Here is a 72089-nt window from a genome sequence, read left to right on the forward strand (position 1 = left end):
CAGTGGTCACCCCCTCATTGGTCAGGTCTGACCATAAGCAAATCACCCTTAACATCCACATCCCACTCCCACTCCCAGTAAGGAAACCTCCTTAAAAAACTTCTCCAAAGCCAACTTCATGCTACTGAAGTCAGAAGTGACAAACTTCACAACACCCATGCAGACAGGATCTGGAAGTTCGACTGCAGAATCCTACACTAAGGCACTGTACGAGCACATCCACTCGTGCATGAATCGTGCCATCCCAAATAGAACCAAAATGCTCTTCTCCAAAAAAAGGAAGCCAATCTGGTGGTCCCCTGCTATAAACAAACTATACAACAGAAGGAAGAAACTGTTGCAGAAAAGAGGAAAATCCCAGGATGCAAAAAACTCCCTAACCAGCCTCAGTAAGAAGCTGAGATCCCTCATAAAATCCTCAAAAGCTAGTTACGAAATAAAATTGCCAAAGATTCCAAAGACAACCACAAGGCATTCTATAGTTATGTCAAGAATCTAAATGGCAATGCTCAGATTTGCTCTGAACTACAACAGAATGGCATTAAATATATTAATCCCAAGGATATTGCCAATATCCTGGCAGATCGATTTAGTGCCAACTTCACTCCCCTCTCACCCCCTAAAGGGCCCATCTCAATACCAAAAGATTGCCAAATTCCGATAATCACAGCCACACAGGTAGAAACAGCACTCTCCAAAGCTAAGAATACAGCATCCATGGGACCAGATGACATCCCAGGCTGTGTACTACATGATCTACAAAATGAACTGGCACCCCACCTAAGTGTCATGTTTAATCATAGCCTCACCTCAGGCTTCATGCCCACTGAGTGGTTCACAGCTACAGTTATCCCGCTCTACAAGGGAGAATACACCTTGGATCCCGGGAACTACCGTCCCATCAGTCTGACAAGCCTGATCTGCAAGGGCATGGAACGCATTATTATGGAACACTATAAACAAAGTCATTGGCAACCTCCAGACACTGGACCCCACCCAGTTTGGATTTGTGAAGGGCTGATCTTGTCTCCGGAATCTGATTGACTTCTTTGAATCGGTCTCCAGAGCTGTGGACGAGGGTAAGGAGGTCCACACAGCCTATCTGGACCTCGCCAAGGCCTTTGACACCATCCCCCACTCTGGAATCATAGATAAACTTACTAAGCTGGGCAGAAATCCCTACGTCACTCGATGGGTTGCCAACTGGCTTACTGACAGAACCCAGACTGTAAAAGTAGCTGACTCCAAATCCAGCTCCAGACAAGTGACAAGTGGAGTACCTCAGGGTTCAGTCCTGGGACCACTCTTGTTTGGCATCTACTTCTCTGAAGTACAGGCCAACATTAAGGGACTCTGGCTAACAAAGTTTGCAGATGACTGCAAACTGGGAGCCATTATTGAACCCCCAAATGATGTGGATATTCTACAAAAGGGCCTTACAGAAACAGATGCCTGGTGCCAGAGCCATGGGCTCAAGCTTAATGCCAAGAAATGTATAGTCATCCCCTTTGGAAAAAACATGTACCCATGAACTACCACATAGGTGGCAGGACACTAAACATCGAAAGTGTGATGAGAGACTTAGGGATACAAGTGGACAGTAGTCTCACTTTCGATAACCACATCGCCACAACAGTCAGGAAATCCTTCTGTGTGGCACACCTCATCACTAAGGGCTTTTCATCCAGAAAAAAGAAGGTCATTGTCCCACTGTACTCATCCCTCATTAGACCCATTATAGAGTATAATGCCCCATTTGGTATGTACCTCACAAGACATCTGCAACAGCTGGAAAGGCCACAGAAATACCTCACTAAAAGAATCACGGGCCTAAAGCAGATGCCATATGCTGACCATCTAAAATAATTCCAGCTATACTCTGTGGCATATCGTCTACTCAGAGGTGATCTCTGCTTAACATACAAGGCCATGTCAAACCCTGAGCTGTTGGACATGCTCCACTTAAAGAAATCCCAATCCCTCAGAGCCATATGCTCCAGGGATCTAAACCTTATATTCACAATGAACAAAACATGCTGGAGGGATAGGTTTCTGACCCAGAGACTCCCCATACTCTGGAATAGACTGCCCATACATGTCAAGCAGAGCACCTCATTGGCCCTCTTCAAAAGGAATCTTGATGATTGGATGGGAGATAGGAAATTCACCCTGGGAATCATGTCAGTCACCCTGCTAGACAGGGGCCCAGAGAAGTAAATATTGTGGGAAAAAATTTCCAGGGAATTGTTATGGCTAGGTTTGCATAGCCCTTAGGGCCGATATCCTAGTACCAAACTATGAACCTATGAACCAATAAGCCTGTATGTTACTGGGTTCCCTAGGTGCCATATAAGCCTGCATGTTACTGGGTTCCCTAGGTGCCATATAAGCCTGTATGTTACTGGGTTCCCTAGGTGCCATATAAGCCTGCATGTTACTGGGTTCCCTAGGTGCCATATAAGCCTGTATGTTACTGGGTTCCCTAGGTGCCATATAAGCCTGTATGTTACTGTGTTCCCTAGGTGCCATACAAGCCTGTATGTTACTGGGTTCCCTAGGTGCCATATAAGCCTGTACGTTACTGGGTTCCCTAGGTCCCATATAAGCCTGTATGTTACTGGGTTCTCTAGGTGCCATATAAGCCTGTATGTTACTGGGTTCCCTAAGTCCCATATAAGCCTGTATGTTACTGGGTTCCCTAGGTGCCATATAAGCATGCATGTTACTGGGTTCCCTAAGTCCCATATAAGCCTGTATGTTACTGAGTTCCCTAGGTCCCATATAAGCCTGTATGTTACTGGGTTCCCTAGGTGCCATATAAGCCTGCATGTTACTGGGTTCCCTAGGTCCCATATAAGCCTGTATGTTACTGGGTTCCCTAGGTCCCATATAAGCCTGTATGTTACTGGGTTCCCTAGGTGCCATATATGCCTGCATGTTACTGGGTTCCCTAGGTGCCCTATAAGCCTGTAAGTTACTGGGTTCCCTAGGTCCCATATAAGCCTGTATGTTACTGGGTTCCCTAGGTGCCATATAAGCCTGTATGTTACTGGGTTCCCTGGGTGTCATATAAGCCTGTATGTCACTGGGTTCCCTAGATGCCATATAAGCCTGTATGCTACTGAGTTCTCTAGGTCCCATACAAGCCTGTATGTTACTGGTTTCCCTAGGTGCCATATAAGCCTGTATGTTACTGGGTTCCCTAGGTGCCATATAAGCCTGTATGTTACTGGGTTCCCTAGGTCCCATATAAGCTTGTATGTTACTGGGTTCCCTAGGTGCCATATAAGCCTGCATGTTACTGGGTTCCCTAGGTCCCATATAAGCCTGTATGTTACTGGGTTCCCTAGGTGCCAAATAAGCCTGTATGTTACTGGGTTCCCTGGGTCCCATATAAGCCTGTATGTTACTGGGTTCCCTAGGTGCCATATAAGCCTGCATGTTACTGGGTTCCCTAGGTGCCATATAAGCCTGTATGTTACTGGGTTCCCTAGGTCCCATATAAGCCTGTATGTTACTGGGTTCTCTAGGTGCCATATAAGCCTGTATGTTACTGGGTTCCCTAGGTGGCATATAAGCCTGTATGTTACTGGGTTCACTAGCTGCTATATTAGCTTGTATGTTACTGGGTTCCCTAGGTCCTATATAAGCCTGTATGTTACTGGGTTCCCTAGGTGCCATATAAGCCTGTATGTTACTAGGTTCCCTAGGTCCCATATAAGCCTGTATGTTACTGGGTTCCCTAGGTGCCATATAAGCCTGTATGTTACTGTGTTCCCTAGGTGCCATACAAGCCTGCATGTTACTGGGTTCCCTATGTGCCATATAAGCCTGTACGTTACTGGGTTCCCTAGGTCCCATATAAGACTGTATGTTACCGGGTTCCCTAGGTGCCATATAAGCCTGTGTGTTACTGGGTTCCCTAGGTCCCATAATAGCCTGTATGTTACTGGGTTCCCTAGGTGCCATATAGGCCTGCATGTTACTGGGTTCCCTAAGTCCCATATAAGCCTGTATGTTACTGGGTTCCCTAGGTGCCATATAAGCCTGCATGTTACTGGGTTCCCTAGGTCCCATATAAGCCTGTATGTTACTGGGTTCCCTAGGTCCCATATAAGCCTGTATGTTACTGGGTTCCCTAGGTGCCATATAAGCCTGCATGTTACTGGGTTCCATAGGTGCCCTATAAGCCTCTATGTTACTGGGTTCCCTAGGTCCCATATAAGCCTGTATGTTACTGGGTTCCCTAGGTGCCATATAAGTTTGTATGTTACTGGGTTCCCTAGGTGCCATATAAGCCTGTATGTTACTGGGTTCCCTAGGTGCCATATAAGCCTGTATGTTACTGGGTTCCCTAGGTGCCATATAAGCCTGTATGTTACTGGGTTCCCTAGGTTTTATATAAGCCTGCATGTTACTGGGTTCCCTAGGTCCCATATAAGCCTGTATGTTCCTGGGTTCCCTAGGTGCCATATAAGCCTGTATGTTACTGGGTTTCCTAGGTCCCATATAAGCCTGTATGTTACTGGGTTCCCTAGGTGCCATATAAGCCTGTATGTTACTGGGTTCCCTAGGTGCCATATAAGCCTGCATGTTACTGGGTTCCCTAGGCACCATATAAGCCTGTATGTTACTGGGTTCCCTACGTCCCATATAAGCCTGTATGTTACTGGGTTCCCTAGGTGCCATATAAGCCTGTATGTTAATGGGTTCCCTAGGTGCCAAATAAGCCTGTATGTTACTGGGTTCACTAGCTGTTATATTAGCTTGTATGTTACTGGGTTTCCTAGGTCCCATATAAGCCTGTATGTTACTGGGTTCCCTAGGTGCCATATAAGCCTGTATGTTACTGGGTTCCTTAGGTCCCATATAAGCCTGTATGTTACTGGGTTCCCTAGGTCCCATATAAGCCTGTATGTTACTGGGTTCCCTAGGTCCCATATAAGCCTGTATGTTACTGGGTTCCCTAGGTGCCATATAAGTCTGTTTGTTACTGGGTTCCTTAGGTGCCATATAAGCCTGTATGTTACTGGGTTCCCTAGGTGCCATATAAGCCTGTATGTTACTGGGTTCCCTAGGTGCCATATAAGCCTGTATGTTACTGGGTTCCCTAGATCCCATATAAGCCTGTATGTTACTGGGTTCCCTAGGTCCTATATAAGCATGTATGTTACTGGGTTCCCTAGGTGCCATATAAGCCTGTATGTTACTGGGTTCCCTAGGTCCCATATCAGCCTGTATGTTACTGGGTTCCCTAGGTCCCATATAAGCCTGTATGTTACTGGGTTCCCTAGGTCCCATATAAGCCTGTATGTTACTGGGTTCCCTAGGTGCCATATAAGCCTGTATGTTACTGGGTTCCCTAGGTACCATATAAGCCTGTATGTTACTGGGTTCCCTAGGTCCCATATAAGCCTGTATGTTACTGAGTTCCCCAGGTGCCACATAAGCCTGCATGTACTAACATTACTCTTCATTGATTCAAGTCCCTATGGGTGTGTTATGAGACCTAACATTACTCTTTATTGATTCAAGTCCCTATGATTGTGTTATGAGACCTAACATTACTCTTCATTGATTCAAGTCCCTGTTGGTGTGTTATGGGTCCTAACATTACTCTTCATTGATTCAAGTCCCTCTGGGTGTGTTATGAGACCTAAGATTACTCTTCATTGATTCAAGTCCCTCTGAGTGTGTTATGAGAACTAACATTACTCTTCATTGATTCAAGTCCCTATGGGTGTGTTATGAGACCTAACATTACTCTTCATTGATTCAAGTCCCTGTGGGTGTGTTATGAGACCTAACATTACTCTTCATTGATTCAAGTCCCTATGGGTGTGTTCTGAGACCTAACATTACTCTTCATTGATTCAAGTCCCTGTGGGTGTGTTCTGAGACCTAACATTTCTCTTCATTGATTCAAGTCCCTATGGGTTTGTTATGAGACCTAACATTACTCTTCATTGATTCAAGTCCCTGTGGGTGTGTTATGAGACCTAACATTACTCTTCATTGATTCAAGTCCCTGTGGGTGTGTTATGAGACCTAACATTACTCTTCATTGATTCAAGTCCCTGTGGGTGTGTTATGAGACCTAACATTACTCTTCATTGATTCAAGTCCCTCTGGGTGTGTCATGAGACCTAACATTACTCTTCATTGATTCAGGTCCCTCTGGGTGTGTCATGAGACCTAACATTACTCTTCATTGATTCAAGTCCCTGTGAGTGTGTTATGAGACCTAACATTACTCTTCATTGATTCAAGTCCCTGTGGGTGTGTTATGAGACCTAACATTACTCTTCATTGATTCAAGTCCCTGTGGGTGTGTTATGAGACCTAACATTACTCTTCATTGATTCAGGTCCCTCTGGGTGTGTCATGAGACCTAACATTACTCTTCATTGATTCAAGTCCCTGTGAGTGTGTTATGAGACCTAACATTACTCTTCATTGATTCAAGTCCCTGTGGGTGTGTTATGAGACCTAACATTACTCTTCATTGATTCAAGTCCCTGTGGGTGTGTTATGGGACCTAACATTACTCTTCATTGATTCAGGTCCCTCTGGGTGTGTCATGAGATCTAACATTACTCTTCATTGATTCAAGTCCCTGTGAGTGTGTTATGAGACCTAACAGTACTCTTCATTGATTCAAGTCCCTCTGGGTGTGTTATGAGACCTAACATTACTCTTCATTGATTCAAGTCTTTGTGAGTGTGTTATGAGACCTAACATTACTTTTCATTGATTCAAGTCCCTGTGGGTGTGTTATGAGACCTAACATTACTCTTCATTGATTCAAGTCCCTGTGGGTGTGTTATGAGACCTAACATTACTCTTCATTGATTCAAGTCCCTCTGGGTGTGTCATGAGACCTAACATTACTCTTCATTGATTCAAGTCCCTGTGAGTGTGTTATGAGACCTAACATTACTCTTCATTGATTCAAGTCCCTGTGGGTGTGTTATGAGACCTAACATTACTCTTCATTGATTCAAGTCCCTGTGGGTGTGTTATTAGACCTAACATTACTCTTCATTGATTCAAGTCCCTGTGGGTGTGTTATGAGACCTAACATTACTCTTCATTGATTCAAGTCTCTGTGGGTGTGTTATGAGACCTAATATTACTCTTCATTGATTCAAGTCCCTGTGGGTGTGTTATGAGACCTAACATTACTCTTCATTGATTCAAGTCCCTGTGAGTGTGTTATGAGACCTAACATTACTCTTCATTGATTCAAGTCCCTGTGGGTGTGTTATGAGACCTAACATTACTCTTCATTGATTCAAGTCCCTGTGGGTGTGTTATTAGACCTAACATTACTCTTCATTGATTCAAGTCCCTGTGGGTGTGTTATGAGACCTAACATTACTCTTCATTGATTCAAGTCCCTGTGGTTGTGTTATGAGACCTAACATTACTCTTCATTGATTCAAATCCCTGTGGGTGTGTTATGAGACAATGGACTCATCAAGTATAGCCCAGCATGTTTAGTTTTGCTGAGAACAAGTTTTTGTGAAGTACCTTACACTTACCCTACATGAGAAGTGCACTGTGTCTGTGGGTGCTGTGTACACCAGAGAATGCAATCCATCTAGAGTGTGGTGCTTCTGTACATGTTCATACAGATCCTTAACAAGCCATTCACTGGCATGTAGCTGGACTAGCTGATTGTATTGTGTACGGCCTTATGGAGTATAAACAGCACATTGAATGGATTTAATTCTGAACCCTCACTTATCTTTATGCAGAAACCTGCCGAACAGTGGCAGCTGACCTCTCACGTGGCACTATAGAGTGGTGTGTTTTTTGAGCGTGTCTGTGTACCAATAGTTAGTGTTGAACAGGACCCTGCAGAATATATATACAATGTTTACTAAATGTCGGTCTAGAGTGATAATTTCCACAGTGCAGGGTTGTGTGTTGCATCTTGCTTTATGAAATCAATGTGCGAGATTCATTACTTTAAATGGCACCATAAACAGTCAATTTCTCAATGGGAGTCACTGAGATGGAGTGCTTTCTGCCTACCCCTAAGGTTCTGTAACTCTGAAGATTACCGGGAGATGATTATGTTTTACTGGCGTACAGGGGATGCAGAAGAAATTACTTTAAACATTCAGTCATTTGAATATACCTCTGAACACATTATTTGTTGAAAAGTGCAGCTCGATTATAGAGTACCAATCCTCCTTTTGGGATGTTCCTTACTCGACATATTAACAAACATGAAAACCTTTAGAAGTTCCTACCCCAAAAGATCTCTGGCCTTAAGAATGACAGTTACCAGGACTGTCCATGTACTTTGTGCCTTACGGAGTCCTGATGGGTGATTTGTATCTTGCTTACTTTGCCATTAGAGATCAGGTGGTCTTTTACCTCCTGTGTCTCAGTCAGCCAAACAGCACTGCTAACACCAGAGACCTGAACCTTCATCAGCAGATAAAGTGAACATGATGGAGAAAACAATTCATCATCCAGTGATTTATCCTCCTTTAGAATAAACTTCCGCAGCAGATTAAGCAATGAGATTCAGTTACTCCCTTGAAGTTAAACTTGAAATATTGGATGAGTATTCTCTAATGTATCCCAGAAGTAAATGGGCTCTCCCTCCCTGAGAAGGGAGGTAAAGACTAATAGTGGGCATTGGCAAGGCATACATGGTCATTAGACTTAAAAATGAATCCTACAAAAGTAATGCTTGGGAAACTAAAGGCATCCGTGGTCATTAGACTAAAACATCCTTGAAACTCCTATCAATCCTATGGATATAGTGCTTTGGAAACTAGTATGGAATCTGACTGTGCATTACTGACTGAAGACTAGTCGTTTACTTGGGGCAGGGCCACTGTAGAACTCATGCCAACCAAGACATTTGAAGGGCATGGTCCTAGGCATAGCTTAACTTGTGCACAGTCCCACGGCAGAAGCACAGGTAAGAAGTATGACCCTCACTGAGGTACAGCAGTCGCTGTGTGAAAATGAAGCTCTGCAGTGTGTAAAATAGCGTAAATGGTCAGTTGTGGTAAGTGCACTATACTATATTAGTAAATGCACAATAAAATAAAATGTCTTTGTTTAGGTCCCTATCAGTATTCCAAGTAATAACATATGTGGTGCACAACTTAAAACATATGGCACATTCCATATAAGGCTCAATACACCCTGTAAAACAGCACAACCCATTCTCAGGAACCATGTCTAATTTTTTGTTCCGTATAAGATCTTATGAACCTTTCATGAGCCAGCACACCTATCCCATATGGTCATCAACCTCTAGCTTGTTTTAATGATCCTGCTAAAAAATCGGCAGCACCATGCTAATATGGCATGGTTTTCAGCACTTGCCGTAGGTAACCCTGTGAAATTAGCATGAAAACAAGCATATTCATGTAACCTGACGTGACCAGATATCTTCCTTCATTAAGCAATATACCACGACACCAGCAATACCACTTATGTCTTTGTGATGGTCTTGCCAGCTCTACAAGAAGTGCAAAAATTTGATTGGGTTGTTTTCCACTTAGTATAGAATGTACTGTGTTTTGCGCATGAAATCCGACATCTGTTCCGTATGCTTCTAGATCAAAGGGTTACTTGTGAAGGACCTTGTGGAAATGACATGCAGAAAATAACAGCCATTGCATTTCAGCCTGGATGGCACCTTGTTTCATATATGGCTATGCAGCCACATGCAGGATATCTGTTTAAAAATAACTGAGTTATGCTGTGTTTCCCGGATCTCACATGAGGCAGCGAGTGTTGAACATGATTGTAAATGAATTACATCCCGTGTGTGTAAAATCTCAACATGAGAAGCAGTATAGATATCATGCGAAACCACATAGCTCCAGACCATTTAAGGTTATAATTATGGTTTACATCAATAAACAAAAGTCCATGGAAGCAACCTGACAGTAGCCAACATACCCCAAAATATTATTCGCCTAAGTCAGTAGTATCATGTTCTTACTGGTACTATACATGTTCTTATTTTGCAACATACAAAATAATAACACACTGAGGGGAAGATTCATGCACTTTTACTTGTTGCTTGAACTAACAAAGCAGAATGCTATTATTTTATACACTTTGTAGTTCTTGACAAGAATAACGACATAACATATAACATACTGGTGATGAGGTTATGCATGCAGGCATTTTTTTTTCATATCGAAAGACTGACAAAATCAGAAAGAGGTGGAATAGAAGAAAGTGTAATAAAATTGCTCAGTAAATGTTATGAAACCATACCTCTCAACTGTTCAGAATTTTGCATCCATGTTTTTGCCTCATATTTTGCCCTGTCCCACATTAAATTTTGAATGTTGTGGTAAATCAGTGGGGATTACGATCAATCAGTAATGACAGATATTAGAGTTTCTTATTTTTCAGAAAATGCATGTGGATGCAAACTTTGTTGTTCTACTAACTCTTGAAGTGAATTAGAGCAATATTTAAAAATTGTCCTTGATTTTAGGTCATTTCACCTTATTTATATTGGCTTTGTCATTCTTGAGCATGGATGAAACCTTTTTGCTGGTGGGAAAATGGAAGTCAATTAATAAGTTCATAGGTAAGTACATGGTAAACATTCTGTAGATCATTAGATGCCAGGCGAAAAAAATACAACACAAGATAAACTCGAAGAGAATCTGAGGCTACGCATCCAATTTTCTAGGTTTTCCTTGAAGGTGGCATGGGTGCTACTCTGCTGGACATAGAACAAAAGTTTCTTTCAGAGATGTGAGTCACATTGAGATATGAATCTATCACACCAAAGTGTCTTATTTATCTGCTGGTGAAGGTTTAATTCATTTAACCAGGTATTTGAAGTACCATTTGTTCTGTGATGGTATAGGTAGTCAATGAGTGTTGGACTTTTCAAAACTTGAAAGAATAGACACAGATCTCCACTGAGGAGTCTATAAAGACTACGTAGACAGAGAGGGCTGCCTGTCTGTCCTGAAAACTAAGATTTTTGAAGCTGCTGATCTTTTTAATTGTGAATTTCTAAGGTCTGTCAAGCTGAGGGATTGTGTTTAAAAAATACAAGCAAAAAAGGTGGATTATATGTAATAATAGGTCTAATGGGTCTAATGAGGTACAAGTAAAGGGGAATAAAGGCTTATTTGAATCTAGTGGAGATGCCTTTGGAAATTAGATAAGCTAGATATAAGGTTTTACGAACTACTGCAGGGGCATGATTGTCAAATGATAAGGAATTATTCACAAGAGTGTTTATATTTCTTATGACAGCGTCTGATTTGGAGGGGTGTGTCACGCATATGGTATATGAAAATATTTTGTTTACCAAAATGAACTATGCAATGCTCAGACTAGTGGTCTATGAGATGTGTGTAAACATTGAAATCAACCCATCCCACAAGTTTAAGCATCAAGCAAAGATGTATAAAGTCTTTCTGTCTCCTCTGTGGCAGAAGTGAAGCAAGGGTGGGGCAAAGGAGGCAGACTCCCCAGGCACAAGGTGTTAGGGGGCATAATTGGGAAGTATAGTTCCTGCATTACTTCTGTACTTAGACTTTAGAATGTTTTTACAGAAATAACAAATGCAGTTTTAACTGGAGTGCTGTATGGTAAAGCTGCAGTAAACTGATTGCTACAAATGAGGGTGGGACACCAGCTCTGGCACTGGCACATGGCTCTAGATAAGCCATCTAAAGCTCTGCTATCTGTCATGTTATAATTTATATGATGTCCATTGTATAGTATCAATAAGCATGTAACAAAGAGGGGACTTGATTCTGTAAAGCCCTTGGAAGCTATTTGCAGACAGTGCAGCATGCCAAAGGAAGACTTCAGCGCACCTGGTGCTGATACAGTTCCAGAAGTCACACTGATGGTAGACTGAGTACTTGGTTTTCAGTGTAGGATAATTAGTCATTCTGCATGGACCACTCTGATTCCAAAACACACAGTGTGCACACAACACAACTGAAATGTGATAATCAGCCACTCTGGCTCTGTTTCTAAAATCCTCAGCACATACTTTCTAGACACTAAGGAATTCAAGTGAATATGGATTACAGCAAAATCTGTGGCAAAACATTATATATATATATATATATATATATATATATATATATATATATATATATATATATATAAATGCAGTCTGCAGTTAACGAACTGCAACAAGCTGCAGTGATACAATACAAGCCATAAATGAGACCATGGCTATGCACCCTAGAAGGCAGCCAGCTAGAGTCAGAGCAAGGCTACAACTAAACCAGTTGTCAGACCAGCAAATATTCAACAGGTACCGGCTAGACAAACAACTGGTGCAGGCTGTCTGGAACACATGTGCCCCACACATGTCTGTGCAGACCTTGCAAGGAAACTCCATCCCTCTTGAAACCAAAGTGTGTCTCAACTTTGGTGTACTTGCATTTGGGATATTCCAGAGACACATGGGAGATGCTGTGGGAGTGACACAGACATCTGCCAGTCATATCCTGTCAAAATTCCTGGAAGCAATGTATAGCAAGGTGGATGATTACATACACTTTCCATCTACCCCCATGGAGTGAAGAACTGTAATACACCAGTTCTATGACATAGCAAACTTCCGTCATGTATTTAGTGCAACAGATTGTACACACATACCTAGCGAGATACCAGTACATCCAAAATCAGTCTGATACATAAACAGAAAGGGATGGCCATCCATCAACTGCCAATTTTTGTGTGCAGCAGATGGCAGCATAACAAACATCATGTCAACCCACCCTGAAAGTGTCCATGATGTGGACTCAGGGCTGGATTCCAGCAAGGTGAAGTACCTCAGGGACTGCTGCTGGGTAAGTACAGGAACACAGCCATGATGAAAGTTAAGCATACCCTTCACAACAATAGCCATTCTGCCCAAAAGGGTTTTTATTCCCACAACAGGTGACTGTGGTAATCCACTTGAGCCGTTACCCCTTACCATGAACCATCAAACCCTGCACAGGAGGCCTACAACAGCGCACACACAAAAACAGTAACACCACAGAGCATGTGTTTGATGTATTGAAAGCTAGGTTCATATGTTGGGACACATCTAGGGGTGCACTGCAATACATACTTGAAAAGGCAGCAAAGCTGATATCAGTGTGCACCATGCTGCACAACATGCTAACCAGAGTACATCGTGGTTTTCCAGATGCAGGTGTGGGTGAACTACCCCAAGAACCTCAAATATCTGAAGAGGACATACCACAAATATAAGAGAAGGAGCAGGAAAACATGAGGACAGAAGTCATAGGCGTATGCAATTCGGGATATGAAAGTGCAGGTCCAGGTAACATGGTAGCATCTGAATCATGACAAGCCACATGCACATGAGTACACAGATTGAACATTGATGTTCAGGTGTTGCCCCCTCCCCACAGCAGCACAGATTGTATCTCACGGCAGGCACCCACTAGATGTACACACTGAGCATCAGACATAACATGAACATAACATATTACAACATGAACATATGCAGATGTGTCAAAACAAAAAAACTCAGGGCACAACCGACATAGGTATGCATACACGCTCATTTTGTTTTATCACTCTATGATAAATAACAAGGGACACACATCAGTGCTACACATACATATCTGTGCAATATAACAAGAAAAAAGAGAAATCATACAGGACATAATGCAGAAATCTCACTTTCAGAAAAGACATATCACAGTACAGTGGTATTGCGATATTATGAGACTGGTATTGCAATAATATGAGACAGCTATGCATGCTACACTGTTGGGCACACTCTAACACAGTCTAGGGCGATCTTGCTGACATTTCACACCATGGTCTGCTGTGCCCTGACTATGTACAGAAACATATTGCCCTGTTTGCTCCACAAAGGAGATGGATTGGGTTGCAACACCATGTTGACATTAAGGAACACTACTAAGAGTTGAAGGCCTTGTGACTAGCTGAACCACAGCAAATGGGCCATCAGCTGAACTCTTGGCGGGTTGGACCACAGACATTGATTATTGAAGTCCAATGGTGATTCTGCAGACAGGTGGCCTGCCTCTCACAGATTGCGATCTGCTATGCACAGTCAGAGAACACAGAATCCTGCTGGTAGTACAACACTGCTGCAGTACTGTTGAGGCCAGGGTTCCCACCGACCGTACCACAGCTAGCAGATTCTCATTCTGTCTGTCCAATGCAGCCATAATTTCACTGTGTCTGTGCTGTTGTCCTTCATGTTTGACATGTAGCTGGCATGCCACACAATCTGTGGTATGGGAAAGTGCACTGACAGACATCTGAATGATGTCTTTGCTGTGACCATTCATTTGCATGCAGCAGGGGGTGGCCACCCTCGGACAATTGGCCATGCACAACATCTGCTTGCCTACATCAACTACAACACCCTAATCCTGGTTGTTGTGTGGAACTGTCAACAGCAGTGCTCTCAACTGTGATGTGTTGGTCAAAGGCCTCACCTTGTTCAACATCCACTGTAGCAGCATCCTGTGAATGGCTAGGCAAGTGGACCTCGACATCTGAGGCTACATCTGCTGCTCATGGATGGACTCTCCAAACACCTCAAGGTCCTCTGTCACAGGGGCCATAATACCATGCTGAGACACATCTTGAACAACATCGTGATCGACGGATGGGCTGTTGGATGATACAGATAGTTAATGTGCTATAAGATCCACCCTTGTGAAAGAAGTGGTTAGCCAAGGACCCATCTGAGTTGGGGATTGCTGGAATAAGTCTCAGTTTTCGGATTTCCCTTTGGTGAATTTAGAGGATAGCAACAAGAATCAAGGTTAGCAACAAGCAATCAATCTGCTGTGTTATCTGAAGAATCCACTGCCTGCTACTGAAACATTAGTATAATTTCTACTTGATCTGTACTTCTTGCATTGTATTTTACTGTGTGCTGTTAATTTTGAACTGCATTTTACTGTATTTTTGATGTTTTCTGCACTTTTAGCCTAGCATAGACTTGGTTCAGCTGGACCCAGTCTGTTTTTACAGTTTCTGAGCACTAATCCAGCTTTTCTCCACAAAAGAGAACCCGCCACCACACCCTAGTGAGAGTAGAGTGCAGCTAAGAACCTATCTGAGTGGTGATTGGTGGCCCAGGGCCCAGTCTAGTGTGCTACTATTGGTTAGAGTGTTTGAAATCAGTTTAAGTTCATTGCTACTTGTTGCCTATGTTAGCTCGACCACCTGCATATCCTTGCATTACCATGCAGTGGAGGATACCATTGGCGGTTAGAGACGCAAACTCTTAGATCATTTTCCCTTAGTCAGCTGCTTAAGCTCCATTGGAGGTTTCTTGCTGTTGTGCTTCAGTGCCCAGGTAGACACTTAGCTGAGCCTCTGAGGTTCCTCCACAAGTCTTACCTATTACGCCCCTCGCAGTTTAAAACTTTTCTTGTCCCTTAGCCATACCTGGTCTTTCTAGTACCGTCCCTGTTAATGTCCATAGTACTTCACCTACCATCATGAATGGACAATTTCCCACCATTTCTCCAGCCAACCTGATCGACATGGGCATCCTGAGGCAATGTAACAATTGCCTCATGTGCAGTGAAAACCCACTTCTCTTAATTTACACAAATTCAATATGTGAGAGATGCATCTATGTTAAGAATCTAGAATCTACACTGTCTTGTTCACAAATCAGTATATCAGAATCTAATCAGGCTGTCAGCTCACACACTTCACCTCCTGCACCATCCACACATACAACACCTAAACCTATACATGCAGAGGTTCTCACTAGAAGCCTACCTAAAAATCAGAGACATCCCAAACATAAATACCCTTTACTTAATACACTTCCAGTAAATCAAAGTACACATACAAATGCACAAACCAGTGTCTCACCAAACATGCCCCTAAGGCAAAACACAAAATCGAATATTTTAGTTATAGGTGACTTCATTGTGAGACACACAGCTGTCCCACTCACCAGGTTGGATAAGGAAAAGGTCACTGTCAGGTGCCAGATCCACCACATCACACATGCACTCAGGTCTCTCAACAACAGGCACTGTTATGACTCTGTCATAGTCCCTGTTGGTGTGAATGACTTGAGATGTACCTCACTGGACTGTATAAAGAGAGACATGACTGATTTCTCTTATCATGTGTCCCAGGCGGGTTTGTCCATAATCTTAAGCATCATTTTACTTTCACCTAGGATGATGCCACAATACAGACAAAAAAATATTGACTTCAACAATTGGCTTAGTTTCTGGTGTCTTTGTAAGGGAATCCAATACCTGTCAGCCTGGGATGATATGGTTGATAGAACATGATTCTTTGCCAGAGATGGCCTCCACCTGTCACCTCTAGGCTTTTGCTACTGGCTAAGGCTCTTGCCTCCCCCATAGTACCTTTCTTTAGGCAATGTCACAAAAACAAAATTCCCAAAGTAAAAATATTTTCAAAAAGCAACCTTAAGGTTATGTTGCTAAATGGTAGCAGTCTAAATCTGAAATTGCAGTCACTGGAAGCAATCCTCACCTTGGAAGATATGGATATCTGTGCAGTCACATTGATCTGGTTCAAGGCTGTGGAGAGCACCACAGCCATACCAGGGTATAATGCCGTCCACACATTCAGACCACAAAATAAATGTGTGAAAACTAAAGGAGGAGGAGCATCAATATTCATCAAAGATAAATACCCCTCCTGACTGGTTAAACAGAATGATTCCGTAGAGTTACTCCATGTGCAAATAACTATAGGAAAGACCCCTCTCCAAGTTATCACCAGCTATAAATCCTCCTCCATGAACCATGATATCCACACTGCCTACTTGGATCTAATTGAGTCAGTCAACATACAACAAAACACCCTGGTTATGGGTAACTTTATCTACCCATCCATAGATTGGGTAAATTATACATGTACAAACACCCTCACCCAAAGGTTCTTGGACTTTGTTAACTCGAATGCCTTGGAGCAGATAGTTGGCACCCCTACAAGGGGCCCAAACATTCTAGACTTGGTACTCACCAACATGATAGAGCGGTTCACCACCACAAGGTGTGCAACCCTCCCTGGTGAAATCTGATCATAAATCAGTCTCTTTCAAAGTAACAATAGCATCAGACCCCCACAGGAGAAATTAGGATAAAAAAAAACTTCTCCAAAGCCAGCTACAGCCTATTACAAGAAAGCATTAATAGCTTCAAAGCTCCTGTCCCCACTAATGGCAAAGACATCTGTACTGGGATATACACCAATGCTTTGCATAAACATCCATGCAGTTGTATTGATGCATCCATTCCTGGACCAAAGCAAGATCATCAAAAAAAAATAAGCCTGCCCGGTGGACGTCTGCCATAAACAAGTTATATAATGAGAGGAAGAAACTGCTATCTAAGAGGAAGATGGAACGATCTCAGAACTGGAAGCACAACCTTCTCAGCTTGAACAAGCAAATAAGACATCCTGTTCAGTCCTCTAAAGCTAACTATGAATCTAGAGTATTATCCCTAGCTAAGGATAACCATAAGGTTTATTTACCTACATCCAAAACCTTAAAGGAAAAGCCCAGATATGTGGTGAACTGGTAGTGAATAGCACCACATATACTGAACCAATGGAAATAGCCAACCCACTAGTGGACAGGATCAGTGAAAACTTCTCTCCCATGTCCCTGCCACGGCTTCCTATTACAAGAACGAAACTTCACTTCTTCAAACTTGTAATAGGAAGCCTCACTTCTGCAAAAGTTCACTTTAACGAAAGTGAAATTTTGCGTAAGTGCACTTCACCCGAAAACACCGCAGCACAGTGGAGGACATAAAAAGCAAGCTATGTCCTCCACTATGGTGCGATAGTCACGGACCTTAGGGTTAGGGCACGGGTTAGGGTAAGGGGATAGTTAATAAAACTAACAGGCTATCCCCTTACTATGACCCGTGCCCTAACCCTAAGGTCCGCGAGTACTGCACGGAAGTTCAGTACAACACCCATTCGTTGTACTGAACTTCGCGTAAGTGCACTTTCGATTAAGTGCACTTCCGCTGCAGTAAGCATTCCATGCACTATTTCGAATTAGTGAAAATTCGATCTAGTGTATGGAACCCCTCTGCCACATATACCTCAAAACATTCCTACGACCTATTCACGACCTAGCATCTCTAAAGAGCAGGTCTTAACCACTCTCTCTAAGGCTAAAAACACAGCCTGTAGTATGGGATCTGATAACATCCCAGACTACGTTGCCAATGGTTTAAAAGAGGAGTTATTAACACCATTGGGTACTCTTGTTCAACCACAGCCTTAGCACCATTTTTTGTCCATGCTGAATGGAAAACAGCTACCATCATCCCTTTGCACAAGGAGGGGTACATCCACCGACCCAGGGAACTGTAGGCCCACTAGCCTAATCAGCCTTGTCCACAAGGCCATGGAGAGAATCATCATGGACCTTATCAACAGGTTTATAGAAGACCTTCAAACACTTGACCTGACCCAGTTTGGTTTTGTTAAAGGGAATCCTGCCTGTTGAACCTGGTGGACTTCTTTGAGACTATCGTCAAAGCCATGGATGAAGGCAGATCTGTGCATGCAGCCTACCTAGACTTGGCCAAGGCCTTTGACACAATCCCCCACTCAGGTATCATTGAAAAACTCACCCAGCTTGGGGTCAACCCATATACTGTCAGGTGGGTTGCAAACTGGCTCACTGACAGAACACATACAGTCAAATTAGGGGACTCCACCTCCACAAGCAGACTCGTTACCAGTGGTGTTCCACAGGGATCGATGCTGAGGTCCCTATTGTTTGGAATCTACTTTTCAGATGTAGGGGCAAAAAAAAGGTCTGTGGCTGACAAAGTTTGCTGATGACTGCAAACTGGGAGTAGTCATTGAGTCTCCAAATGATGTCAGCATTTTACAAGAAGGACTTATGCAAACCAATGATTAGTGCCAAAGTTATGGTTTTAAACTCAATGTAAAAAAATGCATTATTGTTCCATTAGGCAAAGGCGATGTCCCTCCAGATTATCATATTAATAACAACACTCTAAACACTAATGCTAAGAGTTTTGGGCACACAGGTTGACAGCAACCTTACTTTTGATCACCATTTCTCCACAGTGGTAAGGAAGGCCTTCTACATTGCTCACCTCATAAGCAAGGTCATAGCTTCCAGAAGAAAAGAGGTTATAACCCCATACTCTTCCCTCATCATGCCAATAATAGAGTACAATGCTGCCTTTGGTATGTACCTAAACCGGCATCTGCAGCACTGGGAGAGACCTCAAAGCTTCCTCACAAAGATGTGTTATGTGGAAATGCTGCACATTTGTAAGTCAAATGGTACACGATTCACTCGCCCTAAGGACCTTAACCTAACATGTAACATTGACAGGACTTGCTGGAAAGAAAGATATGTCTCCCAGAGTTTGCCTATCCTCTGGAATAAATTTTCAGTATAGGTTAAACAGAGCCCCTCGCTAACCCTTTTAAGTATAACTTGAACGATTGGATGTGAAACTGCAAATTCAACCCAGGAGTTTCACCTGTGTGCCTCTTGAATAGGTGTATTCGGTGCTGATTTAGATCTGCTTATTACATAGACCATATCTCTAGCTGAAGGGAACAAGAGTTGAACTTGGCTAGGCTTGTAAGGGCATTTAACCAAGTAAATTCCTATGAACCTATGTACCTATACAAAGACACAGCTCAGAACAATATGCCTACATCGCATAATGGATGTCGTTAAAGATATATGGTATATATATATATATATATATATATATATATATATATATATATATATATATATATATGGTTCTACCTGAGATAGTCGACACTCCAGAACACCGACAAGCGAATCGCGAGTGCCAGAAGATCGACAATGCAGAAGACCGACGTGACGGATTAAAACACCGACGCCGAGGATGCCGACATGGGAAAAGGCTGTGTAAGTATGCGTTAGTGACAGACGTTAGGGTGCGAGTAAGGTAAGTGTGGATATTGACGGTCTGTGGGGATAGGGGTGGGTTAAGTGAGTTAGGGTCAGTGCGCGGGTTAGGTAAGTGTGTGGTAGTGATAGTCTTTGGGTTAGGGGCGGATTAAGTGAGTTAAGGTTAGGGAGTGGGTTAGGTAAGTGTGCGGTAGTGATAGTGTTTGGGTTAGGGGCGGGTTAAGTGAGTTAGGGTTAGGGAGTGGGTTAGGTAAGTGTGCGGTAGTGATAGTCTTTGGGTTAGGGCGGGTTAAGTGAGTTAGGGTTAGGCGGGTTAGCTGAGTATGCGATAGTGACGGACCTTAGGGTTAGGGTTTGGGTTAGGGTTGTAGATAGTTGTGTATGTGAGGTTTAGTGTGGGTTTGTAGGGATTTTGGTGTGCTTGTGTTGTGTGTGTGGTTTTTGGACAGGGGATGTGTTTTGTTTGTTGATTGTTGTTATTGTGGTGTGTGCAGTGTATGCGGTTTCGTGTTTGTGTACCGTCGGTTATTTCGTTGTCGGGCATGTGAGGTTTCGTGTTTTTGCACTGTCGATTATGTGGTGTCGGTGATTGCGTTGTCGGTGTTCTGGGGTTTTGATTATGTCAGGTAGAACTATATATATATATATAGAGTCCTGTGGCAGTGGCGATGTCAAAGCCCAAATGTTCACAAAGAGTCCAAAGTGAAAATAATAAGTGCAATGAAGCGAAATGTTAAACTCAGAAAAACGTTTTTAATTAAAACAGACGTGAGCGCTTTCACCATTCGGCTTCCTCAGACGTTTCATGAAAACACAACTGCAATACATTTAAATACTAATACTCAAATTCCTATTGGCAGTAAAAATCATCACGTGTGCAAAGTCAATAATGAAGCAGCTCGTGATGTTATTACGATTACAACATACTAAAAAAATTACCCACCTTTGATCAGACAGTAGATGAGGTATACAAACTCAGGCATACCACAGCTAGACCCCATTTTGCTGATAATGCTTTGGTTCTAGAAGGTCAGAGGTCCGTTGTTCCTGAGTTTGTGAGAGTGCCCATGTTCTACAGCAGTGACGTTTTCTTTCTGAAAGATCTGATGAGTAAGCATTGGGAGGTCCTGAGTTTAGATCAGGAGATTAGTAAGTTAGTAGGGCCAGCTCCATTGGTTACCTACAAAAATAAATCCAATTTAAGGAACTTGTTGTGTTACAAAGGTATGGTGTCACACATTAAAAGGGGTTATGATTGCAACACCACTGCTTGTGGGAGATGCAATCAGTGTAACCTGATAGATACTAGAACATGCTTTGAAAATCCACACAATAATTATGTTTATAATTTTGACACAGGTACCAATTGTGTGAGCAAGAATGTGGTGTACCTGGCGAGGTGCACAGCATGCACATCATTTTATATAGGAAAAACAAACAGGACCCTACGTGAGAGGATTAGGGAACATCAATACCATATAAGAATAGGTACTGATGTTAACTCCTTGGCTAAGCACGTCATGTCACATGGTCCCCAACACAGCTTTTTATTTAGTGTGATACAGGAAGTTTTTCCGAGTGCACGGGGGGGTGACTTGATAAATTATACACTTGAATGTGAATTACGTTGGATAATAAGATGTAAAGCAGACCAACCACCAGGTCTGAATGAGAAAGTCCATTTGAAACCTATTTTGAGAAAAAGGCGCTGTTTTAAACCTAAGAAATAGCATTGTTAGTTTTCTTAGTATGATTATGTGCATTAAGTTTTGTTATTACAGGCACATTTTAGTGCCAGTATTTTTATAATTCCTATAGTGTTATCAAGATCTATTTAAAATTTATTTTGAGGAAAGGCATTGTTCTAATTGAAGAGATAGCACTGTTATTTATCTTAGTATGCTCAGGCGTATTAAGTTTTGTTAATGTAGGTATGTTTTAGTGCCAGCAATTTAATAACATCTGTAGTGATTGTTACATGCGTTTTTAAGTTGCTTTTTCAAGTTGTCAGCATCTTAATATAATATAGGGACAAATGCTGCGACAATGTATAAATGTATTGACATTATTGAGCATCTGCTTTTTTAGTATGTTGTAATCGTAATAACATCACGAGCTGCTTCATTATTGACTTTGCACACGTGATGATTTTTACTGCCAATAGGAATTTGAGTATTAGTATTTAAATGTATTGCAGTTGTGTTTTCATGAAACGTCTGAGGAAGCCGAATGGTGAAAGCGCTCACGTCTGTTTTAATTAAAAACGTTTTTCTGAGTTTAACATTTCGCTTCATTGCACTTATTATTTTTATTATTTTCACTTTGGACTCTTTGTGAACATTTGGGCTTTGACATCGCCACTGCCATAGGACTCTGTTTATGCTGTTGGAGTTTGGATTTAGTACTGCTTGTTTGCTTATTACAGAGTCCGAGCTCCGTTGGCTGTGTGTTTTTGTTTGCTTTGCAGTTTATATATATATATATATATATATATATATATATATATATATATATATATATATATATATATATATAACTTTAATGTTACAAATAATGACTTCACTTGTGGTCTACTGTATGGGTGTTTCATGGAATCTACGTAAAATAAGTATATAATTTGTTTATATGGCCAAGATACATGACATATGTGATGCATATGAAAAACACACCTAGCAAAAACTCATGGGAAGATGGTGGTGTTGAACAAGGATGAACTTTTACTAGTGTATGGAAAAAAACTGCTTTACTGATCACATCATTTGCACCATTACCCAAGTGAAGAATGTGTGATGTACATGTACCACTTGTATGTCCACTGAATGTGTGACATACACATACCCCTTGTATGTGCACAGAATGTGTGACATATGGGTCTATATTAGAAGAACGAAAAACCCTAAACTGCGAATGCTCACATCAGCGAAAATGCCAGTGATCTAAGTTGCTATTGTGGGGGGCTGCGCCCCCCCCACACCCCCCGCTAACTATATATTCTAACTCTGAGGTCGCACTACAGTGAGGAAAGGGCAAATATTCCACTCCTCACTATAACACGACCCTGCAATCCCACTTTCGATTCCCGGCATTTTCACTCATATGAGTGTTCGCGGTTTAGGGTTTTCATTCTTTTAATATAGACTCGTGACATACACATACCACTTGTATGTGCACAGAATGTGTGACACACACATACCACTTGTATGTGCATAGAATATGTGACACACACATACCACTTGTATGTGCACAGAATATGTGACACACACATACCACTTGTATGTGCATGGAATGTGTGACATACACATACCACCTGTATGTGCACGGAATGTGTGGCATACACATACCACTTGTATGTGCACTTGAGGACGTTGATGCAGACTGACCTTGGAATGGTAAGAAGGACACAGTATTAATGGAGACCAACTACAGGATTAACAGCAAGGACAGGTATAAAGCATACTTAATAGCACCACTGACACACTCCTGCTGTGCAGAGGTTATGGGTTGTACTGTGGATCCTGCAGTGGAAAGTAAAGAAAATGATAGTACAGTCATGTATTTAACAAAAACAGTAGTGACAGCATCAGATATACAATGCAGTAATATTGGCTGCAAATACTCACAAGATGGACATTGCAATTGTACATCAGATGGACCTGTATTGATAAATATTGACAAAAATGTCAGGTATTATGTGTGCTACACATAGGTTCATAGGTGTTTACAAGGCTAATGACCACAAGGGCCTTTTTAAACCTAGCCCTGCATCCCAAATCTCTGACAAGTTCTGGTGCCCTTGATAAGGGTAAATAGGGGTTCGGGACGTGAAACATTTATAAGCAGGGGCCTGGGAGATAAGCCATTTACAGGTTACCTGTGTCCATTAGAGACATAGTTTGCCAAACAAGGGGTGAATTTCCTGTTCCCCATCCAATTGTCCAAGTTACACTTGGGAATTGGGTTAGGGAGGAACTCTGCTTCACATGGATGGAGAACCTGTTCCAGAGAATGGCTAGTCTCTGGGATACATACATGTCTGTCCAGCAGATTATATTTATATCACAGGCAAGGTTTAAGTATTTAGAATGGGTAATTCTGCTCTTGTTTGTTTGGCAGATATCCAAGAAGTCCATAAGAGTGCAAGTGCAGAGTACATGTTACTTATGCCCTTTATTCTTTTCACGAGGAATCTCTGTGGACTTTCCAGTTATTGGATATGCCTGGGTAGGTACATACCAAAGGGGGTATTGTACTAAATGATAGGTCTAGTGAATGCCAAATACAGTGGAACAATGACTTCCTTGGGTCTAGATGCCATACCTTTGTTTATAAGTGGCACAACATAGAATGATTCCTCACAAAAGGCCCCCCTTGTTCGGGGGAAAAAGGGGAAAACAAAAAATTTTCCGAATGGTCACTCTTCAGTCAATTCTGCCCTTCTTACAGAAGGACAACTGGATGTGCTCAATAGATCTTCAGGATGCGTACTATCACATCAAAATTCACAGGCGGCTCAGGAGATTTCTCCGCTTTCGGCTGGGGTCCAGTCATTTCAGTTCAGAGCCCTGCCCTTTGGTCTCACTACAGCCCCAGAGTGTTCACCAAATGCATGGCAGTGGTCACGGCTCACCTGAGACGTCAAGTTCAGGTGTTTCCGTATCTCGACGACTGGCTCCTGTCAGCCACCACCAGGCATCAGCTTATACAAGCCAGGGATTACAATAGACCTTTGTTCTCATTTGGGCATCTCAATCAACCCGAAAAGTCATCCTTATCGCCCTGCCAGTCTATTACCTTCATGAAGCAAACTTAAACACTGTTAGGATGTCAGCTACCCTTACAGAACAAAGAGTTTCAGACATTCAGACTCATGTCAGGATCATTCTGGCCAGCAAGAAAATACAGGCCAGAATGGTTCTAAAGGTATTAGGTCTCATGGCTGCGGCCATTACTCTTCTTCCCTGGCTCGATTCTACATGCGCCTTCTTCAGTGGATGCTGTTCACACAGTGGTCATACCAGCAACTTCAATGTGTCACCAGATTCTGGTGACACAGACATCTAAAGAACATCTTGCTTGGTGGATCACATCGTCTCAGGTTCACCAGAGCAGGTACTTTGTACCCCCATCCCCGATAGCCACTGTCACCACGGATGCCTCCCTGATCGGGTGGGGGTCATTATCAGGGCAGGATGGTTCATGGGGCGTGGCAACCGTTAAGTACCATCTGCACATAAATGTCCTGGAGATGAGAGCAGTGCTTTTAACGTTGCAAGCCCTCAGCGACTTTCTTCCCGTAGGGACAATTGCGAATCCACACAGACAACATGTCTGTAGTTTGATATATCAACAAACAGGGCGGAACCAAGTCCTACCCCTTGTGTCGAAGCGCTCAGACTATGGCAATGGGCGATCTCCTCTCATCGGTTTCTGGTAGCAGCATATCCCTGGGAAAACCAACATTGTAGCGGACAGATTGAGCAGAGCTATCCTCATGCCTCACGAGTGGTCTCTCAAGCAATCTATAAGCGGAAGAGATTTTTCTGGAATGGGGTCGTCCATGTTGCGATCTTTTGCTACTCCCCAAAACAGCAAATGTCCAGACTTCTTCAGCCTCTTCCCTCTATCAGGCCATCCCCAGAGGCGCTCCTGACCCAGGATTGGCCCCAGGGACTTCTTTATGCCTTCCCTCCATTTCCTCTGATCCCTCAGGTGATCCAGAAAGCTACCGTTTGAAAGCCAAATTGATTCTCATTGCCCCTTACTGGCCTCGACAAGTTTGGTTCCGTTCCTCCATCATCACCTTTTGGTACAGCCGTGGCATCTGGACCCAGTGCCAGATCTTCTGATTCACCAATCGGGTCCAGCTGCACCGGTCGATCCTTCTCAACCTCACAGCATGGTTGCTCCACTTCCTTCCTTAGCCAGGCTTCCTTTGATCTCTAACCCAGTTAGAGACATCATAGTAACCGGCTAAAATCCTCTACCAGGAGGATTTATACAAGCAAATGGAAACGTTTCTCTTATTGGGCTAAGGCCCAAAATATTGATCCTTTTACTGCCCTGTTCAGGCAGTCCTGGACTTCTTAGCAGAGATTTTTCATGCAGGCTCCTCTTCTTCCACAGTCAGAGTTCAATTGGCTGCTATTTCTAATTTTCGTAATAGGGATAGCAGATCATAATATTATGTCCCATAGGCTCTGCAGGGCCTTCTTGAAAGGAATTTTCCTACTAAAGCCTCCAATCAGGAATCCTCCTCCTCAGTGGGATTTAAATTTAGTGCTGACATCCTTGATTCTTCCCCTTCGAGCCAGCTGTTTCTTGTTCCCTGAAATATCTTTCTTGGAAAACTTTATTCCTAGTGGCTATTACATCTGCCAGGAGGGTGTCTGAACTTCATGCTCTTTCGGTTCGACCCCCTATTTGGTTTTCACAAAGACAGAGTATCTTTGAGAACTAATCCATCCTTTTACCTAAGGTAAGCTTCAAAGAACAATCTGAATCAATCCATTGATCTCCTGTATTTTTCCTAACTATTCAGATAGAGAGCTGAACAAAAGCTTCATGATGTAGATGTCCACGGTCAACTTAGATATTCTTTGGATAGAACAAAAATTTAGAAAATCTGATCAACTTTTGTTTCCTATGCGGATAATAAAAAGGCCTTCCTGTTTCTAAAGTGACCTTGTCAGATGGCTTTCTTCGGTCATCTCTCAGATTTATACGCTCAGGGAAAACAGCTGTGCTCAAACCTAAAAGCACATTCAACTAGGAGCTTAGCTACTTCTACAGCTTTCAAGCTAGACTTCCTTTGGACACTATTTGTGCAGCGGCCACTTGGGCTACTCCTCACACTTTTGTTTCCCATTACAAATTGGACTTGGCCTCCAGGGACAGAGCCAGTTTTGGCTCTACAGTCCTCAAGAGTTTGTTCCATTGAGCCACCCAGGATAGAGGTGCTAGGGGCCTTGGTCCCATCAAGCAAGAATGAAGGCGAGATTGACAACTTAACATTAAGAAGTTATGTACCTACCATAGCGTTCCATGTTAGTTGTCTTCTCTCGCCTTCTTTCTTGCGACCCTCCCTCCTTACCCCTAGCCTGGACAGACCTTGTATAAGAAACTGTTATGCTGAAGACCATTCAGACCTGGTCCTTCTTCCATCTGTAAGTTTTCTTTCTTCCTTTGGGAAGTATTTTATGCTTGGTGCTATTGCCCTTTGTCAGCAAACGAGATCTGGGTACTTACCGCCTTGCATCATGGGATATGGGGCTGCCTCGAGCTGGTAAAAGTGACTCTCGAGCTTAGCAAGTGCCGAGTCGGAGCCGAGGGATCGGCTCCGAACCCATCAAGCAAGAAAGAAGGCGAGAGAAGACAACTAACATGGAACGTTATGGTAGGTACATAACTTCTTATTAATAGCACCACTGACACACTCCTGCTGTGCAGAGGTTGTGGGTTGTACTGTGGATCCTGCAGTGGAAAGTAAAGAAAATGATAGTACAGTCATGTATTTAACAAAAACAGTAGTGACAGCATCAGATATACAATGCAGTAATATTGGCTGCAAATACTCACAAGATGGACATTGCAATTGTACATCAGATGGACCTGTATTGATAAATATTGACAAAAATGTCAGGTATTATGTGTGCTACACATAGGTTCATAGGTGTTTACAAGGCTAATGACCACAAGGGCCTTTTTAAACCTAGCCCTGCATCCCAAATCTCTGACAAGTTCTGGTGCCCTTGATAAGGGTAAGTAGGGGTTCGGGAGCTGAAACATTTATAAGCAGGGGCCTGGGAGATAAGCCATTTACAGGTTACCTGTGTCCATTAGAGACATAGTTTGCCAAACAAGGGGTGAATTTCCTGTTCCCCATCCAATTGTCCAAGTTACACTTGGGAATTGGGTTAGGGAGGAACTCTGCTTCACATGGATGGAGAACCTGTTCCAGAGAATGGCTAGTCTCTGGGATACATACATGTCTGTCCAGCAGATTATATTTATATCACAGGCAAGGTTTAAGTATTTAGAATGGGTAATTCTGCTCTTGTTTGTTTGGCAGATATCCAAGAAGTCCATAAGAGTGCAAGTGCAGAGTACATGTTACTTATGCCCTTTATTCTTTTCACGAGGAATCTCTGTGGATTTCCAGTTATTGGATATGCCTGGGTAGGTACATACCAAAGGGGGCATTGTACTAAATGATAGGTCTGATGAATGCCAAATACAGTGGAACAATGACTTCCTTGGGTCTAGATGCCATACCTTTGTTTATAAGTGGCACACCATAGAATGATTCCCTCACTACTGTAGACATCTGATGCTCAAAAGCTAGAGTACTGACTATGTGTGTCCCCAAGTCCCTGACTACTGGGTCACCTTTTATGTGTTGCCAATATGATAGTTACCCAGAGTGGGCGACGTCCTGAAGAATACTATTATGCATTTCTTGGCATTTAGTTTTAGTCCATGGATGTGGCACCAGTTGTTTGTGTCAGCCCTTCCTGGAGAACATTTGTGTCAGAAGGTGAGTCAATGACAGCTCCTAATTTACAATCATCTGCAAATTTAGTCAGCCAGACACCATTGACATAGGCTTTGTTTTCAGAGAATTAAAAGCCAAAAAGGAGCGGATTCAGGACCGACCTCTTGTGAATGCCCTCATTGTAGAGGTGGACTCCCCCAATTCTAATTTCCTGGGTCCTGTCTGTGAGCCTATAATTCATACCACACCTTTCAGCCACCTAACCTGGACTGAAACACTAAAGGCGGAGGCGTGTCCATATTCATTAAGGATATTCACAACTCCAGGCTAGTTGCTCAACATAATGCATCCGAAATTATCCAAGTGCAAGTAACAGTGGGCAAGACTGCAGTCCAGGTTGTAGCTTGTTACAGATCCCCCACCATACCCCAGGATTCCCACTCTTCATGTCTTAAGATATTGTAAAATATTAAGGTATAACCCAATACCTTAATTATGGGAGATTTCAACTACCCCATCATCAGCTGGAAAAACTACTCATGTAACAACTCATTCGCTCAATGTTTTCTGGAATTCATAAATTTCAGTGCCTTGGATCAGCTTGTCCACACCCTCACCAGGGGCAGCAATATCCTGGACCTGGTCATTACCAATATGGGTAACCAGTGTTCCACGCCAGAGGTCAACTCCTCACTGGTCAGATCTGACCACAACTTAATCACCCTAGACATCCATATCTCACCCCCACCCCCCATTAAGGAAACCATCATCAAAAACTACTCCAAAGCCAACTTCATGCTTCTTAAGACAGAAGTGGTAAACTTCACGACACCCATGCAGATGGAAAATATAGGTATGACTGCTGAATTTTACACAAATGCACTGTATAAGCACATACACGAGTGCATGGATCATGCCATCCCCAACAGAATCAAGACATTATCCTCCAAAAAAGGAAGCCAATCTGGTGGTCCCCTGCCATAAACAAACTCTACAACAGAAGGAAGAAGCTGTTGCAAAAAAAAGAAAAATCCCAAGATTAGAGGAACTCCCTGGTCAGCCACAGCAGGAAGCTGAGATCTCTCATACAATCCTCCAAAGCCAGTTATGAAAATAAAATTAACATGATTCCAAAAACAACCACAAAGCATTCTACAGCTATATCAAGAATCTCAATGGCAACACTCAGATCTGCTCTAAGGTACAGCACAATGGCACTAAATTTACAGAACCAGTTGATATTGCCAACATCCTGACAGATAAGTTCAGTGCTAACTTTATCCCCCTCTCACCCTCCAAAGGGCCCATCTTAATACCGGAAGAATGCAAAGTCCCTGTAATCACAGATGAACAAGTAAAGACCGCACTCTCCAAAGTCAAGAACACAGCATCCATGGGACCAGACAACATCCCAGGCTGCGTACTGCACAAACTACAGAACAAACTGGCAACCCACCTAAGTACCATGTTCAGTCATAGCCTCACCTCAGGCTATGTGCCTACTGAATGGCACACAGTGACAGTTATCCCACTCCACAAAGGGGGTGCCACCACGGACCCTGGAAACTACCACCCCATTAGCCTGACGAGCCTGGTCTGCAAGACCATGGAATGTATAATCTTGGAGCTTATAAACAAAGACATAGGTAACCTCCAAACCCTGGAACCCACTCAGTTTGGGTTTGTAAAAGGTAGATCATGTCTACTAAACCTGATTGACTTCTTTGAATCAGTCACTAGAGCCGTAGATGAGGGAAAGGTAGTGCACACAGCCTATCTTGACCTTGCCAAGGCTTTTGATACCACCCCCCACGCTGAAATTATAGATAAATTCACTAAACTTGGCATAAATCCCTATGTCACAAGATGGGTGGTCAATTGGCTCACTGACAGAACCCACACAGTAAAAGTAGCCGACTCCAAGTCTGACTTCAGACCAGTGACAAGTGGAGGACCACAGGGTTCGGACCTGGGTCCTCTCCTGTTCGGCATCTACTTCTCTGAAATGAAGGCCAAAACAGAAGGTCTTTGGCTAACAAAGTTTGCAGATGACTGCAAACTGGGAGTCATAACAGAATCACCTAATGATGTAGACATTCTACAAAAGGACCTCACAGAGACAGATGCTTGGTGTCAAAGTCATGGCTTCAAGCTCAGTGCCAAGAAGTGCATTGTCATCCCCTTTGGGAAAAAACTCAGTACCCATGAGCTACCACATAGGCAGTAGCTCCCTACACACTGAAAGTCTGATAAGAGATCTCGGGACACAGGTGGACAGTAGTCTCTCCTTTGATAACAACATCGCCACAGTAGTCAGGAAATCCTTCTACATGGCACACCTCATCACAAAAGGGTTCTCCTCTAGAAAAAAGGAGGTCATTATTCCTCTCTACTCATCCCTCATCAGACCCATTATAGAGTACAATGCCCCTTTGGCATGTATCTCACAAGACACCTACAACAATTGGAAAGGCCACAGAAATACCTCACTAAGAGGATTACCAGCCTCAAACAGATGCCATACGCAGACCGTCTCAATAAACTCCAGCTCTACTCCATTGCATATCGCCTACTCAGAGGCAATCTCTGCCTAACATACAAAGCTATGTCAAACCCAGAGCAGTTGGACATGCTACACTTAAAGAAATCCCAATCTCTCTGAACCACACACTCCAGGGACCTAAATCTTGTCACCACAATAAACAGAACATGCTGGAGGGATAGAGTCCTGTCCCAGAGACTTCCCATACTCTGGAACCAACTACCCATTCATGTCAAGCAAAGCTCCTCATTGGCCCTCTTTAAGAAAAATCTTGATGACTGGATGGGAAATAGAAAATTCACCCCGGGATCACTTCTGTGGCACTGCTTGACAGGGGCACAGGAAGATAATTTTCTTGGGTGGTGAAAGTCAGGGAACCCTTTTGGCTAAGCTTATATAGGCCCCAGGGCTGATAGCCTAGTACCTACCTATGCACCTATGAACCTATAAGGGTTTGTATCTAACCTCTTAAGTTTCCAAAAATGCCTGAGTGGGCGATTGTATCAAATGCCTTGGCTAGGTCAACGTAGGCAGTGTGAACCATATTGCCCTTATCCATTGCTTTGGTGAACTTCTGAAAGAAGTCCACCAGGTTGAGTAGGCATGATCTGCTCTTGATGAAACCAAATTGGGTTGGTTCCAGTGTCTGGAGGTTTCCTATGTCATTATTGATCATTTCCATGATAATTCTTTCCATGGCTTTGCATATGAGAACAGTGAGACTTATGGGTCTGTAGTTTCCAGGGTCTGTAAATGGCCTACTTTTGTGCACAGGGATGACTGTTGCTGTTCTCCATTCATAAGACATGAAGCCTATTTGGAGGCTACAGTTAAATAGCAATTCCAGAGGGTGTGATAGATCATGATCTGCTGTTGTCTTTTTCATTCTTCCCTAACAAATGCATTACAGATCTGATCCTCAGATCCATCTTGGCTGCATTCTTCAGACTTGGGATCCATTGCTGATGTTTTGTCTTTCTCTCCCTTTCCTCTATCACTCCTACCCTATTTACCAGGGTAATTTCTTTTTTACCATTGGTGATATTCTTCTAAAAAAAAAAAACTTGTCCTATTCCTTTCCTTTATTATCTTTCTCTGTGGTTTGTACTGCCATGGCCAACAAGCTGACAGGCTTCATGAAATGCACTTCTTGTGAGCATAAAATCTGTAACTTGAATGCCCACAAGGACTATGTCTATTGCTTAGGGCCAGCTCATTTAAACATGAGCTATACAATCTTTGCAGCTTTTAACTTGAGAGCCATAGCTGACAGGTAGAATAAACTTGTTCTCAAGGGTTGCTTCCTCCCTCATCTTCATAATCTTCAGGGCCTCAGACCCCCAGTAAGCCTGCAAAAGATCCATCAGAGCATAGGAAGAATTTGTCCCCAAAGTCTCCTAAGATTCCCTTGGATTCACCTTCAAAATTTTGAAATTGTCAAAAAAACACACTGTGGCTCTAAAATCTTCAGATACAAAACCATCAGATCCTATTGTCATCTCTGCCAGTCCTACTACTCACATTATGGATCCTAAGCCTAGCACATCTTATACTCTGAGGACTTGTACTCCCAAGTTTCTCATAGATTCTATCTCCCCTTGACTCCACTCACCTCTGATATAGACACTGAAAAAGCACCCTAGACTGCAATCAACTACTTCATCCATCAGGTCCTCCAGGTTGTGGAAAGGGCCTTCTCTCATTTTAGAGATACAGTCCCTCATCCCCCTCAGGCACTATGCCTATTCCCTCTTTGGTTCTGAGCTCTGAGTTCATTAGACCTATTCCACAGGGACAGTCAGTTCCACCTAGCTTCCAGCTGGTTCCTGTGAAAGAATTTTCCCTGTATTCTGATACCTCCCCAGAACATCCCATGAGGAGGTCCATTGGAAGAGAACATGTAAGAGGAGGCACATAGATTCTCCATTAGAATTTCTCACTGAATATACTGATTTCGAGGAAGGAGAAGGATCCCCCAGATCACCACCATATGATGTTTCCTTTGGAGACATATTAGAGATCCTTAAACAAAAAGGTGCTTGGTCTTCCAACAGTCGTTCTCCAGAGAAGTCATTATTTCTGGAGGCTTTTGGTGCTGGCCCACCTATGTCTTCGTGATCCCCTCACCCTCAACTGATGAGCTCATTGATCTGGTCTCTCACCAGGCATGGAAGGAGCCAGATTATGTTGAACCAATCCTACATAGCCCAGACAAGTTCAAAGCCCCACCACAGGATATACCCCACTGAGCAAAGGAGTCCCTGTAGAAGCAATGGTTGTGCCAGCTGCCACCAAAAAGGTGCTAGCAGAGCAGAGCTCCTCTGTTCCCCTACCTAATAAAGAGTCTATGGTGCTGGACAGATTTGGAAAGTGTGTATTTGCTTCATTGACCTTCACTCTGAAGTCCCTAAACTATCTGGCACACTTTACAAGGCTACAGAGAGATCTGATCAAAGAAATGTCAAATGCTGTCTCTGAGTCCATGTCTGTAGAGGATTTCAAAAGATCATCTTCACAGCTGGCCGCTCCTTAGTCAATTTCCAATGTGTCCATGAGGTTAATCTCTAATGCAGCAGAAGGTACCTTATGGGTGGCCAGTTCAGGCATTGCCATAAGGAGACATGCCTGGATGCTGCTGTATGACTTTCCAGAGCCTTTCAAATCTTCTTTTATCAGTGTTCCCCTTGATGGAACATCCTTGTCTGGCCGTTCTGTGAAAGAAACACTTACCCACAGTAAACAAGAAGGAAAGACCCTGTCTGCCATAGGAATTACATTTTCTACCCCTCAATGAACTTTTTCAAGAAATCAGAGAGTTGGTAAGAAAATGTGATCCCATAAATCTCAGGAACTTTCTAAGATTTACATGAAGAAAACTCCTTCAGAGGCAGAGGAGGGACTTCTAATGGAAGACACCACTCTCGAGGCAGAGAAGGCCACAAAATCAGGGTTTCTGAGATTCCTTTCTGGATAGGCCCTTTCAGCACTCTTGAAGTGCTGCCTGATTGCCCATCTCTGGAGACAGTTGGGGGATGTTTGTCTTTGCACCCAGACACTTGGGCTGCTATAACAAAAGATACCTGGGTACTAAAAATAATATCCAGAAGTTGCTTCATACCATTTTCCCAGACTGCACTTTCCAAAAGAAAGAAGCTTCCAGATGTTCCACCCAGTCAGAGGAAGGCTGCAGCACAAGAAATTCAAAAGCTGCTAGACGAAAGAGTCATCCAGGAGGTCCCACCAGACCAAACAGGACTTGGAACTTGTGATCTGAAGTAGGCAGACTTCATTTGTCTGCAACCTGTGGGTATCGGATCCGACATCGGATCCGAGCCGGCAGTTCAAAAGCTTTAGGAACCGAGCTCCTAGCTCCTCCCTCTACCCATAACCCCTTGCCAAGCCCTGACTAACCTCAGATTTTCATTTGCCGCGTTCGAGTAGCCAACGGATTTCACGAGCTCCTAGTAGCAAGTATTTCTCTTCGATATTTTGACAGAAAAATCTCTTTTTTTTTAAAAATTTAGTTAAGAGTGTGTGCTTAGGCTTTTCTCCTCCCTTTAGTTTAATTTTTTTCTACGGGTTTTGCGTAGCTTTGAGTCTGTTGTGTGTGTTAGTGTAGGCCTGTTAGGGTGTAGTCATGGCAGAAGCACCTAAGGCGATATTTTCGAAATGTACCGAGTGTGGCCACAAGCTTTCTCCAGCTGATGGCCACACTCAGTCGTTAAATGTCTGGGGTTGAACACCTGTCATCTGGTTGTACCATATGTGCAGGGTTCAACCCAAGGCGGAGGTCGAAGTTGATTCTGGCGGGACTTATCCCTCCTGAATCGCTTCCGCCCTGCCCCTGCCCCTGCTAGTCAGCAGCCCTCCCGGGTGCTGCGGTCTCCCCCCGGCAGGGACTCAACCTCCCACCAAGAAGCCGGAGGATAGGGAGACCAGGAGAGAGAAAGAAAGGCACAAGGAGAGGCACCACAAACGGCAGGCCGATACCTCTGTCTCCAGCTGAAGCGGGCCTCTCCTGTGGCTTCTAGCTCTCCTCCTTCTCATCTCCATTCCCCCCGGTTCTCTCCTGGACCCGAGGAGGTGGAGACTGGTCCTACTTCGAGGTCACCGAGGCGGCATTCTAGGTCCGCCTTGGTGGCCTCATCGAGGTCTACCTTCTCTATGTCTGAAGCGGATATGGACCGGATGATGAGGCGTTTCATCCAGGCCCAGATGCAGATGGGAGTGCTCCTGGCCCCCATCCGGGGCCTCGTTTTGTCCCCATAGCTCCTTCTCGACCCGACTTTCCGGGTTGAGCTGTGAGCGGGCAGAGTTGGATCCGGGGTGGTTCGGATCCGATTGGTTTAAGCACCTCAGATCTGATCCATCCTTGAGTGCTTTGGGTACGGACCCGACCTCTGTGTCTTCCCAGGTCGGGCGCACGGTCTCTGGATCTGACAGTCTGGCTCTGATCCGGATCCCTCTTGGGGCTTAGAGAGGTGGCCCCCCCTCGGCCCGACATGGTGGAAAGGGCACTGTTGAGGACTCCCTCACAGCTGGGCCAGGCTCCCATCAGCTCGTCCCAGGGACAGCCCACCTCGATGTCCCAAGTAGTTGCCTTGGAAGATCTGGGTGCTGGCGAGGACTCCTCGGACAGTCCCCCCGAGGAAGTGCCTCGCAAGTGTAAGAGGAGGCATGTGGACTCCTGAGTCCATCACTGAAGACACAGACTTGGATGAAGGGGAGGGCTCCCCAAGATCACCCCCAGAGGATGTCTCATTTGGAGACATTATGGAAATGTTAAGGATCGGGGGGGTGGTCTGCCCCCAAGGCCTCCTCAGACGAGTCTGTGTTCTTGGAGGCATTTGAGGTGGGCCCATCTACCTCTTAGGTGTCCCCTCCTGCCGATCCTCTGGTGGACCTTATTTCCACCAGAGCGTGGAAGGACCCGGACACTGTTGAGCCTGTTCCGAAGCGCCCGGATCATATCCTTAGTCCCCCTGCAGACTGCACTCATTGGAGTAAGGGACCCCCAGTAGATGCCATGATGATGGCTGCAGCCACAAAGAGGGAGTTAGCTCAGGAGAGCCCCTCTATGCATCCCTCGAGCAAAGAGTCCCGCTCGATGGATCGCATTGGGAAGCGAGTCTTTAGTTCAGCAACCTTCTCTTTGAGAGCGCTAAACTACATGGCATATGTCATAAGGATGCAACGAGACCCGATTAAAGAGTACGCTGCATCCCCCCTAGAGTCCATGTTGGCAGAGGACAGACACGTGTACTCCACCCGTATGGCCACTCTCAGAGCGGTTTCAAATACTTCTATGCGGCTACTTTCTCCTCCGAGGGGGGCTGCTGACTAGCGGAGCAGGCCTTGTCATGAGGCATCAGGCCTGGCACTGCCACTGTGACTTCGCAGAGCCCTTCAAAGCGACCTTTGCGAATGCCCCCTTTGATGGTTCTGCCCTTTTTGGCAAAACAGTTCGCAAAATGCTGGTCCAGAGCGAAAAGGACTGGAAGACGCTGTCTGCCATCGGAGTCCGCTTCTCAGCTCCCCAGAGGTCCTTCTCAAAGAACCGAAAGGGACAGAAGAAGATGTGGTTCCGGAAATCGCAGCAATCCCAACCTGCTCCGGACAACCAGTCCTTCTGTGGCAGAGGAGGACAGGGGGGTCGCCGTCCTAGAGGCAGAGGGGCTCCTAGGAACTTTGGGTCCAGAGAACCTTTCTCTGACAGACCCACGCAGCAACCCTGAAGGGTTGCCTCGGCCGCCCATCTCTGGAGGCGGTCGAAGGCGTTTTCAACACCTGACAACATGGGAGTCAATCACGTCAGACCGTTGGGTGCTTCGGGTGATATCCAGAGGCTATTCAATCCCCTTTCACGGAATTCCCAGATCCCAAAGCCTCCCCGATGTACCACCCGATCAATGGGAGGCAGCAGCTATCGAGATCGCGCAGCTGCTAACAAAGAGAGCCATCCAGCGTGTCCCCCGAGATCAGACCGGATCAGGGTTTTACTCCAGGTTCTTTTTGGTGCCAAAGAAGACAGGGGACTTAAGACCGATTCTAGACCTGTCACATCTGAACCTGTCTGTAACCAAGCAAAAATTCCGGATGGTCACCTTACAATCTATTCTCACCCTTCTGCGGGAGAACAACTGGATGTGCTCCATAGACCTCAAGGACGCGTACTACCACATTCTGATGGACAGGCGGTCCAGGAGGTTCCTTCGCTTCCGGCTGGGAGCCAGTCACTACCAGTTCAGGGTCCTTCCCTTTGGTCTCACCTCTGCCCCCAGGGTGTTTACCAAAGTACTAGCAGTGGTAGCGGCCCACCTGAGACTCCAGGGAATTCAGGTGTTTCCATACCTGGACGACTGGCTCCTCACGGCGTCATCAAGGCATCTGCTGTGCTCAGCCAGGGACTATTTCCTTCACATAGCCCCTCGGCTGGGCATCACCATAAACAAAGAGAAGTCTTCACTGAATCCCACACAGCTTATAGACTTTATAGGAGGAAGGTTGGACACAAATGTTCCTCACCCCGGATCGACTGTCCAACCTGAGGTGTCATGTCGCGGCCATCTTACGACCTGCTCCGACAGCAGCTTCGGTCTTGAGGGCCCTAGGTTCAATGGCGGCAGCCATTCCGCTTCTTCTTCATGCTTGACTTCACATGCGGATTCTTCAATGGACCCTCCAGGTCCAATGGTCCTCGCTCTACTTCCCTCTCAGCAGCCCGATAGCTATCAGCAAAGCATGCAGGAGCTCCCTTTTTTGGTGGCTCCAGTCAACGGAACTCCTAACAGGGAGACCTTTCTGTGCTGCTTTCCCCCTAGCCACGGTGACCACAGGCGCTCAGGTGGGGGGGACATCCAGCGGGCAAAATTGTCCAAGGCACGTGGAACAGTTCAGAGACCTCACTGCATATAAATGTCCTGGAGATGAGGGCGGTGCTATTAGTGTTGCAAGCACTACACAGCCTTCTCCCTGCAGGGACTATTGCTATCCAGACGGACAACATGTCAGTAGTCTGGTACATCAACAAACAGGGGGGAACCAGGTCCTATCCCCTTTGTCGAGAGGCCATGAGAGTCTGGGAATGGGCAATCTCCACCAATCGCTTTCTTGTGGCAACGCACATTCTGGGAAGGTCCAACATCCAAGTGGACAAGTTCAGTCGCACCATTCTTTCCCCTCACGAGTGGTCTCTCAACACTCTAGTAGCGAAGCAGATTTTTGCCGCCTGGGGGCAACGCTGTTGCGATCTTTTTGCTTCTCCCTCAATTCTTTGCTCTATTTCCCCACTCGGGAATCCTCGAGACCTGGTGCATGCTTGGCCTCCCGGTCTCCTTTACCCTCCACTGCCTCTAATGCAGAAACTTTTGCAGAAAGCCAACAGCTTGGGGAGCAAAATGATTCTCATTGCCCCGTTCTGGCCTCGTCAACCTTGGTTCCCTTTTGTGTGGTCTCACAGAGTGAATCCTCCCTGGATTCTAGATCCAATCCCGGATCTCATCTCCCATCCTCAAGGGCTTCCAATTCCAAACCTTCACACCCTGAAATTGACAGCCTGGCTGCTCCAGTTCCATCCCTGATAAGGACTCCTGGTATCTCGTCATCAGTGAAAGCCATCTTAGTGGCGGCCCATAAACCTTCCACTAGGAAGGTTTATCGAAGCAAATGGAAGAGGTTTTCTATTTGGGCAGGACATAATAACCTTGACCCCTTTTCTGCACCACTTTCGGCGGTACTGGACTTCTTGACAGACCTTTTTCAACAAGGAGCAAGCTCTTCCACAGTAAAGGTACAGATGGCAGCTATTTCCCATTACCATGTGGGTCTTGACTCAACACCTCTCATGGCTGCCAAAATTTGCAAAACCTTCCTCAAAGGTGCATTTCTCTTGAGGCCTCTGGTTAAGGAAGCTATACCACCTTGGGATTTATCTCTAGTTCTGCAGGCCCTAACTGCTCCCCCCTTTGAGCCTGCAGCCTCTGTGGAGTTGAAATACCTTTCCTGGAAAACTGCTTTCTTAGTAGCCATTACATCAGCTAGAAGAGTTTCTGAACTCCAGGCTTTATGCGTCAAACCACCATATCTTTCATTTTTTCCGGATAGGGTTTTCCTCAGGACCAATCCTTCTTTTCTACCGAAGATTTCTTCAGAATCCAATATCAACCAATCGATTAACTTGCCAGTTTTTTTCCCCAACTATAAAAACAAAGGAGAATATAAATTACATTCTTTAGATGTTCACAGGCAGCTGCACTTCTATATTCACAGAACAGCTGGTCATAGGTAGTCCGATCAACTGTTACCTGGGTAAGGCAGTCTCTAAGGTTACCCTGTCGAAGTGGATTTCTAACTGTATCTTGCAGGCTTATGACACCTCAGGAAGGCCAGCTCCTCAGAGAATTACAGCGCATTCTACCAGGGCAGTATCCACGTCTGCTGCTTTTAAATCTAGAGTGCCATTAGATGATATCTGTGCAGCAGCCACTTGGACCTCATCTCATACTTTCATCTCGCATTATAAAGTGGATGTTGTTTCCAGAGGGAGAGCATCCTTTGGCTCTGCGGTGCTCTGGAACATCCTTCCATGATGGCCGCCCAAGGTTTAGGTAGCTGGGGACTCTGTCCCACAAGTTGCAGTCAAATGAAGTCTGCCTACTTCAGATTAAGAAGTTATGTACTCACCATAACATTCCATCTGAGTAGGTGACTTCATTTGGATGCAACCCGGAATTAATGGACATGCTCCACCTCAAAAAATCCAAATCCACCAAAACCACTAGAGCAAGTGACTTAAACCTTAGCACGGATATAAATAGGATGTGCTGGAGGGATAGATTTATCACTCAGAGACTCCCTATGCTGTGGAATAAAATCCCGGTCCATGTGAGGCAGAGCACCTTGCTGGCTCTGTTCAAGAGAAATCTTGACCTGTGGATGGGAGATCGTAGGTTTACCCCGGGAATCATCTCTGTGTCACTGCTGGACAGAGGCACAACAAACTAATGGGCACAGTATTTTTTCATATAAGGGGTGGGGTAAGCCACAAAACTTTGGGCTAGGCTTATAAATGCTTTAGGGCAGATAGCCTAGTATAAACCTATGAACCTATGAACCATTCCCCCCTCCATCCCTCTGAACTTCTTAGCAATGTTAGTCCTGGTTTCCCAGGAATCTTTTATACTAGTATTTACAGGGCAAACTCAATCTGAGGTCAGTCTGGGCTTGGCAAGGGGTTATGGGTAGAGGGAGGAGCTAGGAGCTCGGACCCTAAAGCTTTTGAACTGCTGGCTCAGATCCGATGTCGGATCCGATACCCACAGGTTGCATCCAAATGAAGTCACCTACTCAGATGGAACGTTATGGTGAGTACATAACTTCTTATTTCTTTTTAGTGACAATCAATTTGTGAAAAAGTCAAAGTTCTAACTGGCCATGGTTCAGTCCATTCTGCCTTTTATATGCAAGGATGATTGGATGTGCTCTATAGATCTTTAAGACATGTAGTATCACATCAAAATAGAGAGGTGCCCCCGGAGAAACCTGTGTTTTCGCCTGGGAGTCGATCACTACCAATTCAAAGCCCTGCCCTTTGTACCCACCACAGCCCCAGGGTGTTTACCAAATGTATGGCAGTGGTGGCAGCTCACTCGAGACTAAAAAGATAGTGTTTCCATATCTAGACAACTGGCTCCTCATTGCTCCTACTGTGCATCTCCAGCAGCAGTCCAGGGACTATTTGCTCCAGATTTGTCACTCACTATATATAATGGTCAATTCTGCCAAATTAAATCTGCCACCGAAACACAGCATGGAGTTTATTGGTGCACATCTGAACATAACAACGCAGATTGCTTTTTTGACTACTCATCGTATAGACATACTCAGATCTCAGGTCCATTAAATTCTATCTCATTTGGCTTCTTCAGCCAGGCTAATTCTTCAAGCTTTAGGGTCTATGGCAGCAGTAATAGTTCTACTTCCTAAAGTATGCTAGTTTATGTGTGTCCTTCAATGGACTCTAGTTGTTCAATGGTCTATTCTTTGACAACCTTTATTATTTCCAGTCAAACTTACACAACTATGTAAACACCATATCCACTGGTGGATCCAGTCAGATGACATTTACCTAGGCTGGTCCTTTGTTTTTCCTCCTCTGTTGGCCACAGTGACCAAGGATGCCACCCAATAGAGGTGGAGGGCATTACTTGGCAAGGATGGTCTAAGGCACATGGTCCCCCCAAGAAACCAATTTGCATGTCAATGTCCCGGAGATGAGAGCAGTTCTTTTAGTGTTACAGACCTTTCAAGATGCTTTTCCTCTAGGGACTATTGCGATTCAAACCCACAAAGTCTGGTACATCAACAAGCAATGGGGAACCCAATCTTGCCCCCTATTCTGAGAAGCTATGAGAGTGTGGCAATGGGCAATCTCCTTCAACCGCTTTCTAGTAGCAATGCACATTATAGAGAAATCCAACGTATTAGTGGACAAACTCATCAGGTCCATTCTGATGCCTCACAAATGATCTTCCAATCAGTCAGTGGTGGAGAAAACTTTCCTTCATTTTGGCCACCCTTGCTGCGATCTCTTTGCATCTCCCCACAACAAGTGCAGCAGTTATTTTGCCATAATACCACATTAGGGGAGTTACCAAGGGATGCTGTAGTCCATGCTTAGCTTATCCCCCACTTCCTCTAATCCCAAAATTTCTTCAGAAAACAATTCAGATGAAGAGCTCAGTCATCCGCATTGCTCGTTTCTGGCCTCACCAGGCGTGGTTTCCCTTCCTTTGGTTTAATCTTTGTTATCCTTCCTGGATACTGGACCCAACTCTAGATCTTCACTCATACCCATCATGGATGAATCATCCCAATATCACAGCCCTCAAACTAACTCAAACTGGTTTCTCCAATTCCATTAATAACCAGACAGTCCAGGCTTTCTTTTCCAGTATGTGCCATTTTATTATCCTCACAAAAGACTCCATTAAAAGGGTTTACAAGAGCAAATGGAAAATATTTTCTTTTTATTTTCTTTTTGGGCATTAAAAATATCATTTACCCTTTTACTCACCCTATCTCTGCTGTACAAGATTTTCTAACTACTCTTTTCAAAGACGGTGCTAACTTTTCCATGATTAAAGTACAATTGGCATCCATATGAAATTTCCATGCAGGGGACAAAAACTATTGTTTGGGTGCTTCTAAGTTATGTAGGGCTTTCTTAAAGGGTACTTTCCTACTTAAACCCCCAGTAAAGGATCCTTCACCTCCCTGAGATTTGACAGTGGTACTCCAAGGTTTGATTCAAAAACCATTTGAACTGTCACCAAAAAATTATTTTAAATATCTGTCTTGGAAAACAGCCTTTTAGTGGCTATCACTTCTGCTAAAAGGATCTCTGAACTCCAGGCTCTTTCATCAAAAATTCTGTACATTATTTTTCATAAATACAAGGTTACTTTATGAACTAACCCTTCCTTTTTACCTAAAGTGGCTTCTGAATCTAACATTAACTAAACTATTAATTTGCCAGTCTTATTTCCAAATTTTTCAAACAAAGGAGAATATATGCTACATCTTCTGGATGTTCACAGACAGCTATGCTTTTATTTACACAAAACTAAAGTAATCAGAAAGTCATACCAGCTGTTTGTTTTTTTTTTCCAACAAGTATGCTGGGTTGACCAGTACCTAAAGTTACATTTTCTAAATGGATAACTAATTGTATTTCCTGGATCTATTCCCAACAAGGCATTGCTCTATCAAGACCGAATAAAGCTCACTCTACTAGATCCATGGCCATTTCATTTGCTTTTTGGTCAAGAACTTCTACAGATGATAGTTGTGCAGCAATCACTACAAACTGGACTTAATCTCCAGAATCAGAGCTGCCTTTGGTTTAGCGGTTTTCTGGAATATCCTTCCATGAAGGCCACCCAAGATTCACGTAGCTGGGGACTCTGTCCCATTTGCTGAGGAAAAATGAAAAGGACAGCATCAGATTTAAAAGTTATGTCCTCACCATAACTAGGCATCTGTGTTGTACATTTGCATTCTTCCTCAACTTTCTCCCTCCATCCCCCTTCCTATAATCTTCTGGAGTGACCTGTTGGTTTTAGTATCGGAACGTATAGTTCCAGGTTTGAGCCTTGTTGTATTATCTATCCTTTCTTTAGCTACTTAATGTAGACTTTATAGCAGCAACTCGATCTGAGGTACTGGGGATGGACTAGGGCATTATGGGTAGAGAGAGAAGCTTGAGACCTGGATCCAAAGTCTGAAGTATGTAGCTGAGTCGGGTCTGAGGATTAGATCTGTAACCCCTTTGTTGAGGAAGAATGAAAATAGACAACACAGATGCTTAGTTATGGTGAGTACATAACTTTTAATTTCATGTTTTTAGAAGGCATCTTAATATATTGTCGGGGCTGTATTAGAACACCGAACATTTGAAATGTCGGGTGTTCTAATATCGACCCATTTTCAGCGAATGCTGAAAATATCCAAGTAACAGAAAACCGAATTCTTTCCTAGGGAAAGAATTTGGTTGTCCGTTTCTGTTGCTTCGGTAGTTTCAGTGCTCTGGTGGAAAGTTATGGGTCAGGTTCAGGTAAGTGTGCGATTGTGTGGACGTGTGGGTTAGGGCGGGTTAGGTGAGTTAGGGTTAGGGTGTGGGTCAGGTAAGTGTGCGATTGTGTGGACGTGTGGGTTAGGGCGGGTTAGGTGAGTTAGGGTTAGGGCGCGGGTGAGGTGACTGTGCGATAGTGACGGACTTTAGGGTTTGGGTTAAGTTAAGTGGATAGTTAATGTTGTATGTATAGTTTAGTGTAGGGTTAGGTGTACGAGTTTAGGTGTATGTGTGTGGATTGCTGTTTGTTTGGTGTGCTTGTGTTGTGTGTATGTGTTTTGGAACAGCAAATTTTTCCCTAGGAAAAAATTCCTTGTTCCGAATGTTCAATGTTTTTTTTTCGATTGCTAGGGTTTGATATTAGAACACTTTACATTTTGAATGTTCGGTGTTCTAATATAGACCCATATTGTCCGGGCCCATTGATTCAGTATTCATAGGTTCATAGGTTCATAGGTTCATAGGTTCGTACTAGGCTATCTGCCCTAGGGCATTTATAAGCCTAGCCAGAGTGTGTGTGGCTTTCACCACCCCTTAGGATGAGAATACTACGCCCTTACAGGGTTTAATTTACTGTGCCTCTGTCTAGTAGTGACACAGAGATGACCCCGGGTCCCTCGATCTCCCATCCACTCGTCGAGATTTCTCTTGAATAGAGTCAGTGAGGGGCTCTGCCTAACATGGACTGGGATTCTGTTCCAGAGTGTAGGGAGCCTCTGGGTTATGAATCTGTCCCTCCAGCACGTCCTATTTATTTCTGTGTTGAGGTTTAAGTCTCTTGTTCAAGTGGCTCTGATGGATTTGGATTTTCTGAGGTGGAGCATGTCCATTAATTCTGTATTGGACATGGCCTTGTCGTCAGGACTGAATAGAGCTGGAGTTTTTTCAGTAGGTCAGCATATGACATATGTTTAAGACCCTTTATCCTCTTGGTGAGGAACATTTGGGGTCTTTCCAACTGCTGCAGGTGTCGGGTGAGATACATCCCAAATGGGGCATTGTACTCAATCATTGGCCTGACAAGAGAAGAGTACAGGGGCACAATGACCTCTCTTGATCTAGATGTGAAACCCTTCATGATAAGGTGGGCAATATAGAAAGTCTTCCTAACCACTTTGGCAATGTGAGTGTCAAATGAGAGGTTACTGTCAACCTGGGTCTCTAGGTCTCTGGTTACCTCTTCCATACTTAATGGATTACCACCTATGTGGTAGTTTGTCAGTACCTTGTTTTTCCCAAAGGGTATGACTATACATTTTTTGGCGTTCAGCTTAAGGCCATGGCTCTGGCACCAATTATCCGTTTCTATGAGATCTCTCTGAAGGATGTTTGTGTCCGCTGGAGTATCAATTATGGCGCCCAGTTTGCAGTCATCTGTGAACTTTGTCAGCCACAATCCTCCTATGTTTGCCTGTACCTCGGAAAAATAAATGCCGAACAAGAGGGGTCCCAGGACTGAGCCCTGTGGGACACCGCTTGTGACTAGTCTGACATAGCTCCAGCAACTCTGACCCTGTGGGTTCTGTCCTTGAGCCAGTTTGCAACCCATCTTGTGACATATGGGTTTACATTTAAGCTGGTGAGTTTGTCTATGATGCCCGAGTGGGGTATTGTGTCAAAGGCTTTTGCAAGGTCAAGATAGGCTGTGTGAACTGCATTACCCTCATCAATGGTCTTAATGACTGTTTCAAAAAAGTCAACCAAGTTCAAAAGGCAGGATCTGCCATTGACAAAGCCAAATTGGGTAGGATCCAATGTCTGTAGGTCCCCAATGTCTTTGTTTATGAGTTCCATAATGATCCTCTCCATAGCTTTGCAGACCAGGCTCGTATCCTGTAGTAAGGCTAAGATTAAACAGCAGCCTTATGTGTGGGTTTAGTTCCTCTTGGGTTCATCCATTGATGCTGTGAGAGGCGGCTCTCACCTGGGCATCTGGAGGCTACACTCTACTGGGATAGTTATTTCTCCTTTTGGGGGAGGGAGGAGAAATTTGTACTGAACCTGTCTGCCAGAATGTTGGCAATGTCAGTGGGTTCAGTGTATTTTGTGTCATTTTGGACTAACTCTGAGCATATCTGGGAGTTTCCACCCAGGTTTCTAACATAGCTAAAGAAGGCCTTGTGATTGTCTTTTGTGTCTTTTGATTTTTCTCTCAAAGTTGGCCTTGGATGATTTTATTTTTGCTAGTACTGATCAGAGATGCCTTCCCTTTTAGGGATTTTGCTCTGTCATGTAGTAGCCCTGTTGTAAAGTTTGTTTATGGCTGGAATGGGTCTTGGTTTTATTTGGGATTGCATGATCCATGCATTCTTGAAGGTGCCCATAGAAGGCATTTGCAAAGGATTCAGCAGTGTGGATTGTGGTTTCCACTGGCCCAACTTCAGTCGTGAAGTTTGCTTTTGAGAAGTTCTTCACTGTGGTCTTTTGTGCAGGGGTGGCGGGATGTGGATTTCCAGTGAGATTAATTTATGGTCTGATCTTACCAAAGAGGGATATGCTTCCGGTGTTTAGCATTTTGTCCCCATGTTTGTGATGATCAGGTCTAGTATATTATCTCCTCTTGTGGGAATGGTGACTAGTTGTTCCATTGCATTTGAGTTTATGAATTCTAGGAACCTTTGGGCTAGGGTGTTGGGGCTTGAGTAATGTTCCCAGTCTATGTTTGGGTAGTTGAAGTCTCCCAAAATTATGGTATTTGGAGAGACATTCATACTCTCCAGTGTCTTCAGGAAGGCTGTGTGGGGTTCCTGAGTTTGAGAGGGTGGTCTGTAGCATGCTACAAATTGTAAGGCAGTTTTGCCTATGGTTAGTTGCACCTGGATAGTCTCCGATGCTTCTAACCTGGAGGTGTGGGTATCTTTGATGAAAATGGATACTCCCCTCCTTTTGTGGTTCGGACCATGTTTTGGGGGCGGAAAGCATGATATGAGGTAAAACCTGATGGTGCTGGGGTGCTCTCAGGAGCCTTGAACCAGGTTTCAGTCACTGCACAGACATCGATGTTCTCCATACTGAGGAGGGCTTCGAGGGCATGCATCTTGAGGTTTAGACTTCTGGCATTGAGCAGCATTACCCTTAGTTTTTTTCCACTTGTGTTTTCTAGGGAGGTAGGTTTGTCATTTGAGCCTTGCCTAAAAAAGGCACTATGGGGGTGGCAAGAGCCTTGGCCAATATCCGGAAGCCCAGGGGTGACAGGTGCAAGCCATCCCTTGTGAAGCAGCATGGCTTGTCAAGCATGTCATCCCAAGCAGACAGACATTGGATCCCCTTTGAATGACACCAGTAATTAAGCCAATTGTTAAAACTGATCATTTTGTCTTTGTACTGTGGCATCATTCTTGGTGAGGGTAAGATGCTGCTCAGGGTCAGGGTCATACCGGCCTGGGCTACATAATCAGAGAGCTCCTCTATGTCTCTTTTCATGTAGTCAGGGAGATCTCAGGTCATTCACACCGGCATGTACAATGACTGAGTCATATTTGTACTTGCTGTGGAGTGACCTGAGTGCTTGTGTTATGTTTCTAGCTCTGACAGGCAGCTTACTGTGACCTTTTCCTTGTTCAGTATGGTGGCGGGGCGTCAGTGTGTCTGACTATGGAGTCACCTATTACAAGTGTGTCTGGCATGTTGTTTGGCCTTAAGGGCTGTGACTGTTTGACTTTGTGAACTATGTGTTGCATGTGCTATGTCTTGAGGTGGTGGTTGCTTGGGTGTCTGCTTTGGAGGCCTCTGTTGTTTTGGTAGATTTTTAATCAGCCTCCAGTATGTTTTGTGTGTTTATGTGTTTGGTTTGCAGTTGTGATAGTTCTATGTGAGACTGGGTTTGTGGTGTGCGTGGTTACCTTCTCCTCCTGACTGGTCTTGCAGTACTCAGTTGAGAGAGCTCAGCCTCCAGTTTGGCTATATAGTTGCATCTCCATATATTTGTATTTGTTGGGAGGAGGAGAGGGTTGTCTGTGTACATGAGGCAATTGTAACATTGCCTCAAGATTCCCAGATTCACCAGCTGAACAGGAAACTGACCCTTCATGCTAGAAATAGTGAAAAAGATTGCTGTGTAACTGAGTCAGAAAGGACCTATAGGGAAATGGGTACTCAAGGGAATTTAGGTGAATGAAGTACTTTCTTTTGTTTAAGAGTGCTTTACCTGTGAAAAAATGCTTTAGGAGCAAGTGCTGAGCTTTTCAGATAGAGTATAGGCTGTTTAGATTGCAAGTAGAACAGTTCTAAGGGAAAAATTGATCAGCAGACTTGGCGGAGCCAGAAAAAGTTTAACCTTGTTTAACCAAGTTTAACCTTGTTTAACCTATGCGCACGACCTCGCAAAGCCATGCAAAAGCGGATTTTAAGCAGTGAACTACAAAAGAGGTAGGAATGGTCCCAAACAACCAATTACTACAGCTTCTTGTGCTGAGGTCACTTCCCCCAAGGACAGGTAGGCTGCTCAAGGCTCCCCACTCCCACTGGTGAGCAAAGAAACTTCCTTCTGTCCAAGTAAGGTAATGGACAACACAGGAACTACACCACAGCCCAGAATACAGCAATGCCTGTATACTGGTCCAAACTAGTCGAGGAAAACAAGGATTTTTTGGTTTTTGGGGGGTTTTTTGTAGAAACACACAGAAAATGCAGAGACAATGATAAATTAGTTACACAGGCTAGCACACTTTAGTGGGCAGCCTCCAATTAAACAAACAAACAAGCAAACTTTCGATTAAATTTGACTAAATGTAACTTTAAGTGCAGATTTTAAAATAAATGCAGTAATCAGTAAAACAGTTCAGGCTAGTTCAAAGTAAGCAACAGAAGCTATTTCCAGTGAAAAAAAGCAAAGATACTTAAATCCAGAAGGTAGTCACTTTTTCCAGTTCCTTGCTGCTAGGACCACTCTGTAAACCCACGTGGAGCTTGTCTGAGCAGTATAGCCAGAAAAAAACACCCAGAGGCAGATTTTAAGCAGTGAACTACAAAAGAGCTAGGAATGGTCCCAAACAACCAATTACTACAGCTTCTTGTGCTGAGGTCACTTCCTCCAAGGACAGGTAGGCTGCTCAAGGCTCCCCACTCCCACTTGGCCTTAGAGAGAGAGAGAGAGGGAGAGAGAGAGAGAGAGAGAGAGATAATTAAGGACCTGTTCCCTAGTGATAGCAGTGGGAGTTAAATTTGATGGTATTTCCTGAGAGAAGGGTGAGAGGGAGAGGAATGGTAAAGTTGGAACTGAATTTGTCAGCCAGTAAGTTTTCTATATCTTCTGTCTCAGTATAGGTGGCTCCATTTACAATGAGCTTTGCACATAATTGTGTATTGCCTTTGAGGTTGGAGACATAGCTAAAGAATACCTTGTGGTTGTCCTTGGCTTGGGAGGCCAAATTTACCACAAATTTGACTTTAGTAGTCTTTATTTGTCCTCTGAGTTGATTGTTTAGTTTGAGGGTGCTTTTATCCTGCTGAGTGCTGCACCTCCTAATGTTTGCCATGATTTTCTTCCTTCTGTTATACAGCCTATGGATGTTGTGATTCCACCAGGGTGGCTTGTTTTTTGAGTTATTTTTGTACCTCTTCCTGGTGGGTACAGCTACCTCTTTGCAGCTATTAACATGTTCGTATAGGGTTTCTGTGAACAATTCTGTGTAGACAGCAGTGTTCTCAGGGTTTATTGGGGTTTGAAATTTTGCCAGGTTATATCATTAATAGTAGGAAGTTAGCCTTAGAGTAGTTCCTGAGTTTTCCAGAGTTAGCTGGGGTTCATATTTTATTTTTCCTTCAAATGAGACCATTTTGTGGTCTGATCTTACCAGGGAAGGCATTACAGTAGGGGGTGTGCTGCAGTCTCCCATATTACTGAGGGCCAGATCCAGCATGGTTGCAGCCCTGGTTGGTGTACTGACAATCTGGTCCAGGGAGTTCACATTTACACAATCTACTAATCTGTATGCCTGTATGTTTGGTGTTGTATATGATTCCCAGTTAGGAGTGATAATTAAAGTCACCCATGAATATAGTTTTGGGTTGGATGGTGAGCATTTCCATTAAGTTTAAATACCTGGTATGGCTTTCCTGGGTCATAGAGGAGGACCTATTGTTTGCAAGGAAGTTGTACTGGATTTTGCCTATGGCGATTTGAAAGTGGAGAATGTCAAGTACATTGTCCTGTTTGACCAGCCTTGAGGTATATTTATTTTTGATGTAAATCGAGACATCTCCACCTTTAGTCCCTGCCTGTGTAGTAGCTGGTCTAAATGTGTGGAAGGCATTATAACCTAGCACTGTTAGTGTGCTCTCTGAGGCTTTAAACCACGTCTCATTGATCGCACAGACATTAGCATTCTCTAGGATGAAGAAAATTTCTAGGGAGTGGAGTTTTTTGTTTGGACTGCTAACACTGAGCAGTAACACCTTTAGATTTTCTTGGTTTTTATTTGCTATGTCAAAAGTGCTTTCAGTTTGCCATTGCCTAAAAATTAAGCACTATGGAGGGCAATGTTTTAGTTATATTTGAAAGCCTAGAGGGGAGAGGTGCAGACCAACCCAGGCAAAGCAGTGTGGTCTGTTGACCATCCCCTTCCATGCTGACAAATATTGCACCCCCTTAAAATAACACCAGAGACTCAATTGTTAAAGTCAGTTGTCTTTTGTTCATATTGTGGTATCATCCTTGGAGAAGGTAAAATGCTGCTCTATGCTGGGATCATACCAGCCTGGAACACATATTCTGAGAGCTCCATGATGTCTCTCTTCATATAGTTTAGGGAGGTACATCTCAGGTCATTTACACCCACATGGACTATGAGTCATACTGGTACTTCTTGTCCAATGACTTGAGTGCGTGCATAATGTGGTGAATCCTAGCCCCTGATAATCAACTGACCGTGACTTTGTCCTTACTCAGCCTGATGAGAGAGACATCGGTGTGTTCACAATGGAGTCTTCAATGATTAGAATGTTGGATTCTGTGGTGGCTTGCGTTATGGGCTTAGAGGTAGAGGCTCCGTGACATGTGGCTGTAAATGTTGATGTGGGTGTTGTTTTGAAAGAGTGCATTTGGGGTTAACATATTTGTTATATGTACTTCATCTAGGAGATCTTTTGGGTTTAGGGAGGTTACATTTAGGTGCCTCAGCATATGTGGGTCTGTGTGTCTGCTTTGAATTCTGTGTGATGGGTGCAGCGTGTGTACTACTGACAACCCTATTGACATTAGGAGTACATTTATGTGAGAGCTTTGCCTACAGTGACATTGTGTAGCTACATCTCTCACGTACCATATCCATTTGTTTGAGAATTAACTGGTTTTCAGTAAACACGAGACAATTTCTGCATTGCCTTAGGATTCCCATAGACACCAAAATGGTAATGGAGGTAGTTGGAAAGTTTATATCAGTGGCAATAGACCCTTTTTTTGATTAGACAGTTGGGGTGAGCATATAAGGTAATGTCAGGAGTATCTGGTTTGCAACTATGTTAGTGCTTGTCACTGTAAACTAGTTTCTTGTTTGCAACTAGGTATTGGTGAAATTTCAATGGTGCTTTTACAGGAGTAATGTTAACTCAAAGTGTCTGTGGCTATACAGGGCACTGCCAAGTGCTTGAGGGAGAAGCTATTAAGTAGAGTCCAGTGATTTATGGATAAAGTATTTAGGCAGATATTATGAAGTTAGAAGCAAATCAAGCAAGTACTTATTGAAAAGAAACAAATAGCTTGTCAAGGCACCTTAGTGGCTACTGCCTGACTACTACTCATCACAGCTTCACTCTGATGGGATACAATGTTCCTTTGCTTCATCTCTCCCAGAAGTAAAACAGTAGCACCAATCCCAAGATGAGAAGCAGGCCACAGCGTGTACGGTGATCCACTGTCTTGTCCCAGATGATGCAAGGGTCTGTAGGCTTGTTGTAGCCTTTTCCTGGTAGATGCTTTGAATAGCAACCAGACCAGTCAGGAAGGTCAAGCACAGATATTCAATTCCCACCCAGAAAGAGTCAAGAATCTATGCACTCTGCTCCTTCCCTCACCAGGAGCAAAATATAAGCACAAATTCCAAACTGGCACATGTGAAGCAGTATTATTAGGCTTCTGATGATCAGCAGTCCCCAGGAAATAATGTCCCCTGTGCTCCTTCTCTCACCAGGACCGAAACAGAAGCACTAATCCCAAGATGACTACTAAGAAGCAGAATGTGAGCATTCCAGAAATTGGTGGTTTGGGAGTAGATGTTGCAGATTTTAAATTTAAGATGGAAAATGGGTTAAGATCCCAAGAGCTGCAATGTGCAGAAAGTAGTTAGGCATGAAAGAGGGGGTTACTTAAGCTTTAGCTATCTATCTAAGTGGAGAGTGACTATTTTTCAAAGAGCAAGATAGATTGGATGGGGGTGGGCACTTTGTATTCTGGTTCTATGGAGCAAAGTGGGATGGCTTATTCATAATAGCCAATGAAAGAGGACAGGGAATGAGATATGTGGTCAAACTGACATTTCTTTGGATGACAGGAAAAGATCCCCATAGAAGTCCATAAGGGCTTCTTTGGAGCTGCTGGAAAAGATTAGAAACATCTCAGATCCAGCCACCTCTGATATGAAACCTCTTGTGCCACCCTCGGATCCACAGCCTTCATTGGATCCAAAAGGTTTGGCTCCTATTGACATTTCCCCTTGCCATCTACTTCCTTTTTGGATCCTAAGTCCTCGGATCTGAGAATCAGTTCAACTTATAGACGTTGTACTGCGGAGTATGCACTGAAACCTGTTCCTCCTTCCCTGTCCACTCATCTTTTTCAGATGCCAGAGAAGTACTGTAAACCCTCATCCACAGCGTCTTCCAGATCTTTGAGGAGTTTGACAGAGGTGGATGTGGATAGGATGATGCAGACATTTCTCAGGGCTCAGATCCAGATGTGGGTCCTGCCAGCTCTGTCCCCTCCTAGATCCATGAGTGCACCTGTAAGTCCATTCTCTCTCCTTCTTTGATCCAACTGATGGTTTCAGAGTACCAAGATACAAGATCCCCAACAGGTTCAGCATCGGATCCAAAGAAAGTGCCTTTTTCGACTCCAACGGTGTCCCTGATCGGTTCTGCTCTGATACCCTTGGATCAGAGTGGGTCTTGGATCCAAGAGGTTGGAGCTGGGTCTGAGGGGTTGGATTTCGCAGATCTATCTCTTCTTCTCAGAGCCAAAGACCTGGACAGCTTGGATCAGATTCTCCCCATGAGGATCAGATCTGGGGGAGGTCCCAGCCTTCCTTCCTAGGAGGCTTTGGCTCCAATGGGAGGGGGGAAAGATTTCCCCCTGGTCCTTTGGCATTCAAGGAGGTAGAAAGGGCTTTCTCTCTTCACAGAGCACTATCCTGTCTTATCTAGGATCCTACCCATCTCCCATCTTTGGCTCCAAGCCCTGAGCCCCTCAGACCTATTCCACAGGGATAGCCAGTTCTTGGAAGTCTGCAGACAGTTCCCCTAGAAAAGTTTTCCTCCTCTTCTTATACCTCTCCTGAACACCCCATGGAGGAGGTTCCTTGGAAGAGGACGTGTAAGAGGAGGCACATAGACTCACCCATGGAGTCTCTCATGAAAGACACTGATTTTGATGAGGGAGAAGGATCCCCTAGATCACCACCCAGTGACATCTCCTTTGGAGATATCCTCGGAATCCTCCAACAGAAGGGTGGTTGTCTTCCCAATCTCATTTATTTGAAGAAACAGTGCTTCTGGAGGCTTTTGTTTTGGACCATCTATGTCTTGGGTGACCCCCCCCCAGCAGATGAACTGATTGACTTGGTTTCCACTGGGCTTGAAAGGAACCGGACACTGTCAAACTTATCCCTAAGCACCTGGACAAATGTCTGGTCCCTCCTACTGATAGACCTGTCTGGAGCAAGGGAGTCCTGGTTGATGGTATAGTGGTGGAGGCAGCCACCAAGAAGGAGCTAGCTGGGTAAAGCTCCTCTGTCCACCCACCAAACAGGGAGTCCATAGCAATGGACAGATTTGGAAAGAGAGTGTACACCTCAACTACGTTTGCATTGAGGTTAATTAAACTACTTGGACTACTTCACTTGGCTACAGAAAGATTTGATTAAGGAACTATCAGACAGTCTCTTGGAATCCATGAGTGTGTCGGATTTCAAAAAGACTTCATCTGAACTGACTATTCAGCTGTCCATTTCTAATTAATTGATGAGGCTGATCTCCCATGCAGTGGAAGGTACCTCATGAGCAGCCAGTTCAGGCATAGCCATAAGAAGACATGCCTGGATGAGGCTATGCAATTTTGCAGAGCCCTTAAAGATGTCCTTTGTAAATGCTCCCTTTGATGGCACTTCCTTGTTCAGGCCATCAGTTAAAGACACACTTACCTGAAGCAAGCATGAGAGAAAGACTCTGTTTGTCATAGGAATCAAGTTTTCTATCTCTCAATAGCCCTTTTCTAGAAACCAACAAGGTGCTAAGAAGATGTAGTTCCAAAAATCTCAGGGACCTTTCCAGGATTCCCATGGGGATAATTTTTCCAGAGGCAGAGGAGGAATTTTTAATGGAAAACATCATCCTAGAGGCAGAGAAGACCTGCAGAATCAGAGCTTCAGAGATTCTTTTTCTGATAGGCCCTATCTGTGCTCCTGAAGCACTGCCTAACTGTCCAACTCTGGAGGTAGTTGGGGTCATTTCTCTGTGCACCTAGATGCCTAGACAGATATCACAAGAAATTCATGGGTGCTAAGAATCATATCCAGAGGTTATTGCATACCATTTTCCCTTCCTCCTCCTATCCAAAAGAGGAAACTTCCCCATGTTCCACCCAGTCAAAGGGAAGATGTAACACAAGAAATACAAAAGCTGCTATGGAAACGAGTCATCCAGGAGGTCCGACCTGACCAGATAGGATTCGGAGCTTACTCAACTTGAACCAATATGTAAAGAAGACAAAGTTCTGAATGGTTATGGTTTAGTTCATCCTGCCTCTTCTGTGCAAGGATGATTGGATGTGCTCTATAGATCTCCAGGATGCGTACTATCACATAAAAGTAGACAGGCAATCCAGGAGACATCTATGCTTTTTTTTCTGGGAGCCACTCATTACCAATTCAGAGTGCTGCCTTTTGGATTCATCACAGCCTCCAGGGTGTTTATCAAATGCATGGCAGTCATGGCAGCTCACTTGAAACTCAAGAGATTCCAGGTGTCTCCATATCTTAACGATTGGCTCCTCACTGCCCTAGCCAAACATCAGCTTCTACAAGCTAGGGACTACTTCCCCTAGGTTTCCAACACTTTAGGCATCTTGATAAATGATGCCAAGTTGGACCTAGTGTCGGAACAGACCCTGAAGTTTATAAGGACTTTCTTGGATACTACAACTCAGGTGGCATCCATACCTCTCCATCGCATCACATCCTTGATATATCATGTTTGGTCTATACTATCTCACCTGTCTTCTCCAGCAAGATTAGTACTGCAAGCTCTTGGGTCAGTGTGAACTGCCATACTTCTAGTCCCTCTAGTATGATTCTTTATGCGAATCCTTCAATGGACCTTAGTGGTACAGTGGCCCATACTTTATCAGCCCCTGTAGTTTCCCATAAGACTCACTCCAATCTGAAAACATCATGTTCATTGGTGGAGTCAGTCTGACGACCTATTTCTGATCAGACCATTTACTCTTCACCCCCCAGTTGCCACAGTGTCCAGGGATGTTTCTCTGGGGAGGGGAGGCATTTATTGGGAAAGATGGTCCAAGGCATCTAGTCCACTATGGAGACCAAGTTACATATCAGCATCCTAGAGATGAGAGCAGTCCTTCTAGTGTTGCAAACATTTCAAGATGTTCTCCTCTCTAGGGACTGTTGCAATTCAAACAGACAACATGTCAGTAGTCTTGCACATCATCAAGCAAGGGAGAACCTCATCTTCTCCACTGTGCAGAGAGGCCATGAGAATTTGGGAGTGGACGATCGCTTCAGACTACTTTCTCATTGCAACACACATCCCATTCTGATGCCTCATAAGTGGTGTCTTAATCAATCAGTAGTGAATATGATCTTCAGCCTCTGGGGCCAGCCTTGCTATGACTTATTTGCCTCACTCATCAACAAGTGCAGCAAGTTCTTCACTCTGATTCTCCCTCCAGGGGAGTCACTGAGCGATGCTGTGATTCGTGTTTGGCCCCCAGGTCTCCTGTATGCCTACCCTCCTCTTCCTCTGATTCCAAAGTTCTTACTGAAAGCAAGCTGGCTGAAGAGCTTAGTCATCCTCATTGCCCCCTTCTGACCTTGACAGGTATGGTTCCCCTTCCTTTGGTCTCACTTGAGATATGCTCCATAAATACTGGAACCCACTCAGGATCTCTTGTCTCATCCATCAAGAATTCAACACCCCAGTCTCCATGCCTTCAAACTAACCACATGGTTTCTCCACTTCCAGTAATAGTTAGACAGTCCAGGCTTGCTTCCCTAGTTCATGAGATTATATTGGCCTTCCAGAAGGCTTCTACCAAGAAAGTCTACAGAAGCAAATGGAATAGATTTTCTGTTTTGGCCTCCAACCAGAATATGGACCCTTTATCAGCACCTACTTCTGCCATTCTTCTCTTTCTAACAACTCTTTTTACAGAAGGAGCTAGTTTTTCTACTATTAAGCTTCAGTTGGCAACAATTTCTAATTTCCATTCTGGAAACAAATCATTCAGACTGTGTAAAGCCTTCATAAAGGGTGTGTTTCTCCTCAGACCAATAAAGGACCCCTCTCTTCCTTGGGACCTTATTGTAGTCCTTCAGCATTTAACGCAGAAACCCTTTGAACTGACAGAGAAATGCAATATGAAGTTTCTTTCTTGGAAAACAATCTTCATAGTGGCTATCACTTCAGCAAAAATAATTTCTGAGCTTCAGGCCCTAGCAGCTAAGCTTCCTTGCATTTATTTCATAAGGAGAAGTTGTCTCTATGGACCACCCCTTCCTTTCTTCCTAAAGTGGTGACAGAAAGTAACATTAACCAGTCCATTCAATTACCATTTTTTTCCAAAATTTACAAGTAAGGAAAAATACATGCTTCATTTCCTTGATGTGCACAGACAATTATGCTTTTATCTTCACAGTACAAAACAGTTCAGGAAGTCTGATCAGTTGTTTGTATCCTTTTCCCCTAACTGCTTGGGTCAGACAATATTTAAAATTACACTAGCCAAATGGATTACTGATTGCATTTCATTGGTTTATTCTCAAAAAGGACTAGATTTGCTATGACCCCCTAGAACTCACTCCACTCAGCCTATGACTACTTTATCTGCTTTTTCGTCAAGTACTTCCATTGATGATATTTGTGCCACAGCCACTCGGGCAAAGACTCATAGTTTTGTTACACATTACAAATGAGGCATTGTCTCCAGAAGCAAAACTTCTTTTGGTTCAACAGTGCCCTGGCTTGTTCTTCTGTGAAGGCCTCCCAAGGGCTACATAGCTGGGGATTCTGTCCCAGTTGTGAGGAAGAATGAAAAGGACATCAGATTTAGAAGTTATATACCTACCATAACTTGGCATCTGTGTTGTCCATTTTCATTCTTCCTCACCTTCTCTCCCATCCATCCCCCAGTCTTGTCTCTCCTAGAAGTATCTGTTAGACTATACTGAAAGCTTTCAGTTCCAGGTCTGAGCCCTAACCTTTTCTTATGTCTATATCTATCTCTATTATGAGGTGGGAGATTAAGCAGCAAACTTGATCTGAGATGTATGAGATCATAGGATCATAGCATCACAGGAGATTACTAGGCTATCAACCTGGAGGTAATTTTAAGTCTAGCTGTTTCAACCCAATGTAATACTGTAGAGGTACTAGTCAATACCTAAGATTGCATTTAGTGATGACTGCCCATGTCCAAGAGGGTTGTGGGCACTATCCCCAGTAAGAATTTACGGTGCCCCATCCACTTATTCAGGTTCTTCTCGGACAGTGTCATAGAGGTGCTCTGTTTCACATGAATTGGTAGCCTGTTCCAAAGACATGGCAGTCATTGGGAGATAAATCTGTCCCTCCAGCATGTCCAATTTAAGTTGCAGGCCATATTGAAGTCCCGGGAATGGGTAGCCCTAGACCCATTTAATTTATGGATATCAGTTCATTATGTTTGGGTCTTGGGTTGCTCTGCAGGCCAGGCATAAGTTTCCCCTAAGAAGTCTACATGATACTGAGTATAGTGACAGGGATTTTAGTCAGTCCTTGTAAGACATATGCTGGAGGCCTTTGATCTTCTTTGTTAGAAACCTTTGATGCTTAGTACGGTACATACCGAATGGGGTGTTATGCTCAATTATGGGCCGGATAAGTGCTAAGTATAGGGGGGTTATAACTTCTTTTGCTCTGGAGGCAATGCCTTTACTAATCAAGTGAGCTATGTGGAAAGCTTTCCTTACAATGGTAGACATGTGGTGGTCAAAGTTAAGGTCGCGGTCAACCTGTGATCCCAGGTCCCTTACCACTTCATGGGTACTTAGGGTATTGTTATTGATTTGATAGCGTGAAGGGACATTGTTTGTGCCAAAGGGAATGATGATGAATTTCTTTGTATACAGTTTGAGATTATGAATAATACACCAGTCACTGATCTGTGTGAGACCATCCTGGAGTATAGTGACATTATTTTGGGATTCAGTGATTGCATCTAGTTTGCAATCGTGTGCAAACTTGGTTAGCCACAACCCTTTAGTTTGGATCTGAACTTCTGAGAAGTATATACCAAACAGTAGGGGGCCCAGCACTGATCTCTGTGGCACCCCACTGTTAACAGGTCTGCTGGTTGATGTGGAATCACCCACTTTGATTGTGTGTGTCTGGTTTGTGAGCCAGTTAGCAACCCATCTTACAATGAAGGGGTTTACATTCAGTTTGCTAAGTTTATTTGTAATGCCTGAATGTGGGATTGTGTCAAAAGCATTTGCCAAGTCTAGGTATGCTGTGTGCACAGATTTGCCCTCATCAGTGGCCCTGGTCATAGTTTCAAAGAAATCTACCAGATTTGACAGGCAGGATCTGCTCTTCACAAAGCTGAATTGGGCAGGGTCCAGGATTTGGAGGCCACCTATGTCTTTATTTATGAGGTCCATAATAATATGTTCCATAGCCTTACAGATGAGGTTGGTCAGGTTTATGGGTCTGTAATACCCTAGGTCTGTTGGTAGGGCATGTTTGTGGAGGAGAATAACTGTAGCTGTTCTCCATTCCACAGGAACAAACCCTGTGGTTAGGCTATGATTGAAAAGGGTACTTAGTGGTGATGCTAGTTCATGTTATGGCCTGTTTAGAAGGCAGCCTGGGATGTCATCTGGTCCCATGGAGGCCATGATCTTTGCCTTGGATAGGGCTTTGAGGACCTGCTCTTCAGATATGTAAGGTGGGGTGGGGGGGAGTTTGGCAGAGCATTTGTTACAAGTTAGGAGGGGATAAGTGAGTGAAATTTTCTGCAAACCTTTCCATTAGCAGGTTTTCTATCTCTGTGACGTCAGTGTGTGTGATGTCATTGGCCACCAGTTCTGCACATGCTTGGGTCCTATCCTTTAGGTTATGTACATAACTGTAAAAGGCCTTATGGTTATCTTTGGCAGTACTGAATACAGCATTATGGGTAGAGGGAGGAGCTCAAGAGTTGGATCTGAAGTCTTGTGTATGTGGCTGAGTCGGATCTGAGAATTGGATCTGAACCCATTTGTGAGGAAGAATGAAAATGGACAACATAGATGCCAAGTTATGGTAAGTACATAACTTCTAATTAAATTCGGCTGTGCGTAAGCCTCAGGTTTGCACGGGTTTGTGCTCAATTTACCAGAGTTGCTCAACACTTGTCAACTTTAGTCAGAGGTCTGAGTGCATCTGCACTGAACTCCAAGGCATCCACTGAAAACAAATGAAAAATAAGTATGTTTAAGCCAGCACTGCACTTTAACTGTATTTAATTGAATTACTGCTTCACTTTAGCTGTCTGTGACTGTGACTGTCAGGAGCTGATGAAGAAAGGCTCAGTTTGGGGCTTTACCCTTGGTAGTTGTGTTAAATACTGTTTAAATTTGCTTGTTTATAAGCCTTGCATTTGTTCATTGCTGCACACCGAGCAACAGGGTTTAGCAGTGCCCTGTACAGATGCAAACACCTGAGAACATTATATTTTCCTAGAGACCTTCCAGTAGAATTCCCCAAGCTTCCCTACTGAGCAAAGGGCACTCAGTTGTGCTCTAAGCAGCAGTCTCACACTTATCATCCACAACCTATTACACACCTACTACCTTTGCTAATCCAAGTCAAACTAGCCCACTAGTTAAGCCAAAGTCCTAAGTACAGCTAGCCCACTTCCTTCCCAAATACCACATTCAGAAAAGTCCTGCCACATGGATAGACAGTTTCCCATCATTTCTCCGGGCATCTTGATTTATATGGGCATCTTGAGGCAATGTAGCAAGTGCTTCATGTATACTGACAAGCATATACTCCTAAAGCAAACTAACACTCTATGTGAGAGATGCAAATACACTGTGGAATTGGAGTCAGTTCTCTCATGTAAAAGCAAACTAAACATCAAACAGGTTGTCAACACACACACTTCACCTCTCACGCAAATCTCACCTCTCACACAAAATAAGGTCACGACACATAAACCCACATATGTGGAAGTACTCACTAAAAGCCGACCAAAAGAACAGAGACCTCCCAAAAACATGCCACCCACACTCACCACTAAGCAAAAAGAAACCACTACACATATCAATACACGCACCAGTGTCTCAACAAATAAGCCCCTAAGGGAAAACACATCAAATGTCTTGGTCATAATGACTCCATAGTGAGACATGCAGCTGTCCCCTCACCAGACTGGACAAGGAGAAGGTCATGGTCAGCTGCCTGTCAGGTGCCAGGATCTGACAAATCACACACGCATTCAAGTCACTCAACAACAAGAAGTACCATTATGACTCTGTCATAGTCTATGTTGGAATGAATGACTTGAGACGTACCTCTCTGGACTATATGAAGAGAGACATGATGGAAGTCTCTGATTATATCTCCCAGACAGGTATGTCCCTAGCCCTAAGCAGTATCCTTCCCTCACCCAGGATGATACACAATGTAAACAAAGAAGATTGACTTCAGCAATTGGCTTCTGGGTCAGTCCAGGGGGACCCAATATCTATCAGCCTGGGAGAATATGGTAGACAGACTTCGTTGCTTTGCTAGAGATGGTCTGTGTCTGTCCCCCCTAGGCTTTCAGATACTGGCCAAGGCTCTTGCCTCCCCCATAGTGCCTTTTTTGGCAATGTCAAAACAACAAATTTTCCAACATAACAAAATCTAATTGAAACAAACTCAGGGTCATGCTGCTTAATGCTAGGAGTTTAAACATGAAACTGCACTCCCTGGAAGCACCTCTCACTTTGAAGGTTAACATGGTTCAAGGCTGCTGACAGCACCCTGGCCATGCAAGGCTATAATGCCTTCCACACATCCAGACCTCAAAATGAGCATGAAGGAACCAAAGGTGTAAGTGCATTCATCTTCATTAAAACCAGATACACTTTGAGATGGTCAGACAGCATGACTCTCTCTCGAACTACTTCATGTCCAATTAACTATTGGGAAAGTACCATACCACATCATTGTTAAATATAAATCCCCCACCTTGAACCAGGATACACACACTGCCTATCTTGATTTACTAGAATTCCTTGCCATATAGCCCAACACATTAGTCATGGGAGATTTCATCTATCCTTCCATAGCCATGGAAACATACATAAGCAAAAATATGCTCACCCAGAGGTTCCTGGACTTTCTTAATATAAATGCTCTGGAACAGATAGTCTGCACCCCTACTAAGGGCTCTAATGTTCTGGATATAATACTCACCAAAATGGGGGGGGGTCAATATACTTCCACGTGCATTATGCCCTCCCTGGTTAGGTCAGACCACAAATCATTCTCGTTTGAAGTAACTACTAGAACTGACACCCTCACAGGAACAAAAATTATAAAAGACTTTACCAAAGGTACTTTTTACCAAAGCCTATTAAGTGATGAAATAAAAAGCTTCATACCACCCGCAGTAGCAGACATCAATGATCAATATGCAGAAGTGTACACAAATGTTATTTACAAACACTTAGGTGACTGCATACACTCTGCTGTACCAGGTCTTCCTGTAAAAGCAAGCCACCATGGTGGACTTCAAGTATAAACAGATTATATAACAAAATGAAGAAACTGTTGTCCTAAAGCAAGAGGAATATCATTTTGCAGAGGAAGAGTTCCCTCCTGACCCTAAACAAGAAAATCAGAAATCTTTTAAAGTCTTGTAAAGCAAATTATGAAACTAAAATTGTATTCCTAGTCAAGGATAATCATAAGGCATTCTTTGACTATGTCTGAAGTCTAAAAGGGAATGCCCAGCTATGTGCCAAACTCATTGTAAATGGGATCACTCATATTACACTGGAAGATATCACCAACCTGCTAACTGGCAGATTCAGTGCAAACTTCATCCCCTATCCCCACCTACCATATCCCAGGGCATTCCTGACACCAGTCCTTTGCCTAGTATCTTTACAGAACAGGTTATCTCTGTGCTTACCAAGGCCATAAACACGGCCTCAATGGGACCAGATAATATCCAAGGTCATTTACTAAACAATCTAAAACAAGACTTAGTGACCCACTTGGCATTCTCTTTAATCATAGCTTGAGAACTGTCTATGTTCCTGCAGAATGGAGAACGGCAACAGTAATCCCCTGCACAAAGGGGGGCCATCAACTGACCCTGGGAGCTACAGACCCATAAGTCTAATCAACCTCATCTGCAAAGCGATGGAAAGAATTATCATGGACCTTATCAACAAGGACATAGGCAACCTCCAAATTCTGGTCCCAACCCTGTTTGGCTTTGTTAAGGGTAGATCATGCTTATTAAACCTGATGGACGTCTTTGAGAATATCATTAAAGACATAGATAAAAGTAAGACAGTGCAAACAGCCTATCTCGACCTTGCCAAGGCTTTCAACACAATCCCCAACTCTGGCATCATCAAGAAACTCTCCCAGCTTGGGTTAACCCTTACATTACTAAATGGGTAATCAGTTGGCTCACCAACAGAAAACACTGTCAAAATTGGTGACTCACATCCTGGGCCCCTTACTGTTTGGGATCTATTTCTCAGAAGTCCAGGCCAAAGTAGATGGCCTCTGGCTCACCAAGATTGCTGATGATTGCAAACTGGGAACAATCACTGAGTCCCCCAACAATGTTAACATATTACAAGAAGGGCTAACACAAATGAATGATTGGTGCTAAAGCTATGGTCTAAAACTAAATACAAAAAAATGCGTTATTATTCCCCTTGGCAAAATGGAATTCCCTACAAATTACAGTATCAACAGCACCCCCCCCCCGAGTTCCAAGCCAGTGGTGCGAGACTTGGGAACACAGGTTGACAGCAATCTTCAACCACCAAGTTTCCACAGTGGTAAGGAAAGCCTTCTATGTAGTGCATCTCTTAAGCAAGGGCATAGGATCCAAGTCAAAGGATGTTATAACTCCACTGCACTCAACCCTCATCAGACCACTAATAGAGTATAATGCACCCTTTTGCATGTACCTTAGCAGACACCTGCAGCAGCTGGAGAGACCTGAGAGGTTTCTCACTAAGAAAATACAGGCACTCCAAACCATGATCTACATGAACAGGCTGTCACTTTACTCTTTATTTTATAGGCTGCTGAGAGGTGATTTGGGCTTGGCCTACAGGGCAATCTCTGTCCCTGCCCTAATGGAAATGCTGCACATCCGCAAGTCAAATAGCACAAGAGCCACTCGCTCTAGGGATCTCAACCTAGTCTGTGACATTAACAGAACATGCTGGAGAAACTGATATGTCTCCCAGAGACTACCACTTCTGTGGAATAGACTTCTTATTCACGTAAAACAGAGCTCCTCAATGACCCTATTCCAATGCCACCTAGATAATTGGATGGGAGACTGCAAATTCACCCCTGGGGTGGCACCCATGTCCATCATGGTCAAGGGTTGCTGGTGTTGATCATAGACCTGCTCTGTTCATAAATTAGTTCTTCGAACTACCCCAAAACAACAAATGGGGATACTTGGGATAAACATGTCTAGGCTTGTAAAGGCTCTAGGGCTGCGAGCCTTGTAACCACCTATGAACCTATAAGAACTTACAGAAGGTGTTGGTAATCCTCAGGATCCATAGCTAGGCCATAGACAGTATTGAGCCTTAGTATATTGAGACAGTACTGATAATACCCTTGTCAAGAATCACCATTGAAGAAATGTCCATAAGAGCAACAGTGCATGTTTTAACGGGTCTATATCAAAATGATGAAAGATGAAATCGGCAAACACTATAACATCGACATGTAAACGTCGATCTACGAAAAGAGCGAAGGACAGAAATGCCGAAAGACAATGCCGAACGGATTTCCCTGGCCAGCAGGGTGATTGTGGGGATGAGGAAATATATATACCAACTCCGAGACTGCTCTACAGTGGGGAAAAAGGATATAAGTGGCGGGGGTGTGGGGGTGCAGGGGGGCTTGCCCCCCTGCAAAAACCTTTATAAAAGTGTTTTACATTGTGTTTGTTTACTTTGGTTTTACTTACCTGTATGGCGCTGTTGCTTCTGGGAATCTGTTTGGCGTTGTGACTTTCGGCGTTTCCATCCTTCGCTCTTTTCGTAGATCAGCGTTTATGTGTCGATGTTCTAGCGTTCACCCATTTCAGTTTTCGTGCTTATAATATAGACCCGTTTTAACAGTTTTGTTAGGAGACATGAATTAAGAAATATTCATAATATCAACATCACATACCAGATATGGATAGTTTCGGAATCCATAGCTTTCCATAGTTAGATAATAGAGTGAAAAAAATTTCCAGTAAGAATTTCAGATGATCTGTGAATCAGGCTTCATATACTTTTAACATTTGCATTGGAAGTCTGTCTATACAATTGCATATGGGGCTGAAATAAACTGTTTAGAAGAACAGAACCTGTATGCATAAAGTTCAAGACAACATCACCCTACTAACATATAACAACTTCTGTTAAAGACAGCACTTTGAGTAATAGTAATTTAAACATGTACCTTTTAAAAGGACTAACTTTAAGAGATTTACTAATCACCAAAATAGAAATGCTGCCAATTGCCAATATACCCATCACTCCAAATCACAGAATCAAAGTGCACCATGTGTGCACCCACTTTAAGTACTATTTGCGCCATACATAATTAATGAGGTTCATTAAAATTCAAGTTTTTGGAATCCCGTTCACTCGCATCTGCATAAATTGTCTTTATGCACTGAAACACCCAGGTGTACTCTGTAAACACCCACTAAGTATTGATAAATGGTACCACATGTGGCATGTGCCCATTATCTTCCAGATAACTGATAACATGACATCAGCACCACTTTCAAATATTGATTTTTATATATTTACTAATCAGACCATTGCTAACTATAAACTGAGTGGTACCTCAGTGATCATTTCTCTGTTTTTGCAATTTCCAGACTTCTTCAACTCGAGGATCATGATGGTTACTTCAAGTAGGCTGAGATGTGTCCATGCTCTCAGCTGGACCAACAAGGAGATGACCCAGGTGTTGACCATGTATGCAAGACTGGAGCAGAGGATGAGCCAAACCCAGGAACTTCCTCATGATCGGTGTGTGGACCCAGATTGCGAGTGAGCATCAATGGAAGACAGAGATCTACCTTACTGGAGTGCAGGATTGTTAATGCTATGGTGACCTACATCGGGGGGACGTGGAGAATCTTCAAAGGAGGGTTGCTGAAGTGCAGCGTGTAGATCCCCCCAGTAAGTATCAATATTCTACATTTACCTAAGCATAGCTACAGATTTTACAGATATTTCCCTGTTGCATATATATCAGATAGATATTTTTATAACCATGTATTAGCTTCTGCGACAATTAGTTTGAGGGGATAATTTAATGGACTTAGTAAATAGTGTCCAGTTAACTATGGGTTTGATTCCTGTGTTGTTAATTTATTTAATCATGTATATAATATCCGTAAGTATGCCCTTTGTGGATGTACATGTATTTTACAACATCTAACTACATAATTTCACATAGCCACTGTTCTCGTGCATCACAGATGACTATACCGCCTAGGCGACAGATGACTGTGCACTTCATAGTTTTCCATTATAGTCTCACAGTATCACCTAATGTGAAAGTGTTCAATCTCGCCGTTTGTTCTTACACACAGGTTTGGAACTGGTCCTCGGCTCCGAGTCGGCCGCATCACAAAGCTCTGCATCTTAGAGAAGCTCGAGACCAGACTATATCCCATGATCCTCCCTGCTATCCCTCAGATCTAGTTTGCCGCTGCAACAGATCGGTCGAGGAGAGCTCGGGCCAGAGAGAGAACTATATTTATCGTAAAGATAAGAGTTTTTCTTGTCTAAATTTATCATTGTCCTTTCAGATAGTGTAGTATATAGTGTGTGCGTGTTTTGAAAGTTATTCCCTTTGAAGTATATATATAGATTTTATATATATATTGGGCTGCGGCCTACTTGTTCCTGTCAGGGCTCTGACAGTGTTCTTTCTACCAGTAGTTAGTTGGCATAGTGTGTTGTATATAGTGTTACTGTTAATATTTCCCCTTTTATTAACCCTTTTAGATAGATATATAACTTTCTAATTGTTTATCTATAATATTGTTATAGTACTATTATAAGATTGTTGACTTGGATTTGTGTTTACCATGTCAGAGAAAGTCAAATCCGGATTTAAAAGATGTCAGTGTGGACAAAAAAATGTCCATCACTGACAATCACGCTTCCTGCGTCTACTGCCTTGGCCCTCTCCACTTGCAGGAGGACTGCTCCATCTGTCATTCCTTTAGTGGGAGGGTCATGACAGAGGGGCGCAGAAAGCTGATTGACAGGGGCTTACTTAAGCCTGACTTCCAGGAGGCCTTGGAGAAGGCCGACCAGGCTTCTAAGTCTTCAAAGGGGTTGAAGACGTTGAAGGTGTCAGAGCCCATGTCATCGGCTCCGAGCACTTCTTCCAGGATTCGTTCGCCAGTTCCACAGACCTCGGGGCCGAGCATCAAACGTTTACCTTTGATTGAGCCCCAGGTCTTGGAACCAGTGTCGGAGCTACCTCCACCGTCGATTCTTCAATCGGTGCCGTCTTCGGCCCCTTTGACCTGATCTTCCAGACCATTATCTGATACCAATGTGGATTGTGTTGTACAGAAACTAATGGAAAACACGGCTCTGTCCAAGCTGATTGCGGTTTCATCCCAATTGGTGTAGAAACTGGAAGGCCTCCCTGTGTCTCCAACAGATCCTCCTTCGAGACTCATTCAGTCTTCGGAGCCGGGAGAAGAGGAACCGATGATAGTGGAGCCATCGGCGCCGAAACCGTCTGTTGTGCGATTGGCACCATTGACCTCGACTCCTTTGGAGCCCGTCAGGGAGTCGCAGAGCCGACGATCTCTCCTTGGTTCCGGGACCGAGATTCGTACCGAATTTTCAGTTCCGACTCTCCCTCTCGGGGCCTCGGCGCAGATAGGTTCGGCTCCGTCCTCGGGGTCGGAACCCACGGTTCTGGTGTCGAGGAGGCTTCCGCATTCTTCGGAACTGGAGGAGTCCTCGGCCCGGGGCTCGGGGGCTTTCGATCTTATGAGGAAGGTATTGTCTGAACAGACAACTACTTCATCGGAAGCATCTTCTCCTTCCCCCAAAGGGCTGCTTTCTGTTTCTGCCCCCGTGATCCACTCCAAGCGTAGAGTCCCATTGCCTCAGCCAGCCCCAGAGGGTGTTCCCTGTTCCTCTGAGGCTTCACCAGAAGCCCCCTCTGATGAAGCTCCAAGGAAAAGATTGTGCAAGAGGAGGTACATTGATTCCCCACAGGAATCTCTAACATCTGACACTGATTTGGATGAGAGAGAGGGGTCCCCACGATCCCCCTCTGAGGATGTATCATTTGCAGACATCCTGGAGATCTTGAGACAGAGGGGTGATTGGCAGTCCCTGGCCCCCACCGAGGACGAGTCGGTGTTGCTGAAGGCTTTTGGGGCTCAACCTTCTACCTCCTGGGTGACTCCACCCTTCAATGAATTGATGGACTTAATTGCTCGAAGGGCGTGGGAAGCACCAGACACAGTGGAACCAGTACCTCGTAGGTTGAACAAGTTTGTCACTGCCCCCCAAGATAAGGCTTATCTTACTAAGGGAGTTCCGGTCGATGCTATGGTGGTAGCGGCAGCATCGAAGAAGGAAATGTCTGAGTCTTCCTCTTCTGTTCATCCTCCTAATAAGGATTCTAGGACTATGGACAGATATGGGAAGCGCGTTTTCAGTTCAGTGACGTTTTCCATGCGTTCGCTAAACTACTTGACACATTTTACACGACTTCAGAGGGATCTCAATAAGGAACTGGGAGATACCCTCCAGGGTAACACAGATGCTGCTGTCTCGGATAAGGTGACAGCACAACTTAACACCCTTACTTCAATAGCAAACTCATCCATGAGGCTTATCTCGTATGCGGCCGAAGGTTCAAGTAGAGCTGCAGCTTCAGCGATTGCTCTCCGTAGGCAATCCTGGATGCGGCTGTGCTCCTTTGCGGAAGCCTTCAAGTCTTCCTTTACTAATGCCCCCTTTGATAGTGCTACTCTCTTTGGGCCCAAAGTAAAGGAGATTCTAACTCGGTGTGAGCAAGAAGGGAAGACCCTGTCTGCTGTTGGGGTCCATTTTTCCGCTCTAACTAGACCATATCCCAAAGGGCAAAGGGGTGGAAAAATGTGGTTCCATAAGACTCAGGGTTCTTTCCAAGCCACACAGGGTGATGCCCCCTCCAGAGGCAGAGGGGGGGGGATGGAAGACACCACCCCGGCGGCAGAGGGGGTCCGCAAAATCAGGGAGACAGGGATACCGTCCCTGGGAAGCCCTTCCAGCACTCCTGAATGGAGTCCCGACTGTCCTGCTCTGGAGGCAGTCGGGGGTTGCTTGGCTTTATACCCACAGGCCTGGCTAAATCTTACCTCAGATTCTTGGATAAAAAGCATAGTTGCCAGAGGATACACAATTCCCTTTACGTCTACCCCACCCCAACAAAAGAGATTTCCAGATGTGCCACCCCATCTGCGAGATCCAGCAGCCATAGAAATTACAAAGCTGCTCAAAAAAAGAGTCATCCAGCCAGCCCCGGTGGACCAAAGAGGATCCGGAACTTACTCAAGGTTCTTTTTAGTTCCAAAAAAGACAGGGGACTGGATCTCAGCCAACTCAACACCTTCGTGAGGAAGGAAAAGTTTCAGATGGTCACGCTACAGTCGATCCTTCCCTTCTTACAGAAGGACGATTGGATGTGCTCTATAGATCTCGAGGACGCATACTACCATATCAAAATGGCCAGGCCGTCCAGAGATTACCTGCGCTTCCGGCTGGGAGTCAGTCATTTTCAGTTTCGAGCGCTGCATTTTGGCCTCACCTCAGCCCCCAGGGTGTTCACCAAATGCATGGCAGTAGTGGCATCTCACTTGAGACGGCAAGGATTCCGAGTGTTTCCGTATCTAGACCACTGGCTCCTTACCGCCACCACCGAGCATCATTTTGTACAGGCCAGGGACTACACAGTCGACCTTTGTTCCCATTTAGGGATCTCAATCAATTTCGAAAAATCTGCCTTATCGCCCTCACAACATATCTCATTTATCGGGGCAGATTTGGATACAAGGTTAACTCTGATAAAGCTTCCTCTAGTAAGAGCCTCAGCCCTCAGAGAATGGGTTGCGCTTCTTCTTCAGAACAGAAAAGCCCTGGCCACGCTAGTGTTAAAGGTTCTAGGCATGATGGCGGCTTCTCTAATTGCAGTTCCTATGGGCAGAATGCACATGAGGGTCCTCTAATGGCTGCTGTTTGCGCAATGGTCGTTCCAGCAACTATCCTTATCACACAAAATATTGATAACAGACTCTTGCAAATGGGATCTTCTATGGTAGGTGGACAGTCAGGATCTCACAATGGGTCGCCCATTTGTCCTACCCAACCCTACAGCCACAATAACCATGGACGCTTCTCTGATATGGTGGGGGGGACTTTTTCAGGCAAGAACAGTCCAAGGGGAATGGTCCAATCTGGAGTACAACCTGCACATCAATGTTCTGGAGCTGAGAGCGGTATTTCTAGGGTTGCAACACTTCCACGCATTCTTACTTCTGGGAACAATAGCAGTTCAGATGGACAACATGTCTGTGGTCTGGTACATAAACAAACAAGGGGGAACTAGGTCTTACCCATTATGCAGAGAGGCCCTGAGAATTTGGCGATGGGCGGAGTCCACGGGTCGCTTTCTGGTGGCAACGCACATCCCGGGGTCATCCAATGTCATTGTGGACAGGTTGAGCAGAGCCATCCTGTTACCTCACGAGTGGTCCCTCAAACCGCAAGTGGCGGAAAAGATTTTCCGCAGATGGGACCAGCCTTGTTGCGATCTATTTGCATCCCTGTTGAATGCCAAATGCAGAAGCTACTTTGCCCTGCTTCCCCCTCTGGGGGGTGTCCCCAGGGACGCACTGGTGCATGATTGGCCCCCGGGTCTCCTATATGCATTTCCTCCTGCCCCGTTGATACCCAAATTTCTACAGAAAGCCAGGAATCTGGAAAGGACGATAATCCTCATAGCGCCATTCTGGCGTCGGCAGATATGGTTCCCCTTTCTTCGAGCCCATCAGATGGAGGAACCTTGGATTCTGGACCCATTGCCAGATCTATTGACTCATTCGTCGGGAGTTCCCCACCCATCCCTTCAATCCCTGACTGACAGCTTGGCTGCTGCGCCTCCCTGTTCAGCCAGGTCGGATCTCTTCTCTCCTGCAGTACAACACGTTCTGGTTGCCTCTCATAAGGGCTCCACCAGAAAACTCTACAGGAGCAAATGGGAACGTTTTGTATGCCAGGCGTCAGGTCAAGATCCCTTGGTAGCCCCGCTACATAAGGTTTTGGAATTTTTATCCTTACTCTTTCACGAGAGGGCCTCTACTTCCACTATAAGAGTACAGCTGGCGGCCATATCTAACTTCCATGTCGGTGAAGGAGGCTCTTCTATTATGTCTCACAGGCTTTGCAAGGCCTTTATGAAGGGAACTTTCCACCTTCGTCCACCCATCCGGGAGCCAATTTTCCCATGGAATTTGAACTTGTTGTTGTCACAACTGATGTTACCACCCTTCGAACCAGCTTCATCCTGTCTCCTAAAGTTCTTGTCGTGGAAGACACTATTTCTTATTGCTGTCACTTCAGCTCGAAGAATCTCAGAGCTGCAAGCATTATCAGTCAGGCCACCGTACTTGATTTTCCACCCTGACAGAGTTTCCTTGTGCACAAACCCATCATTCCTCCCCAAGGTGTGTTCTCTGTTAAATATTAACCAATCCATAGAACTTCCTACATTTTTCAAGAATCATTCAAACAAATTGGAATAGATGCTGCACAAATTGGATGTACATAGGCAACTGAGATTTTACCTAGACAGGACTAAAGATCATAGCAAATCAGATCAGCTGTTCATTTCATTTGCAGACAACAGGAAGGGCATGGCAGTCACGAAATGTACCTTGTCTAAATGGCTTTCCAATTGTATAGACTTTGTGTATTCTGTTTTGAATCAGCCACTGCCTTTCAAGCCTAAGGCTCATTCTACTAGGGCAGTTTCTACTTCCTTAGCTCATCCAGCTCGCTTACCATTGGATACGATTTGTGCAGCAGCAACGTGGGCAAGACCTCATACCTTTATCACTCATTACAAGGTGGACAGGGCCTCTAAGGACAGGACATCCTTTGGTTCCACTGTGCTCAGGAACGTTCTTCCATGAGTCACCCAGGATAACGGAGCTAGGGATGCTACCCGTGTGTAAGAACAAACGGCGAGATTGAACACTTTCACATAAAGAAGTTATGTCCTTACCATAACGTTCCATGTGAAGTGTTCATCTCGCCTTTGTTCTTACATCCCCTCCCTCCTCCCCCCACCACGTTATGGAAGAAATGGTAAGACTATAGTCTGGTCGGGATCCTTTTCCTCTTCCGGGTTAATTGATCCGTGTCCTCCGTAGGATGTGGTACACCACCCATATGACATTATGTGTTTGAGTGTGAATGTCTTGGAGCAGTTGATGGCGGACGGTCTGGTTTCTTGCAAACTAGATCTGAGGGATAGCAGGGAGGATCATGGGATATAGTCTGGTCTGCTTCTCTAAGATGCAGAGCTTTGTGATGCGGCCGACTCGGAGCCGAGGATTGGCTCCGAACCCGTGTGTAAGAACAAAGGCGAGATGAACACTTCACATGGAACGTTATGGTAAGGACATAACTTCTTTTTACACCATTGTATGTTGGTGTAAAAATACTTATATAACTTCTTTACATCATTTCCCCTAAACAATTACACAAACACATTTATTTAA

The sequence above is a fragment of the Protopterus annectens genome, chromosome 16.part0, assembly GCF_019279795.1.
Source record: "Protopterus annectens isolate FY-2018-M chromosome 16.part0, PAN1.0, whole genome shotgun sequence".
Lineage (NCBI taxonomy): Eukaryota > Metazoa > Chordata > Ceratodontiformes > Protopteridae > Protopterus > Protopterus annectens.